Source organism: Schistocerca nitens, chromosome 7 (genome assembly GCF_023898315.1).
Source record: "Schistocerca nitens isolate TAMUIC-IGC-003100 chromosome 7, iqSchNite1.1, whole genome shotgun sequence".
NCBI classification, from domain to species: Eukaryota; Metazoa; Arthropoda; class Insecta; order Orthoptera; family Acrididae; genus Schistocerca; species Schistocerca nitens.
This window is the reverse complement of record NC_064620.1, coordinates 14,508,056-14,580,144: the sequence shown is the minus strand read 5'-3', so window position 1 is coordinate 14,580,144 and position 72,089 is coordinate 14,508,056. Positions and strand designations below refer to the sequence as shown.

The following is a 72,089-nucleotide window of genomic DNA, read 5'->3' as shown; positions in this document are numbered from 1 at the left end:
CTTCGAAGACTTGATTGCGCTACTGACCGACATGGACATGTCAAAACTGTGAAGGATATTTTGGAGACGGCTAAGACTTTCGTTGATGATATTTGTGTTTATGTATATGCGTCCACACAAAATTATGTTTACTGGCTGTTGAAACTTCATCTAGAGATACCGTTAATTTATTGAATAAAAGTGTCCATACTCCGACTGTATGCTGAATACACAGACAGATTGATTAATTTTTGAGTGAAGTCAAGCCCTGTTAATTCAATAGCTCATAACATGAAGTGTTTGTCTTCACTCATTCTACAAAGGTCATTTCTAGATTTAAACTGTATTATTTTTGTGATATGAAACTATGATCATCCATCCATTGATGCAGTCCTACAGGAAGAGATGTCCTTTCTAACAACATTATGCTCGAGTTCTGTATGTCTGCATCTGATCCCATTTCAGAGTACTGTATTTTATCTTTCACTGATTCCATGTTTTAATGAAAAATTGTCAAGTCTGTGAAACGCACCATGTTCATTTTTCCAATGATTTCGTTTTCTTTATAGCACGTAGTATCTGTATTTTTGATGTGTTATAATCTACCTTGTGCGTGATTACTGTAGATTTTTTTTAACTGCTGAAGCTAGTTTTTAGGTAGAGGAATTCATTGTCTTGATTTGCCCTGAAAATGATTTACTTCTCCTAACCATGAAAGAGGTGTGAGTTTGTCTTGCCCCGTGGGCGACCTTCAGTATTTTAATTTGTTTGTAAACAAAATCGAAGGTTAAATATCTCGAAAATAAGTTTAGATCTCATAATATGAAACTGAAGTACTCACTTTTCTCTCTCCTGCCGATCTGCTGTTGCATTAGTGTAACAGTGGAAACCTGAAAAGCGATTTATGGGTGCGACGTACATTTTCACATTATACGCAAGTTACTTAAAAAACATCCGCACATCTAGTTGAAGGTCAACAACGTCAGTCGGGTTGGACACTGCGGGTCAAGGTACTAGATACTCTGGTTTCATTGTTGTTTCCAGCCTTCCATAAATCGATACTGACAGTGTGATGACGCTTAGAACCGCCATATATTTGATATATGTCAACAGGAAATCATACTGGTTATAAAATTTTATGACCATCAATAATTGGAAGTAGGGCGATACGGATCTGTAAGAACTCGTTATAATTGCTCTATCAACGACATGATATACCTGTGCGTTCTATTGACGCTTTTCCATTATCGTTGACTGTTAAGCGTAAGTAGTATTTCCTGCGGAGCTTATTAAGCCGTTCAGACGTAAAGCAATTTCTTAATTAACTACAAGCTGTACTGAACGATTTCCCACTTCAGAAAATAAATGTAATTTCTTAAATATTCTCTGTTGCAGATTCTAAATGAGGTCAGACATTTTTATTACGTCAGAAATGGTTTAGAAATCTTGAAACTATTCTAATGTTTAATGACAAATCTAAAAATGCTTGTTTCTTTACTGATCCATCCAAGAACAATTTAATAAGTGACACAAGCTTTAGTTGTCGGTAGTTTTTTTTTTTTTTCTGAAACAGTGTTATACATGGCGGAGTCACATTAGTGCGACCAACGCCTATGTTCGACGCCAAAGATCAATAACCATTCACAGACGACAGGATGCAGCACTGGAAGTGGAAGAAGGACCCGGATAATAGTGCAGTCGTTGTCGTAATGCGGATACGGGGTGATTTATCTCAGGTCCAAAACGTCATGGTCGTTGGCCTTTGGGCCAAGAGTGGAAGCATTTCCGAGGCGGCTAAGTTTGTGAACTCTCGGCGTGCCACAGTGGTTAAGGTATACCCTGTGTGTCAAAATGGCGCTGTCTAAAGCAACACCGACTCAAAGGAAGGCCTCGACGCTTGTTCGTGACGTCACGTCAGCTAGGCACGGCGAACGCCAGGTCTGTTGCAGGCATACTCGTAATGTTGGTGTTTCCCTCCCAGACACGGGAAAATGTGAAATTATTGGCGGTAGTTGACCAACACACATTGTTCTGAGAGATTTCTGCAATCAATTAATTGTGCAATTCATTACACTTCTTAACAAATAGTCTACTCCTGAACTTAAATGTCCACCTGTTTTAAGGATTGACATACAAAAACAACTTCATGGTCCAGCAGCAACAGAATTCGTGCTTCTTTAGCTTATTTGTAAATCTGAGGAAGTTACGTTTGTACTGGGTTGCTTTTACAAGAAACTGTGAACATATTGGTGCTCTTCTTTAGGTATCTTGGTTGACTATGGGGTGAGGAGCACTGAATGTTAATGAAATATCTTGCGATTGTACACGCTGGGGAGGGGGTGGGGGACAGAAGAAGAGGCAAAAGAGAGATACCTGTTTTATCAAATAAAATTTTTTTATCTTATAAAGTTTCTCCTTTCAGTTGCAAGAGGGGAATATTTATCTTTTCTAATGTGCATGTTTAAAAAAGTTTAAGCTCAGCAGTATTTTCGATGTATGAAGCTATTTTGTTTCCTGTTTAGAATTCCTTTCGTTGAAAACGACTGTAATCTAATGACTGGTAACAGTTGGACATTTACACATGTAAATTAGTTCACATTTCCAGTGACGATGTCAAACGAAAATAAATAAATAAATAAAAGACACGAGTTAATTGTAAGGGGGTTGGGGTAAGTTTCGATAAGAAAATGGATCAAGTAAATATAGTTACTTGAATGTAAAATTTCCGAAGCTTGCAATGGGGCAAAGCGTCTTCTCGTTTTGATCTACGTTTGTTTCGACAGGATTCAGTAATACAGAACTATAATCTTCATTTGTAGCTTTACGATAGTAAGAAAATCTTCCATCTAAATAAAACTGCAGAATCCAAAACTATACTAAACATTTTGTCCAAAAATAAGAGATTTATAGTGATGAGCACGCCCAGGCGTTTCTGCCTGCAACAGACCTGGCGTTCTCCGTGTTTAGCTGACGTGACGTCACCAACAAGCGCCGAGGCCTTCCTTTGAGTCTGTGTTGTCTAAAGCCGGCACCGAGGAAACTGTGGAGTACCAACGGCCATAGTTTAAGGGGTAAACAACGGCTGCGGAGACGTCTGCGGGCGAACAGGCGTGCTACTATAGAGCACTGACCGTCCGTATGAGCCAACGGGCAATCAACAATGTCTCCTCAAAGACCGTACAGTGAACGTGGCTGCAAGTGGGCCTCGACAGCAGGTACCTACGGCTGCTCATCGGCGAAGAAGGTTGTAATTTGCACGTCAGCACTGCAACTTGACGTCTACTAGGTGGTGACAGGTGACCTTTGCAGAGGAATCACGTTCTATGCTTCATCGGATAGATGGCCATTGGCGTGTACAGCGACAAACGTCTGAAAGCAATTACCCTGCATGCATTGCGGTATGGGGAATGTTCTCGCCTGGCCGCGTTGCGGGCACGTGACGCGTAACGAAAGTGGAGTAGACAAGGACAGGGAATCACACTAGGAAAAATAAGGGCTGCAAATGGGGAAATCCATTGGGATAAGTGACTCTGACAAAGGGTAGATTGTTATTACGCAGATCCTGTGAACGAGTAGGTGGAAAACGGTGAAGCTGGTCGAATGTGCACGTGCTACTGTCGTGAGCATCTAAGGAAAGAGGTGGAAGGACAGTGAAACTACCACTAGGTGCTAAATGGTTGGACGTCCACGATTCTTCACCGAACGTTGGGGTCGGAGGCTTGTCTCCTCAGTAACGTAGGACAGATGCTGATCTGTGGCTTCTCTGCCAAAAGAGCACAATACTGGTACACGCACGAGAGTTTCGGAGCAGAACGTTCATGGGACATTGTTGCAGCTCCGCAGCAGACCACTCCCAAGTGGCACATGCCGACCCAACGAAATCGTCAATTACGATCTCAGTGGGAACGGGACCATCGGGATTCGACCGTCGGTCAATTGAAACGTCTCGGCTCTTCGCGCGAATGACATGTTTGCTACACTAGGTCGCTGGTCGTCTCCATAAAGGCCGTCATCGAGGTGAATCGGTGCTCGAAATGTGCAGCGCGCCACGGACGCAGGCTGGTGGGAATAGTGTTATGCTATGGGAGACTTAGTCCTGCATTTGCATGGGACCTGTGGCAGTAATGGAAGACACGCTGACAGGTGCGAACTACCTGGATCCCTTCATGTTTGGTGTATTCCCTCCACGGCGATGTCATCTTCAGTAGTATAATTGTCCTTGTCTCGGAGCCAAAACCGTACTTTCAAATGACTCTGAGCACTATGGGACTTAACTGCTATGGTCATCAGTCCCCTGGAACTTAGAACTACTTAAGCCTAACTAACCTAAAGACATCACAAACATCCATGCCCGAGGCGGGATTCGAACCTGCGACCGTAGCAGTCGCGCGGTTCCAGACTGTAGCGCCTAGAACCGCTCGGCCACTCCGGACGGCAAAACCGTACTACAATGGTTTGAGGAGCATTACAGTAAGCTCACGTTGACATCTCGGTGACTTAATCCGCCTGATGTAGATTCTATGCAACCGATTTCGGTCGCTATTTGGCGTCCTCACCTCGTACGCAATTGAGCGACCCGTTACTTAAGCGAATTTAATGATCTGTGCGTAGAAATGTAGTGCCGCATACCTCCACAAACCTGCCAAAATACTGTCGGATCCCTGTTAAACAGAATCAGTGAAGTATTTCGTTCCAAGGACGGACAAACAAGCTATTAAGCAGGTGTCTTAATGTTCTGGCTCATCAGTGTACTGGAATTAATAGGTTGTGAATGAGAAACCGACCAATTCTAAAAGGACAACCAAGACTCATATTACAGTGATATGGGACACAGTACATCATTCAGCGGCTAACCAGGCTCACTCTTTTGCAGTAGGTGATTAACAGTAGTTATGGTATATACAAGCGAGAGCTGCGGAAGCTACCAACTGTTTGCTGCATTAACGGTAAGTGCTATTCTGTCGGTTTTAATACGCTCGCAAAACCTTCACCCACATACTGGGTCAGTCGACAGAAACTGTACCGTTTATTCAAGAGCCCGCTTCGTTTTAAACTCACCTACCCATAAAAAGGCAAAGTACTCCAAAATCACCCGTAGTTTCCTGTGCACATTTCCTTTTAGTGCAGTTCTTGTTTTGTAATCTTTTGAATGGAACTGAAGGAACTTATATCTTGTCGGGATAAATGTACCTCCACTCTTAAAGAAGTAATTTTCAGTTTGGATTACCCATTTGCGTGGAGCTTTGCCACGCAAAAAAATGGTTCAAAAGGATCTGAGCACTATGTGACTTAACTTCTGAGGTCATCAGTCCCCTGGAACTAAGATCTACTTACACCTAACTAACCTAAGGGCATCACACATATCCATGCCCGAGGCAGGATTCGAACCTGCGACCGAAGCGGTCGCTCGGTTCCAGACTGTAGCGCCTAGAGCCGCTCGACCACTCCGGTTTGCCAGGCACATACGGAGTTATTAATTCCACCCGTGTTCCATGGGATTTAATTCAAGGGAATGGGCAGGCCAGTCCACTCTCCGAATGTCATCTAGTTACAAGAGCTGGTCCATCTGCGCTGTTCGTTGTGGTCGCACAATGTCGTCTATAAAAATGAAATCAAGACCCAATGCATCCCTGAAAAGACGCATATGGGAAAAATTACAGTGCCATAATAACTTTGACCAGTAAGTGTATTCTGTTGAAAGATTGGGAAGTAAGTACACCAATGCAACATTATGCCTTCGCACACTGTAACACTTAGTCTTCCAAACCGATCATGTTGGACGATGCTCCTGGATGGAATACGTGTTCCCATCTGTTTCCATATCGGACTACACTCAGAATCACTACTCAGACTGTAACTGGTCCCATTCAAGATGATCACGCAGTCCCACTCTTCGTTGGCCCAGTGTACATGTTCTTGGCACCATCCCAAACTGTGCCGTCGATGTACGGGTGTCAACGGAGCACAACTTACTAGTCTGCAAGCAAAGACATCATCCCCATACAGTGAACATGTGGATCGTAAAATTGCCTACCTTGCAGTTCTGTTATATGTGGTAATAAGTGCACCTGCTGTCTGATCAGGGTCCTTCTTCCTGCTGCGCAATGGAGCTTTCATCCGCTGCTGTTCTTGACCTCTGTCGACCATCTCCTCTCCTTCGGAAAGCCGTGCCAGTGACTCAGATGTTGCCTATGCACGAGAAGCTATAGTACAGCATAAATGCTTGCTGGTCGACAAGCCACGTCTTTTTCCACTCTTCCTACTGGCAACTGTTTCGGTTCCAGCAGCATTTGGTGCTATAGTCACGCTGATCTCACCCCATGTGACGTCCAGCTTTCTGTGCGCGACAGGGAGACCTCTGGCGACATATTCCCGCACATTCATTCATTTTCACCGTTTTGTTAATAAGTTATATTACTTTATCTATCTGGTCGTTAAGTTTTGGAGAGTCACGTGATTTGGGAACAAACAGAGGAATTGCATTTGAGTTACTGCTGATGGTACCTTTTTACACGAACAGCCCCAGAGGATCTCACGCCGGTACGAGGCTCCTCTTCCACTAGATTCTGTTTTTTGCTATCTGTCGCCAGTCACCCTCTATGCCGTTCTGTAGCAAGTCCTTATGGACTCCATCTCCCCACCTTTTCTTTGGTCTTCCTAATGGTCTTCTGCCGCAGGTAGAATTATCATATAGAGAAATCGCTAGTCGTGTTGGACGAAACCAAACAACTGTAATGCGGATATGTGACCGTTGGATGCAGGAGGGTACGACGGACCGACGTGGTCGATCGCATTCACCTCGGTGCACCACTGCACGTGCTGATAGGCAAATTGTGCGCATGGCAGTGACGGATCGCTCAGTGACATCCCGAACCATAGCACAGCACACTGCGTCTGTAACGCATCATCCAGTGTCTGCGCGTACAATTCGACGCCGTTTACAGCAGAGGTCCGCAAGACGTCCATTGCTTCGTCTACCATTGACGCAGAACCACAGACTTCTCCGTCGCCAATGGTGTGATGACAGACGGATGTGGACGGCAGAATGGAATGACGTTGTCTTTACTGACGAGGCACGCTTCTGTCTGCAGCACCACGATGGTCGGATTCGAGTGTGGAGACAGCGTGGAGAGAGGATGCTGGACAGCTGCATTATGCACCGCCACACTGGTCTTGCACCGGGTATTATGGTGTGGGGCGGTATTGGATAGTACTCGCACGCCTCTAGTACGCATTGCCGGTACTTTAAATAGCCGACGCTACATATCCGAGGTGCTGGAGCCAGTTGTCCTTCCTTACCTTCAGGGCTCGGCCACAGCCATATTTCAACAGGATAATGCGCGACCACACGTGGCACGCATTGTCCAAAGGTTCTTCGTCAATAACCAGATTGAATTGCTTCCCTGGCCGGCTCGCTCTCCGGATCTTTCGCCGATAGAAAACATGTGGTCCATGGTTGCTCAACGAGTGACCCAGATTACATCCCCAGCTGCCACACCAGATGATCTTTGGCAACGTGTGGAAGCTGCTTGGGCTGCTGTACCCCAGGAACATATCCAACGTCTCTTTGACTCAATGCCGAGACGTGTGGCAGCGGTGATCTCCAACAATGGCAGCTACTCTGGCTACTGATTCTGGCAGGAACCACATGTCACAGACGTCTGTAAACGTAATCATTTGATACTTGGTCAACATGTTATCTACAAAATAAATTTTGTTGTGCTACTTCTTGTCTTTCTTGGTGTTGCATTTACGGTGGCCAGCAGTGTAGATCATCGTCTAGTGTTGACTTAGGCAGGGAACGTCGTTTAGTGACCTCTTGAGAGTGAACAGAAAGTTGCTGTAATTGCATTTGCTACGTACTGTGAGGTTTACCTACGATTATTTGCTCTTATCCATTGAGGGCCTTTTTTTTGTTATATTACAAGCAGTGTTGCAGACTTCATGACTCAACAAGTCACAAAAATAAATAAATCTGTTAACTCATTTGCGAGACAGTTACTAATACACTACTGGCCATTAAAAATGCTACACCACGTACAACAGACGCGAAATTTAACCGACAGGAAGAAGATGCTGTAATATGCAAATGATTAGCTTTTCAGAACATTCACACAAGGTTGGCGCCGGTGGCGACACCTACACCGTGCTGACATGAGGTAGGTTTTTAACCGATTTCACATAGCCAGCCGCGGTGGCCGTGCGGTTCTAGGCGCTTCAGTCCGGAACCGCGTGACTGCTACAGTCGCAGGTTCGAATCCTGCCTCGGGCATGGATGTGGGTGATGTGCTTCGGTTAGTTAGGTTTAAGTAGTTCGAAGTTCTAGGGGACTGATGACCTCAGATGTTAAGTCCCATAGTTCTCAGAGCCAAATTGATTTCTCATACACAAACAGCAGTTGACCGGCGTTGCCTGGTGAAACGTTGTTGTGAAGCCTCGCGTAAAGAGGATAAATACGTACCATCACGTTTCCGACTTTGATAAAGGTCGGATTGTAGCCTATCGCGATTACGGTTTATCGTATCGCGACATTGCTGCTCACGTTGGTCGAGGTTCAATGACTGTTAACAGAATATGGAATCGGTGGGTTCAGGAGGGTAATACGGAACGCCGTGCTGGATCCCAACGGCCTCGTATCACTAGGAGTCGAGATGACAGGCATCTTATCCGCCTCTCTCTAACAGATCGTGCCGCCACGTCTCGATCCCTCAGTCAACATATGGGGATGTTTGCAAGACAACAACCATCTGCACGAACAGTTCGACGAAGTTTGCAGCAGCATGGACTATCAGCTCGGAGACCATGGCTGCGGTTACCCTTAACGCTGCATCACAGACAGAAGCACCTGCGATGGTGTACTCAACGACGAACCTGGGTGCACGAATGGCCAAACGTCATTTTTTGGATGAATTCAGGTTCTGTTTACAGCATCATTATGGTCGCATCCGTGTTTGGCGACATCGTGGTGAATGCACATTGGGAGCTTGTATTCGTCATCGCAGTACTGGCGTATCACACAGCGTGATAGTATGGTGTGCCATTGGTTACTCGTCTCGGTCACCTCTTGTTCGCATTGACGGCAGTTTGAACAGTGGACGTTACATTTCAGATATGTTACGACCCGTGGCTCTACCCTTCATTCGAGCCCTGCGAAACCCTACATTTCAGCACGATAATGCACGACCGCATGTTGCAGGTCCTGCACGGGTCTTTCTTGATACAGAAAATGTTCGACTGCTACCCTGGCCAGCACATTCTCCAGATCTCTCACCATTTGAAAACGTCTGGTAAATGGTGGCCGAGCAACAGGCTCGTCACAACACGCCAGTCACTACTCTTGATGAACTGTGGTATCGTGTTGAAGCTGGATGGGCAGCTGTACCTGTACACGCCATCCAAGCTCTATTTGACTCAATGTCCAGGTGTATCAAGGCCGTTATTACGGTCAGAGCTGGTTGTTCTGGGTATTGATTTCTTAGGATCTATGCACCCAAATTGCGTGACAATGTAATCACATGTCAGTTCTAGTATAATAATTTGTCCAATGAATATCCTATTATCATCTGCATTTCTTCTTTGCGTAGCAATTTTAATGGCCAGTAGTGTATGTTGGAGTGTTGAACCTTCGTTTCCCTATGATGTTACCTGGCACTGGGGCATAGCTGTGTAATAGTTCCAGGGAGAAATTATCTTCGCGGTGTGCTGCACCCAAAGCCGTTTTACGGTCTCATAAACTCGGCCTACCGTAACAACTGTTGCAACCGGGCCTCCACTGCAGTAGCGACGAGGCCTTTACAAAACTTGCGACGAGGGTTTACAAGAGTCTGTGACTTATCTCACAGCTTCCAATAATTTTTTTTTTTTACTTTTCGACGTAAAGAATACCCATATTCTCCCAAAGTTCTTCCTGTGAACCATCTAAATTTATCCTTTATCTTTCAATCTCCTTGACGATTCTGATGCAGGCAGCTATTTTATATAAACAACGAATATTCCACGTTCCCAGCAGTATACCGTGTTCTCGCATTTTTCGTCTGTTTTGAACTATCAAATTGCGAGGCTTTCTTGTAGTTTGCTTACCGTTGACAAAGTTTCTGTGATGGGGCGGCAACCCATCGATACTCCCAACCTAGAGGAATAGGGGCGGCCGGGTGGCCGAGCGGTTCTAGGCACTCCAGTATGGAACGGCGCGACTGCTACGGTGGGAGGTTCGAATCCTGCCGTGGGCATAGATGTGTGTGATGTCCTTTGGTCGGTTAGGTTTAAGTAGTTCTAAGTTCTGAGGGACTGATGACCTCAGATGTTAAGCCCCATAGTGCTCAGAGCCATTTTTGAGGAATATGGTTCTTGATTTTGGGGTAACCTTCCCCTAGATGAATTTCTTTCTCTACAGCTGTCGAGGGTAATTTGGCCTTTTTCTTAAAAATGTGAAAGGATTAAGGACAGGGAATGGGAAGAGGCAGTTCGGTCTGGTTCATCGGCATAGCCCTTAGTGCCAAATAAACTCATAAACATCTCCGCCCACAAGGGCAGAGAACTGGTGGCCTCTAGTTGTCATATCAAACTTGGTTGTTTTTATTCCTTGGTCTGGTGCACAGTCGAGGCCGACCCGGGCCTATGGGAGCAAGGACACAGTACAGACGGCAACCTGTTCCAGAGGTCGCCTACACAACAAATCAGTGGAGGGCCGAGCGTGGCCAACCAGTCCAGCCGCCAGTCTCAAGGCAGCCGCAAGCAGGTGCTGACCGTCTGACCGCTTCTGCCTGCGACCGCCGCTGCTGCTGACTCTCCTCTCTGCTGACAGCCGCTCTCGGCCGCTCACTTCTTTTTGTCCTCCCATCATTCTTCACAATGGCTGAATGTAGCATGCCACGATTTTTGCTCTTATAATAACACACTAAACGTCCTCAATACTCCATGTAGAATAAATTCCAACCTCTGAGGGTACCTGTGTAAACTGACGGAAAGAAATCGCCACCACAAAAAAAAAAAAAAAAAAAAATAAAAAAAAATAAAAAATAAAAACAAAAAGACTGATGTACTTTTGGGAATACAGTTCTCTGTTGTTGTTGTTGTTGTCTTCAGTCCTAAGACAGGTCTGATGCAGCTCTCCATGCTACTCTATCCTGTGCAAGCTTCTTCATCTCCCAGTACTTACTGCAACCTACATCCTTCTGAATCTGTTTATTGTATTCATCTCTCGGTCTCCGTCTACGATTTTTACCCTCCACGCTGCCCTCGAATGCTAAATTTGTGATCCCTTCATGCCTCAGAACATGTCCTACCAACCGGTCCCTTCTTCTTGTCAAGTTGTGCCACAAACTCCTCTTCTCCCCAATTCTATTCAAAACCTCCTCATTAGTTATGTGATCTACCCATCTAATCTTCAGCATCCTTCTGTAGCACCACATTTCAAAAGCTTCTATTCTCTTCTTGTCCAAACTATTTATCGTCCATGTTTCACTTCCATGCATGGCTACACTCCATACTAATACTTTCAGAAACGACTTCCTGACACTTAAATCTATACTAGATGTTAACGAATTCTCTTCTTCAGAAACTATTTCCTTGCCATTGCCAGTCTACATTTTATATCCTCTCTACTTCGACCATCATCAGTTATTTTGCACCCCAAATAGCAAAACTCCTTTACTAGTTTAAGTGTCTCATTTCCTAATCTAATCCCCTCAGCATCACACGATTTAATTTGACTACATTCCATTATCCTCGTTTTGCTTTTGTTGATGTTCATCTTATATCCTCCTTTCAAGACACCGTCCATACCGTTCAACTGCTCTTCCAAGTCCTTTGCTGTCTGACAGAATTACAATGTCATTGGCGAACCTCAACGTCTTTATTTCTTCTCCATGGATTTTAATACCTACTCCGAACTTTTCTTTTGTTTCCTTTACTGCTTGCTCAATATACAGATTGAATAACGTCGGGGACAGGCTACAACCCTGACTCACTCCTTTCCCAACCACTGCTTCCCTTTCATGCCCCTCGACTCTTATAACTGCCATCTGGTTTCTGTACAAATTGTAAATAGCCTTTCGCTCCCTGTATTTTACCCCTGCTATCTTTAGAATTTGAAAGAGAGTATTCCAGTCAACATTGTCAAAAGCTTTCTCTAAGTCTACAAATGCTAGAAACGTAGGTTTGCCTTTCGTTAATGTTTCTTCTAAGATAAGTCGTAGGGTCAGTATTGCCTCACGTGTTCCAACATTTCCGCGGAATCCAAACTGATCTTCCCTGAGGTCGGCTTCTACCAGTTTTTCCATTCGTCTGTAAAGAATTCGCGTTAGTATTTTGCAGCTGTGACTTATCAAGCTGATAGTTCGGTAATTTTCACATCTGTCAACACCTGCTTTCTTTGGGATTGGAATTATTATATTCTTGTTGAAGTCTGAGGGTATTTCGCCTGTCTCATACATCTTGCTCACTGGCTCTCCCAAGGCCGTCAGTATTTCTAATTGAATGTAGTCTACTCCAGGGGCCTTGTTTCGACTCAGGTCTTTCAGTGCTCTGTCAAATTCTTCACGCAGTATCATATCTCCCATTTCATCTTCATCTACATCCTCTTCGATTTCCATAATATTGTCCTCAAGTACAATTCTCTAGGTAACATTTTTAAGTGATTAGCATTGCAAGATTACAGATTAACGTAAGCACGAGGGAAGCAATTGCAATTGTGGAATGCTGGTACGTTAGTAACCAGCGTAACCACCAGAGTGTTTAATGCAAGGATGCAAATCTGTACGGATTGTATTGCGCAGGTGCCGAATGTCAGTTTGTGGGATAGAGTTCCGCGGCTGTTTCTCTTGTCTGGTCAATACAGAGACGGTTTGTGGTGTCACCGCCAGACACCACACTTGCTAGGTGGTAGCTTAAATCGGCCGCGGTCCATTAGTACATGTCGGACCCGCGTGTCGCCACTGTGTGATCGCAGACCGAGCGCCACCACACGGCAGGTCTCGAGAGACGTACGAGAACTCGCCCCAGTTGTACGGCGACGTTGCTAGCGACTATACGGACGAAGCCATTACTCTCATTTGCCGAGAGACAGTTTGAATAGCCTTCAGCTAAGTTAATGTCTACGACCTAGCAAGGCGCCATTAGCCTTAGATAGCTTGTATCAAAAGAGTCTCACTTGTATCGCCACAATCTCCAGATGTCTCATCAAGAACGATGTATACAAAGGATGGATTAAAAGATAAGTACCAAAGGAGCTACGTACTTTTCTTTATAGCATTCATTAAGTCTCCTGTTTCAGACCTCACTCCATCCTTCGTGAGTTAGCGCGTGCATCTTGGCCGCCTCTTTCAATTAGTGTGCGTAGTGTTGGCAAGTTTGCCGACACAACACGGTTAATGTTGCCAGTGTATGACGCCGGAGTTTTCGACCGATGATGTCCCATATGTACTCGATTGGAGACAGATGTGGTGATCGAGCAGGCCAAAGCAACGAATGGTTCAAATGGCTCTGAGCACTATGGGACTTCATATCTGAGGTCATCAGTCCCCTAGACTTAGGACTACTGAAACCTAACTGCCCTATGGACATGACACACATCCATGCCAGAGGCAGGATTCGAACCTGTGACCGTAGCAGCCGCGTGATTGCGGACTGAAGCGCCTAGAACCGCACGGACAGCGGGGCCGGCTCAAAAGCAACATGTCGACACTCTTTAGAGCACGTTCTGTTACATCAGCGGTATGTAGGCGAGAATATCCTGTTGGAAACCACCCCCTGGAATGCTATTGGTTAAAACCAGTCTTGGTTGCCATTTTAGTTTTTTATTTTTCAACTAAGCGTTTCGCCTTATTTAGGCATCTTCAGGTTGATCTACATAGAAAACAGAGGACAAATACATCTATTTAAGAATCGCGATCGCGTTGTCCAGAGTTCGATAACCTAAAAGCATGTATAAACAGATCAAATACTAAAAGAGCAAATACCTTAATTTGGTATTTTTTAGAACGATCCTTCAGATATTTTTAAGTATGAAATACAAGTAAAATTATTACGCTTAAAAATACACACCAACGTGGAAGACGGACGTAATGCGGGTAAACGTTTTCCCCATATTTAAGTGTAATAATTTTACTTGTGTTTTATAAAAAAAAATTTCTTGTTAGGTAGAAGTTCAAGCTCCGAATGACGCAGTATTGAGTGTTATATGGGGGGGGGGGGGGGGGGCCTCTTCATCTGAAATTACGTTCCTGTGCTCTTAATGTTCTCTTTCTAGTGGTATATGATACGTAAAATCTGTTTATGTACTACATCTGCGTGTTGTATTATACACTCTGTTTTCTCATTCTAAATTTATCGCCTTCATTTGTATTTTACTTCGTCAAAATTTTAGGATAAGTTATTGCACAGGTGTTGCCCCTAGTAATTACATATTACTGTTTTATTTGCGTTACATTTATAAAGATTTAGTGGGTATGTATATCCTGTTTACGATCTGTCCTCCTTACCAGCAGCTGCGTGGCGGCGCCACCTATTGAGGTGGTTCTGTATTAGGCGTCAGTGCTAGCACACGACGCTGTGGTGCATTGTGCTTACTACCTGAGCCCCGACTTACTCTGTTACTCGCTCCTGTCAACGGGAACGCGTTATGCAGGTCTTGGAGTCACTCGCGTCCATCTAGAAAAGGTAAGACCTTATCGTAAGGCTTCGGCAATATGATTACATTTCTGAGTGTCCGATCACTGGTGAATTTTCTTATCTGCTTTTACTATTTTATATTTCTAGTTTTTACTGAGTTTGACGAAGGCGATGTTGGCCTGATGTATTGACGACGCCCTTCCGCTACACTGTCTAAAGGATCGTTCTAAGATGGTTCAAATGGCTCTGAGCACTATGCGACTTAACTTCTGAGGTCATCAGTCGCCTAGAACTTAGAACTAATTAAACCTAACTAACCTAAGGACATTACACACATTCATGCCCGAGGCAGGATTCGAACCTGCGACCGTAGCGGTCACGCGGTTCCAGACTGAAGCGCCTTTAACCGCACGGCCACACCGGCCGGCTCGTTCTAAGAATACCAAATTAAGGTATTTGCTCTTTCAGTATTTGGTCTGTTTATACATGCTTTTAGGTTATCGAAGTCTGGACAACGCCATCGCGATTCTTAAATAGATGTATTTGTTCTCTGTCTTCTATGTAGATCAATCTGGAGATGCCTAAATAAGGCAAAACGCGTAGTTGAAAAATAAAAAAACTAAAATTGCAACCAAGACTGTTTTTAACCAATAATGTTAAGCAATGGTTTGCTGTATGCCACATATGGATTGGAAGAATTCCCTGGAATGCTGTTCGTGAATGGCACCACAACTGGTCGATTCACCAGATTGACGTACAAATTTACAGGAAGGTGCGTAGGATAACCTTGCCAGTGATTCTGCTGTCATACGGAATCCCAACCCAGACCATAACTCCAGACGTAAGTCCAGTGCCTTCAGCACTCACAGAGGTTGGTTGCTGGCCCCCAAATGCCTTCCTCCAGCACATACACGGTCATCGCAGGAATAGAGGCACAACCAACATTTATCAGAACAGACAACAGACCTCCACCCTGCCATCCACTGAGCTCTCGCTCGATGTCCCTGAAGTCGCAGACGGTTGTGATTGGTGGTCAGTGGGGTGCACGCTACAGGGCGTTTGTTTGGGAGCCGTCCTTGAAGTAACCGATCTGCAACTCGTCGTTGTGTCATTGTGGTGCAAAGTCTGCTCAAATTACTGCTGCAGATGCAGTACGATGAGCCGGAGCCATATGCCGATTACGATGAATCTCACTCACTGCCTGTAGTGCCACATGGCCGTCGAGAGCCCACACTTCTTGCCCCCGTACATTCTCGTGACCGCCGCTGCCAGTAATCATGTACAGTAGCCTCATTCCTGCCAAGCGTGTCTGCACGTTCACAGAAGAAACACGCAGCTTCTTATATCCCTATTACACGACCTCGTTCTAACTTACCGAGTTATTGATAATGGAGTTGTTGTCGACTTAAAGGCATTTAACATCAACTCACCACGTCCAGTGTCAAAGACAACTGGCGCTCACGAACGTCAGAGCGTATATTTGAAGCAAGCCTGATTTACATCTTCGTAGTGGCATTACTGTTGCCACTCTAGTGCATCTGGCGCGAAATTTGAATAATTATTTTTCACTTTTAGAAACGCGCCTACCAACTTTACATTATGTTGCACAACTCTTTCTTGGTGCGCCGATTTTTTTTTCTGTCAGTGCATTTCGTCAGTCGTACATCTAGGGACCACAACAAACTTACAATCATTATGACGGTTCCAGAATGAGATTTTCACTCTGCAGCGGAGTGTGCGCTGATATGAAACTTCCTGGCAGATTAAAACTGTGTGCCCGACCGAGACTCGAACTCGGGACCTTTGCCTTTCGCGGGCAAGTGCTCTACCAACTGAGCTACCCAAGCACGACTCACACCCCGTCGTCACAGCTTTACTTCTGCCAGTACCTAGTCTCCTACCTTCCAAACTTTACAGAAGCTCTCCTGCGAACCTTGCAGAACCTTGCAGAACTAGCTGTGAGTACCGGGCGTGAGTCGTGCTTCGGTAGCTCAGTTGGTAGAGCACTTGCCCGCGAAAGGCAAAGGTCCCGAGTTCGAGTCTCGGTCGGGCACACAGTTTTAATCTGCCAGGAAGTTTCATATCAGCGCACACTCCGCTACAGAGTGAAAATCTCATTCTGGAAACATCCCCCAGGCTGTGGCTAAGCCATGTCTCCGCAATATCCTTTCTTTCAGGAGTGCTAGTTCTGCAAGGTTCGCACGAGGGCTTCTGTAAAGTTTGGAAGGTAGGAGACGAGGTACTGGCAGAAGTAAAGCTGTGAGTACCGGGCGTGAGTCGTGCTTCGGTAGCTCAGTTGGTAGAGCACTTGCCCGCGAAAGGCAAAGGTCCCGAGTTCGAGTCTCGGTCGGGCACACAGTTTTAATCTGCCAGGAAGTTTCATTATGACGGTTGTTTTTACTTTTTCTCCTCTTGTTTAATCCACATGTTTTTCGTAAATACAGCGTTAGGCAGACCACCTGGCACTAGTGATTTAATTTTGTCCACACAGAGTTTGAAACGTCGCTGCAGTTTTCTTCAATATATCTCGGTTTTGCACCAGTTTCCTCTTGGCCTTTCTTGGCATCCGTGTACTATCGTACTTTTGCATTCGGTTTAGAGCCAATGATGTTGAAGGTATTTCCAGAATGAAAATTTCCCTCAGCAGCAGAGTGTGCGCTGATGTGAAACTTCGTGGCAGATTAAAACTGTGTGCCAAAGCGATACTCGAACTCGGGACCTTCGTATTTCGCGGGGAAGTGCTCTACCATCTCAGATAGCCACGCACGACTCACTTCCTGTCCTCACAGCTCTACTTCCGCCAGTACCTCGGCCCCTACCTTCCAGACTTCACAGAGGCTCTCCTGGAAACCTCGCAGAACTAGCACTCCTGGAAGAAAGGATATTGCGGAAACAAGGCTTGCCACAGCGGATTGTGCGCGGTGAAGATTAGAAGGCAGGGAAAAAAAATGGAAATGAGCGTAGACGAGGTACTGGCGGAAGTAGAGCTGTGAGGAAGTGGGGGGGGGGGGGAGGGAGGTCAGTCGTGGATAGCTGAGACGGTAGAGCACTTGCCCGCGAAAGGCAAAGGTCCCGAGTTCGAGTATCGGTCCGGCACACAGTTTTAATCTGCCAGGAAGTTTCATATTGAAGATACTTTTAGACTATTTGGAAGAAATCATTCTTCTCCTTACTTTGCCATAAAACGTCTTTACTGCTGCACCTTAATTTCTTCTCAGTCCACTAGCAAACAGTTCATTCTGTTTAATATGCCTTGTAACTCTTCTTCACTTTCACAGAGAACAGGAACGTCAAAAATGCATCCGGTTATTCATAACCTTTCACTCTTAATTTTTACCTGACCTCTGAACCATTCATTTATTTCATTCTTATAAAGGGCGAACAGTAGTTGTGAAGACTGCACCCTGCCTTACGCCCTTCTTAGTTCGGGAAGTTCTTTTTCTTTGTAGATATTGTCGTTCAGTATATTCTACATCTACTTGTCTACGCCCCGGATTCAACAATTTAATAAACTCGCAAAGAGGTCAGTCCAATGTAGCTCCTGAAGTTACACTGCGATCCTGTATGAATCGAACGTATAGCCACAGATTTAATTTATGCATAATTTTTTTGCAACTGAACAAGGTCTCTGGCAGTTTGAATATGTGGCCGTATGAGCGGTGGTGCATTCCCCGGGTTTAAAGGAATGGAGCTGAGAATTTATGATTAGACAGATTACATACAACAGTCATACATAAAATCATTCATGACGACCAGTTTCTGAGCCATCAGAAAGGACAGGCTTAGGATAAAATGTATTTTAGTATTTAAACATGTACGTCTCCAGAAATATTACTGTTGAAATATCAAAACTTGGGACGCTTCTGTACAGCATAATGCTTGATATTCTGCGCAAGTTTTGTCCGAAAATACATACGACATTTTGTAAGGATTTGAACTTTTAATTGCCGTTGTTTCTATAGTGTACCTTTTCTCGTGAACTATTCAAGCAATAAAACTAGAATTTCACAATTTACATCTGCATAAGAGGTTAATAAAAACCGTGGAACAGATTTTATTTTAAGGACATAGTTACTTTGAAATTAATTTATCGGTTTTGTGTTACCCGGGAATGCTGTATTTTTCGCGAATTTTAAAGGAGAATTTTTCTCAGAGAAAAGATAACGGGGAAGTGCTGCACAGGGTCATTTTACAATTAATTTTTAAGAACAATGCCAAATTTCAGGATGTTAGCTTTTATAACTCCTGAGAATAGGTACATTATAGCTCAAAAAGTAAGTTTATGGCACTTCGCATTCAAAGACTTTACCTCAATTCTTGACAATATTACTATACCTCTAGTGACTAATGCTGTGCATACCCATAATCTTTATTCTATTCCTCGTCTTCCTGGAGTAGTCTCTACCTCCAGCTCCTTTGCCTAGCCAACTCTTGTACGTTTTCTTCTGCTGCAGAGCTTTGTCCAGTCACGCTTCATCGATGCTTCTGAGTACCTTCAGTGTGGATGCACCTGGATGGAAGCGTAGTCTCTGCAGTCACTTAATACTACCTTCATTTTCGCTGTTGAACACTGGACAGGCACCATATGCAGGTCTATACACAACAACTGCGAACACAAATACTCTTTTTTGACGATGCATCCACATACACTGGTATCCAAAATTAAAGTTTTGCAAGGCGGCGTTTATTTTGACACAAAGCAGTATAAACAGGTGATAGAAAACTAGAGACAATGTGAAGAATATTGACTGTAAGGAGCTGCAATATGCATAACAGTTGCGTAAAATGTTCCTCGTTTATTCTTTCACAGATTTGCACACACATTCTGACAACTGGTTAATGTGCTCTGTATGGGGTGTGACCACATGTGGCAGCAATACACGCCTTACGACGAAGGAGCGTGCTGTGAATAACATCACCAACGTCATGTTGAGGCAATAACTCCTATTCATCCTGCGGATTTGCTCGCAGGTCTTGGAGAGTGACTGATGGATGCTGACCCGTCTCGCTATTGCATCCCAGACATGCTCTATGGGTCTCAAATTAGGAGAGATAGCAGGCCACCCCATGCGTGCAAACATCTTCCAAGTAAACACCAACCACTTGTGCTCTACGATGTCGAGCATTATCGTCCATCAATACGATTTCTGGGCGCAACTCACCTCGCAACAACCGTACGTTGGGCCCCAGGACCTCATGACGACCCCTGTCAGCAGTTAAACCATTGTGATTCACCCGCACATTTTCATGAAGAGATGTTCGAGTGATGAACATAACCACTGCTGACACCATTACCAATCCTCCTCGATACCGCTCTCTTTCCACAATGTTCGAGTCTTGAAATCGTGTTCCACATTCCCTTCAGATGCGAATCCTTGGAGAACTACACTTCAGACCAAATCGGGACTCATCTGTGAAAAGGACACTGGGCCACTGTTCGACTGTCCAGGTGGCACACTACAGCAGGCCTCCGACATTAAAGGCCATTCTGTCGAGGCCTCCTCCAGACTGTTTGCCTTTTTCCAACACTTCCAGTGGGTGCTCAGATGTCAGATGCTAGTTGCTGCGCAATACTAAGGCGGTGCCGTCGTGTCCTTACAGCCACATAACGGCTCCCTGTTTCTGATGTCACACTTGATTGGACCTGCCCTGATCTTCGTGATACAGTTTCGGTCTCTATGAACTGTCGCCACTTCCGACAAACAAGAGAATAGCTGACGTTATGGCCCTCCACCGTAGAGTGCCTGGTAGGCGTCTTCTCTGTGACATAATGAGCTGCCTGTGTCTGTGTGCACAGCAATTGTAGCAGTGGGACTACCCAGCAAACACTACGCCACTTGATATGTGCCCTGACATAATCATTCGCGTGGATTTCCGTTGACCGAAAAGCCATCTTCCGTGTATAACACGACCTTACACAGATCTGTTGACAGTTGGTATGATTATATCGTGAATTATGCACGTGAGGGCGAAATAGCTGTTTGTTGCTTCAGTTTTGGACACCAGTGTAGATTGATTGGAGCTGTTACTTATATTCAGTGTCTCCCTATGTACACACTTCTTCAGCAGTTCAGGATTGGCTAGGTACCTGAAAGTTGGTTTTATAAGATCTAAGACGGCTAGTGGCAAACTACTATGTTTGTTGGTGTTTGGCTTTCCACTGGCTTCTGCCTGAAAATAGTTGCACCGCGCTATGTCGTGAAAAATTACTGCCCGTTGCATTGCTTTCACTCTGTGTAAGTTACCCCTGATAGCTTTTCTATAACATATCTGTAAAGTGTGATTTTCCTTGTCTATTACTCTATTAATACCTCCTTTTCCCAGAAAAACCACATTGTAAAAAAAAAAATCTTTCTCACAGTCTTCTAGACTCATCTGCAGTTCGTTTCAATTGTGTGGACGAAAAATTAAGGCACATAAAATTTTTAGCGTAGAGGAGGTGTGGATCACAGCATAGAAAGTGGGGGCGTCGCAGATGAAGACGCCCAAAACATACTTTTCTAAAACATATTTGCAACCACAACTTGATTATGAAACTTTCCGATGTGTTTCTGAAGGAATCAAATCAAACAATAAATAACATCCGAATTTTTTCGCAGTTTCGCCCTACATCTGCCATAAGCCAAGTAAGACATCTGACGGGCAATGTCCTGTGGTGCTTTTGTTACATAAAATAAAGTATTTCGGTGGTCGTTTGAAGTTCAGACTGCTGTCTCACTCGGAAGATGGCCATATGGTATAAGGCCGAAACATCACATGAAAAAGTATGATTCCTACCATTGCACACCCGAGGAACATGTTGGCCCAATTGACAAGGCCAAATGTTTTTTCTATTTTTACAAATGATTAGAAAGCGTCTCAATTTTCCGAAATCTGTCATCTGTCATCAAGCGTAGCGACAGTTCTGCGGGAAGTGGACAAAATTATGGAAAGACCACAAAAACAACACACCTAACACGGTAGTGGAAAATTGTTGGCATTCAAAGCAACTTTCAGTCTTCTCGGAATGGATAAATACAGGGCCTGTATAGATTTCAAGGGAATCTTATACAATTCTTCCTGCAAAATAATGACAAGTTCAGGTAACAACGATAGGGGAAGGTAGCGTTCACGCAACTGTGTCTCCGAAGTAGATCACAAAGACTTCTTAATGTTGGGATCTTGAATGTGGTGGCCAGGGAAGATCGCGCACACATATCCAGTCTTGGGCGATGCTAGATGTGTGAACAGGGGTCCAGTGATCTTGGAACAGAATATCGCCATTGGGGAACTGGTGTTGTACCATGAGATGGATGTGATCAGCCAGAATACCCTTGGCAGTAATGCGACTATACCTAGTAACTATAGGACCAATGGAATACTGCGGGCCGGCCGCGGTGGTCTCGCGGTTCTAGGCGCGCAGTCCGGAACCGTGCGACTGCTACGGTCGCAGGTTCGAATCCTGCTTCGGGCATGTGTGTGTGTGATGTCCTTAGGTTAGTTAGGTTTAAATAGTTCTAAGTTCTAGGGGACTAATGACCACAGCAGTTGAGTCCCATAGTGCTCAGAGCCATTTGAACCATTTGAATACTGCGGTATGGTCGCGCATATGATCACGGAACCCCACCGTTTTACTCTCTTTGGGCGTAAACTCTGCCAGAAGTTGGGACCAGTGTGAAGCAAGACTGATCCGACCAAACGACGCTCTTCGAATGCTGTATGGTCCTCGTTTTATGGCTTCGACACCACGTTTTTCTGTTACGGGCATCTCTACATCTGATCGTTTTACTTTGCTGATTTTGTGAAGCAAGCTTTATGACTTCGTTGAAATCCACTGCACAGTATCTCCTTTTTTCTCCAGACTGGTCTGTGCTTGCAAAGAACATTAGTATACAGTGTCTCACAAAAAAAGTGAATCACCATAAATCATCGGAGGGTATGTAAACGATCATTAATTTCTCTGCGACAGGTAGAACGGTCTTCAGAGCAGTTTGGGTTGTTCGTGTTTAGTGTTGTTGACAGCCCTGGTACGGTTTTTATGTAGTCCAGTCACATTAATGTGACCACAGCCTATGCTCAATGTTAACGTGCAATAGCCCCTAACAGACGGCGGGTAGCAGCACTAGAAATGGAGGGCATATAGAGCGAGGGACGCGCAAAACACTGCAGTCGTTATCGTAATGTGGAAACGGAGCAATTTACTCGTACCTCATGCCCAAAACTTCATGATCGTTGGCTTTTGGCCCAAGGATGGAACCATTTCCGAAACCGCTAAGTTTGATTACTGTTCGTGTGTCAGAGTGGTTAACCTACACTCCTGGAAATGGAAAAAAGAACACATTGACACCGGTGTGTCAGACCCACCATACTTGCTCCGGACACTGCGAGAGGCCTCTACAAGCAATGATCACACGCACGGCACAGCGGACACACCAGGAACCGCGGTGTTGGCCGTCGAATGGCGCTAGCTGCGCAGCATTTGTGCACCGCCGCCGTCAGTGTCAGCCAGTTTTCCGTGGCATACGGAGCTCCATCGCAGTCTTTAACACTGGTAGCATGCCGCGACAGCGTGGACGTGAACTGTATGTGCAGTTGACGGACTTTGAGCGAGGGCGTATAGTGGGCATGCGGGAGGCCGGGTGGACGTACCGCCGAATTGCTCAACACGTGGGGCGTGAGGTCTCCACAGTACATCGATGTTGTCGCCAGTGGTCGGCGGAAGGTGCACGTGCCCGTCGACCTGGAACCGGACCGCAGCGACGCACGGATGCACGCCAAGACCGTAGGATCCTACGCAGTGCCGTAGGGGACCGCACCGCCACTTCCCAGCAAATTAGGGACACTGTTGCTCCTGGGGTATCGGCGAGGACCATTCGCAACCGTCTCCATGAAGCTGGGCTACGGTCCCGCACACCGTTAGGCCGTCTTCCGCTCACGCCCCAACATCGTGCAGCCCGCCTCCAGTGGTGTCGCGACAGGCGTGAATGGAGGGACGAATGGAGACGTGTCGTCTTCAGCGATGAGAGTCGCTTCTGCCTTGGTGCCAATGATGGTCGTATGCGTGTTTGGCGCCGTGCAGGTGAGCGCCACAATCAGGACTGCATACGACCGAGGCACACAGGGCTAACACCCGGCATCATGGTGTGGGGAGTGATCTCCTACACTGGCCGTACACCACTGGTGATCGTCGAGGGGACACTGAATAGTGCACGGTACATCCAAACCGTCATCGAACCCATCGTTCTACCATTCCCAGACCGGCAAGGGAACTTGCTGTTCCAACAGGACAATGCACGTCCGCATGTATCCCGTGCCACCCAACGTGCTCTAGAAGGTGTAAGTCAACTACCCTGGCCAGCAAGATCTCCGGATCTGTCCCCCATTGAGCATGTTTGGGACTGGATGAAGCGTCGTCTCACGCGGTCTGCACGTCCAGCACGAACGCTGGTCCAACTGAGGCGCCAGGTAGAAATGGCATGGCAAGCCGTTCCACAGGACTACATCCAGCATCTCTACGATCGTCTCCATGGGAGAATAGCAGCCTGCATTGCTGCGAAAGGTGGATATACACTGTACTAGTGCCGACATTGTGCATGCTCTGTTGCCTGTGTCTATGTGCCTGTGTGATCATGTGATGTATCTGACCCCAGGAATGTGTCAATAAAGTTTCCCCTTCCTGGGACAATAAATTCACGGTGTTCTTATTTCAATTTCCAGGAGTGTATATCGTGTACGGAAAAATGGCGCTATCCTGCTCCTGGACCGAGTCAAGTGTATTGGGTTGTTTGGGGGAAAGGAGACCAGACAGCGAGGTCATCGGTCTCATCGGATTAGGGAAGGACGGGGAAGGAAGTCGGCCGTGCCCTTTCAGGGGAACCATCCCGGCATTTGCCTGGAGCGATTTAGGGAAATCACGGAAAACCTAAATCAGGATGGCCGGACGCGGGATTGAACCGTCGTCGTCCCGAATGCGAGTCCAGTGTCTAACCACTGCGCCACCTCGCTCGGTCAGAGTCAAGTGTAGTGCACCATGGGCCATACATAACAGGGCTGAAAGACGGCTGGGGCCTTGTATACTGCTGAATAAAGCCGCAACTGTAGACCCGGTGACCGCCCGTATGAACCAAGGGGCTCCCAACAGTGTCTCCACAGGGGCGATTCACTGGACGTTGCTGTGAACGGGCCTCTGCAGCGGGCCCCTTGTTCATGGAGCCACGCTGACTGTTGTCCATCGATAGCGAAGGTCGGATTGCCGAGCCAATATCGCGACTGTACGTCCACTGAGTGGTGGCAACAGTTGACATTTTCAGATGATCCATGTTTTTTGCTCCTTTGTGCACATCATCGATGACGTGAACAGCCTGTAACGTCTGAAATCAGTTACCCTGCACCAATCGTGCACATCGGTCCACATCGGAAGAGGGAGTGTTGTGGGACGGGTAATGTTTTCTTGCCATTCCCAGGGTGATCTCGTCACTATGCATCTATCCTTGGGAAACACAGGCAACACTACATACAGTTTGTTTTTTCCCTGCATGATGGCATCTACCGACAGGAAAATGCAACTTGTCACACAGCTCGCAGTCTACGTGTATGATTCGAAGACCGCCAGGATTATGTTACCGTACTTCCACGGCCACCAGACTCCCTGTATTTAAACCCAATCGATAATCTGTGGCACTAGCTCGAGCGGACTATTCGTGATATGGATTCTGCACCGACAAAAACAGCACAGCACGGAGTCAGTACGGCTCCATATCGCTGTCGGTTCCTTGGAGAAGCTCAGTGACCTCCTGCACGTGTTGCACCATTCTGTGCTGCAGACTGTGGGTATCAGCTTTTGACTATACGACTTGACAGTTTAATATGCCTGAACAGCATTGCATGTTGAGTGATCTCTGTGAATGGCACGTAGATGCCATGGACTCATTTGAGACAGTTTAATCAGCATCTCACTGGGTTTGACAAGGCCTCATTTTGGTACCCATTTGGCCGGCTGATCGAAGAGTGCAATGTACAGGTTTCTTGGCCGTACTGACGAGACAGTTCTGGACACACCCATCTTACTAGCCATTCGGCGAGGCGACTGGATCGCATGTATGTGTCACAACGTCTTACACAGGGACTTTGTTACTATGACTATATGAGGCAGCTACTGTCGTTGCTTTAATCCACTCAGCACAGTGCGGGGTGGTCTTACATACGGGTTCTAATGAAGTGCCGACAGTGACCAGGTGTTTGATGATTTTTAGAGTACGATTGCATTGGTTTAATTCGTCAATGTAATTGGGCTTCAGGACAAACTCTTTTATGCTTTTTATCGTTAATATTGCGGCAGCTGTTTGTCGTACCACACATAATACGACCTAGGCTACACATACGTAATTTATGTATTCTGACATGGTTTAGTCATATTTTCTTGTGTTTTAAATTATTTTATTGTTTTTTTTATATTAGTTAATCATTATAAAACTATTATTCCACTGGACATATGATTACGTGCAGTACATTTGATTGTTGTGTTGCATGGCGTATTACAACTGCGTGGTACGGATTTATGAATAATAGCGTTTACTTATGTTCATCTATCATGCTATATTCGAGTAGAACAGTGAAATCTATTAACAACAGCATGATATAGGCAGACGCATATTTGCCCTAATGTTACATATAGTTTTAAGGATATACAATATATCCTTTTCAGCCACTTACATAGTTAACATGATAACTGTCAATTGCTAACGTTGTTGTTGTTGTGGTCTCCAGTCCTGAGACTGGTTTGATGCAGCTCTCCATGCTACCCTCTCCTGTGCAAGCTGCTTCATCTCCCAGTACCTACTGCACCCTACATCCTTCTGAATCTGCTCATTGTACTCATCTCTTGGTCTCCCTCTACGATTTTTACCCTCCACGCTGCCCTCCAATACTAAATTGGTGATCCCTTGATGCCTCAGAACATGTCCTACCAACCGATCCCTTCTTCTGGTCAAGTTGTGCCATAAACTCCTCTTCTCACCAATTCTTTTCAATACCTCCTCATTAGTTATGTGATCTACCTATTTAATCTTCAGCATTCTTCTGTAGCACCACATTTCGAAGGCTTCTATTCTCTTTTTGTTTAAACTATTTGTCGTCCACGTTTCACTTCCGTACATGGCTACACTCCATACATATTGTTGTGACTTGGCAAGACAGCCAAGCCACTAGGAGGAAGCCGAAAGGCACGCGTTTAAGCTCACGCAGGCTGGCGTGAGGTCTGGAACTGTTACAGGAGTTGAGTCTAGTAAAAAAGGTACGTAGCTTCTGGAATACTTAACTTTAATCCATAATTGGTGAACATCGGTCTGACGGTACATGCATCACAAGATAAATAGCAAATGATAATGGCGCCTTGCTAGGTCATAGCAAATGACGTAGCTGAAGGCTATGCTAACTATCGTCTCGGCAAATGAGAGCGTAATTTGTCAGTGAACCATCGCTAGCAAAGTCGGCTGTACAACTGGGGCGAGTGCTAAGAAGTCTCTCTAGATCTGCCGTGTGGCGGCGCTCGGTCTGCAATCACTGATAGTGGCGACACGCGGGTCCAACGTATACTAACGGACGGCGGCCGATTTAAAGGCTACCACTTAGCAAGTGTGGTGTCTGGCGGTGACACCACACATATACTTTCAGAAACGACTTCTTAACACTTAAATCAATACTAGATGTTAACAAATTTCTCTTCCTCAGAAACGCTTTCCTTACCATTGCCAGTCTACATTTTATATCCTCTCTACTTCGACCATCATCAGTTATTTTGCTCCCCAAATAGCAAAACTCCTTTACTACTTTAAGTGTCTCGTTTCCTAATCTGATTCCCTCAGCATCACCCAACTTAATTCGACTACATTCCATTATCCTCGTTTTGCTTTTGTTGATGTTCATCTTATACCCTCCTTTCAAGACACTGTCCATTCCGTTCAACTGCTCTTCCAAGTCCTTTGCTGTCTCTGACAGAATTACAATGTCATCGGCGAACCTCAAAGTTTTTATTTCTTCTCCATGGATTTCAATACCTACTCCGAACTTTTCTTTTGTTTCCTTTACTGCTTGCTCAATATACAGATTGAATAGCATCGGGGAGAGGCTACAAGCCTGTCTCACTCCCTTCCAAACCACTGCTTCCCTTTCATGTCCCTCGACTCTTATAACTGCCATCTGCTTTCTGTTAACGTATGTTCTATATTTCTTATAATAGTAGATTTATTCTAGTCATTGTACAGGCGCCTGAAGATTGCATCAATGTAATGCCGAAACTGGTAGCACATAACAAGTTCATAAAACAAATTTCCGCAATACATACGACTGTTGCTAAATTATTGCATCAAGAAAGTCTTGAACAGGGAGTGGTGGCCGCCGAACGATAACCTCTGGCCTTTTGTGATCATACTGGCTACATCTGCACGATGCATTTCAACACTCAACCGTCTGGTGCAGTAACAGCCTTTGGAAAGTGAGTTTAACACACCTCCAGGACCCGAACTGCCGTCGGCAAGTGCCCGCAGTGCGGGCCAGCTGTAAAAGTCGTAAATCCCGGAACCAATCGAATTTGGCGTGCTGGCTCCTCTGCACAAAACAAGCAGTCCGTAGGACACATACGCAGTTCGGTAAAGACACGGCTGCGTCGCACCGACAGCCCCTGGACTTTTACCATGCGGCGCACAGGGACCTCGACGCTCTATCGCCATCACCGCACGGGCAACAAGAACGACACCCAATCACAGCTCACATACTGTCGTTCACGAAGTGCCGCGCAGAAGGCGCCACAGTACGCTCGCGATGAGACGACCGAGCGGCAGGGGAGGTCCCCACCATGCACCACATTACGGCGGACACGCGCCGGTAGCGCCAGCAGTTAATCACACGCCGTATGACGCAAGAAGGACGCTCCTGTATAACCCAAACGACCATACTAAAACCATCGAGGATCATTTTCGTCATCTTCACTAGGAAATAGCTGTAGACGACCAGGCCCCTGCGGAAGCATTAAAACAGGTGGCATGCTCTGTTGACAGGGCAATGGCGACGGCGTTACTGGAGGAAGTTTCCTGGGACGAGGTGACCGACGCCTTGGACTAAGAGTTGCGGTCAGCAAGTCTCCAGGATTCAATGGATTACTAGTCGAGTTTTACCGGACCTTCGGTGACATTATAATGCCCTGCTGGGTTACAGTGTTCTTAGAGCTCATGTCCCCGGTCTGCTCCATACCGCCTTCCTTCGTAGAATGACTTCTCGCACCAGTACACAAGCCAAAAGAAGGGCAATCGGTCAGTGACTATTGTCCACCTACAATGTTGAACGCTGTCTACAAAATCCTCGCCAGGCTGTTAGCAGGTGGAATTAAGACGTTTTTGCTAATAATTCTCGGTCCAAACAGACGTCGTGTGCCGGAGATGCCAACATAAAAATGGGCACCGGCGATTGCAGGGACTTCATAGCGATCGCGTCGGCAAGCCGCCTACGAGCGGCGATCTCCTCAGTCAATGTCAATCGGGCCTTCGACAGAGTGGACCACAACTTCATACTTTAGGTGATGGACCGTATGGGATTTCCTTCCAGGCTCACGGACACCCTGTGGCGCCTTCTGCCAGTAGCCATCTCTCAGGTCCAGTCGGAAGATGGGTCCAAAACCCATCAGGATGTAACCTCCCCACAAAACAATAATATTAATAATATTCACATTTAGCGTAACTACCCAACAGTGAAAATATGTATAGCATTGACATTTAGTGTAACCTCCCCACAAAAAATTCCGTAACCTACCAATAATACAATGTGACTAATCTCCCAATAAAAAATGTGACTCATATACAACCTTTCAATAGTTGACTGTGAATTTAAACTGGTAAATTTTGGACGTCAGCAGTGCTGCGTCATGGCCCTGAAAATTGAAAAATCTTACCTCAATGAAGTCGCCGGATAACGCATATATATGTGCTCCTATAAGAAATTTTTCTTGCACAGCCCAGTGCAATGCTGGCCGATAAATTTGTCATGTATAAAAGGAAACAACTGATTTTTCTTTACAACAATCGGGATGACCATGGACTGGAGAAATTAGTAAATTCTTGAAATTGGGATGAATGATTGTCAAAAGTTACTTTTTATGAGAAAGATTATTATTAAGAGATTTTTTTTAAAACATTTACATGCGACTTGATATAACAATACTACATATGCGCGAGGCTGCTTTTACCTTATACTACAATGCTCAGGCACTGCCATCGCTCCGCACGACCGGCCCAGCCAACTTCATACACACGACTGCTCGCAACTACGTACTCCTACTGCTACACAGTTCCTACTGCATACAACATTGCCCTCTGGTCTGAGATTCTCTTATACCTTAAATATCGTAGGCACCACGTGAGCAATCAATCGAAATTACGTCTGCTCGAGTGCGCTAGCAACAAATTCTCTAATCATGGACCTCTTACAAGTAGGTTGCCCCCCGCTATCTACCTACTGCTCGGGACTCTCAAGCACAGGCTATCAGGCGTCACCTGAGGCAAGCCACCTTCAGCTATAGGGTGTACGCCGACCATCTGCTACTGCTGAGGAAGTCCGCAGGATACCAAACTGGAACGAGCAATACGCACAGGCTGCGGGCAGTCTTCTGAACACAAACAAGTCGTCGGCGCTGGGTATCGGTCGCGGCCTCGGGCCGGGAGCTGTCGCCCCCCTCCCAGTTACTGTACTCAGATATTTGGGAGTCACGTTTATGGATGATGTGCGTGGAATGACAGCGGCGGACTATCGACGGTTACTACAGGCCGTACGCGCGACAGTGCGCCAGCAACTGCTCCGTGACTTGAACCAGGTGCAACGTGGGAACTTCCTGAAGCTCTAAGTGACAACAAAACAAGCACGTGGCACACGTCCTTCCCCTACCAGCGGCTCTAGATCGCTGCCTTCAGGCGGCCTTCGGTTCTTTACTGTCCACAGGTCACATACTTAAAGTACGTTATGACACTCTCATCCTCCCCCTACTCAATGGAGCGCAGGCAGTGGTAATTGCCCGAGCACGGGCAGGTGCCCTTTAAATGAGCAGTCGTCTATTGGAAGTCCTAATGCCGGTCTGTCACGACCCGCCGGTGTCGGTGGCGCACGTCTCGACTTGTATCGGTATTCCTTCTGGAACTCAGCCTCGAATCTCTCCACAATGCGCCCTCCGAAGACGAAAGATTTGCACACCACGCTTCTGCGTGTAGTCCCGCGCAACGTGGCTGAAAACAGGTGCCTGACTGTCAATTGGCCACGTGTGTGGAAAACGATACACCAGCACTCTCTGCCAACCAACGTGCGTGCAACGTGGTAGCAAGTCACCAACAAAAAATATGAGACGAGACGCTGGGTCCACGCTGTCAGATTGAAAGAATCCCCACTTTGCCCCTACTGCCGCCTCCTGGACAATGATGAACATCGTTTCACGTGCGTGTAGTTTGGGTTCAAATGGTTCAAATGGCTCTGAGCACTATGGGACTCAACATCTGTGGTCATCAGTCCCCTAGAACTTAGAACTACTTAAATCTAACTAACCTAAGGACATCACACACATCCATGCCCGAGGCAGGATTTGAACCTGCGACCGTAGCAGTCGCGCGGTTCCTGACTGAGCGCCTAGAACCGCTAGACCACGGCGGCCGGCTGTAGTTTGGGAATGACACAGAAGATCTTATCTTGTCCTCTACCTGTTCCACCTGACGTGATTGAGCCTCGGTCCCTTCTGTGTCCGGATGACTGCTACTTTCCCCTCGTCAAATATCTTGCTCTTACATGGTTCAAAGGAATGATAATCGATTACATCTTCAGCGAAGGGCAGAAAGTGGAATTTCATTATTTGTGGTACCTTCCAAGCACTCGTACAGCAGTTGCACGGACACCGAGGTACCGCACGCTCTTTGCAAATTATTTACGCAGCGTTTACGTAACCAGCCCCCCCCCCTTCCCCCTGCCATTAGCCGTGGAGTGCCAGGCTCAATGTAGCTGTAACGTATGCGCAGTCTCTCATCGGAAACAGAATGAGCTGAACTGCAAGCAGTGACCAAGGAAAGATATTAGCTGATCCCAGGAACGCTGCATTCAGTGAAGCATTAGCAATGCAGCATGAGTTTGTTGTAGATATTTTAGACGGTATTGATGGATGTAGAAAACGCTAGTAGCATTGGACAAGAAAACTCTAGGTGCACCATTTCTAGAAGAAAGACTCTTTTCACTGAAATAGCGCAAGCAATATACAAAGTTATTTTACTTTATACTTTGAATCGCATTTTTATTGTAACATTAAATTTGATACCATCTTTATTTTTACACATTTACTAATAATCGACGTGTAATTATAAAATTAAGTAATTAAAAAATAAAAAGAAAACAAATTACAGACCCGTGGAACCCGTTCCATGGGAGAATTTTCGCGAATTGTTAGGGGCAACGCCTGTAAATCGATAGTTCATTTCCTTTCTTATGGCAGAGTCAAAGTGGCGATGCCAGGCCAGTGTGTCGCGTGCTGATGTAGTCTCGACGCCGTAGAGCTCCTACTGCCACAGCTCTCGCGGCACAGTAAGGCCGGTCCACACGCAATGATCTGTCTGCGCACATCACATCTGCGCAGACAGATCGTTGCGTGTGGACAGAAGATTTGCACCGACCTGAGGTGTGTGCAAACCTGCAAGTTGGAGCTGGCGGTTTGAGCGAAACCTCTCAAATCTGTGGGTTCAAACCACATCCGCGCAGACAAGTTGGAGCCTGTGGACAGGAGATCGCCGCAAATCTGTCGCGAAACAGCTGTTTGTTCAGTCTAGTGTTTGTATTCGTGCGCACAGGCCATTAAAATGGCTGATACTCGTCAGTGTTTAAATTTTACCCTATTGTTTTCTTTTTTACCAAGTGTAGGGAAGCAGCCTACTCACGCCGTAGTAAATTCACATCAGTCTTTCCATTGTGTGCCAGCCAGTCCGCTGTAACTAGCTCCGACGTCATAAATATTGCGCAATACTTTAAAAATCAAGTAAATAATCTAAAATATTTCTAGCATGTCAGGAGTAATACTAAATTAATATGTGTTGAATATCATTTCGATAACTTTAACCATTTTCGAAATTTGGACGTTTTTCTGTAAAAAACATTGGCGCAACAGAAAAGAGCTAGAGAATTAAAAATTCAGATTTTGATTCATTTTTCATAATTATTTAATAAAAACAGTGCTTTGGATTTTACAAATTAAAATTTTAGTGGAAATTCATGATTTTCTGGTTTTCGTCTTAAAACTTAAGGAAGCAAGATAGATTAAGTACGCTAATAAATAAGGCTAGGATGTTTATATTTAAGTAGGTTGGAGATCCGCTATAACTATGAAGATGTGAGAAGTTTCATTTGAATACCTATAAAACTATAGCGATAGCGTATCTCCAAAGGGCCAGTTCAGAGCTCGTCTACTGCGTGCAGTGTAATTAAATTAATTCTCTCGCCCAAAATATTTAACTTAGCGACGTCAAACTTTTATTATGATTACTCTCCTGGGTGTTGAATGCACATTTAAATTAAGAGCTTCATCGGCCATCAGCAAAAGAAGCGATGATTTATTCGGTAACTTAATGTGGTGCATTACTAGCCCACCGGCTAGTCGGGAGAGCCGATTTGATCAGGCGTTCCCTTAGCCGTCCGCACCGCGGCTTTATATGTAAGAACGCTGCGCGAGGAAGCAAGGGGCACCGTAGCACCACCGGCACCAGTCGCTGAGATGTGCAGCCGCGAGAAGGACGTACCTGCGCCTGCTAGCGACGCGAAGGGTGTGGCAGATCGCCGTCCGGCCGCGCTTGCGCGGTCGGCGGCCCCATCTGGCCCCCCACTTATGACGACCACTGCTATGGCTATGGATTTGACGGACACTACTCCGGAAACGTTGAAGACTGCGCTGTCTGCTCCGCTGCCAGATTCTGAAGATGAGAGCTCTACCGCCCCTCAGCCACGCGGACGCAGCGGGAAACAGAAGAGGAGGGCAACAGCTGCGACGGCCGCTGCTCGCAGCTCGCCGATTGAGAAGAGAGCCAAGCAAGATTTCGCCCCTGATGCCGACGGTTTTGTCCCGGCCCGGCGAACTGCAAGACGCATGCTGTCGTCGACGACGCCTCCAACTGCCGTCGCCAACTCATTCGACGCGCTCGATGACGCACCGGAACCGACGCCGCGCGTTCCTGCGCCGAAGAAAGACTCCCATCTTCCGCCGGTGGTCCTCCAGTTTCGGCCGCCCTATGGGGAACTGCAGACGTTGTTGCGCAGCTGGACAACGGCCGTGTACACAGTGAAGCCTGCAGGGCGTGACCTGTACAGGGTCACACTCCGCACTGCCGATGACTATCGCCGGGTCACTCAGGAGGCGTCTGAGCGTGGTCTCCCTTTCTATACCCACGCTTCCGCACCCGACAAGGTCCTGAAGATTGTCTTCCGCGACCTCCCGTTCAACATGGAAGCCGATCACCTGCATCGTGAACTCGCTGACCTGGGCTTCTACATCCGGACCGTCGTGAAGATGAAGTCGCCAAAATCACGTGAAGATATGCCGCTCTTCCTGGTCGTCTGCTCTGACACCGTGGAGAACCGCAAACTCTATCGATTGACGCGGGTCGCCGACGTTCCGGTTCAGACCGAGGATCTTCGCTCCCGGAGAGGCCCTGTGCAGTGCTTTCGCTGCCAGGGGATCAATCACGTCGCGCGCCACTGCTCTATGCCGGACAGATGCGTTAAATGCGCCGGCGCTCATGCAGGAAGTGCGTGCCCCCGTCCGCCCACCGAGAAGCCTACATGTGCACTCTGCGGCGGTGCTCACGTGGCCAGTTATCGTGGGTGTGAGGTGTGGAAGCGTGCCATCGCTCGACAACGTGGCCAAACACCAGCGCCACATCAGAAGAAGCCAGCAACGAGACGACCAGGCGTCTCCTTCGCGGCGGCAACGTCTGGGACGCCCTCCGCCGCCCCGGCTGCGTCGGTTGCTCCCGCTCCCGCCGCATCCGAGGCCGTGCCGACACCTGAGGCTCCTACACCTCCACCACAGCTGCCAGTGGCGGCACCGGGTACTGCCTTTCCCGGGACGTCAGCCGGACCGCGCCCCGCCAACCGCCGGCGCGGGGGTCATCGCCCTGTGGGTACCCAGCGCTTGGCACCGTCCGTCGAGCAGCCCCAGGTGGACTCTCACAGCGAAGCAGCCACGCCTCCCCCCTCCAGCGCCGGGGCCGCGCCGGCTGCCTCCACCGCCGACCTGGCCAACCTCGTCGCGCAGCTCACAGCCCTGGTGACCAGTGCTACGAAGTTGATTGAAGTCCTGTCGCAGCAACTCACCGCTGCAGTGCCGATGGCCTCTCCGGCCCCGACCGCTGTCAACACTCACCAGCCACACCATGGGCAGCGTTAGAGGGCTCACGGTCGTCGCGTGGAACGCCAACGGCATCCGCACTCAAGCTGGCGAGCTACGCCAATTTCTCCGAGATGAAGCCGTCGACGTCTGCCTTATCAATGAAACACACCTGAAGCCGGGGGTCGACGTCAGGGCGGCGAACTACTCCAGCTATCGCACCGATCGATTGACGGCGGGTGGAGGGACAGCCGTCTACGTCCGCACTGGCATTCGTCACCATGTGATACAACTTCCACCACTGGCAACGCTGGAGGCCACTGGTGTCGTCGTTCACACCTCGGCGGGCGCCATCACGTTGGTCTCCATGAGGGGGCCGGTGTTCGTCGCCGGGGACTTCAACAGTAAACATGTCTCCTGGAACTCCAGGATCACCAATGCCGCTGGCCGCTGCCTGCTCCGGGTAGCGGAACGTCACCATGCGCTTGTGGTGGGGCCGTACGACCCGACGATCTTCCCTGCCCGTGGCCTCCCAGATATAATTGACATCGCGGTCGTCAAGGGCATCCCTCTTCAGATCACCGCCACGACGAGGACGGCGCTGTCTTCGGATCATGTCCCTGTGGTTTTTGACATCGACCTAGATGCCCTTCAGCAGCCCAGGCGAGGTATCTCACTTGCTGGCATCGACTGGGACAGGTTTCAAGAAGCCGTGACGCACTCACTCGCCGCCGCGCCGCCCCCTGCGGAAGCTGGAGCGGACGAAGCACTTCTGCACTTCGCGGCATCGACGCTCGACGCTGCCGCTATAGCGACGCCGCCCCGACCTCGCCCTCCGCCTGACTACTCCCGCCAGCTGCCGCCGGACATCCTTGCGGCCATCACTGAGAAGAACCGGGTCTACCGGGAGTGGCAGCGGACGAGACATGCCAACACGAAGCGCCTTCTCAACAGGATGCGTCGGGACATCAGGGCCGCCATCGACAACCATCGCAACCGCGACTGGAACAACAAGGTCGCCACTCTTTGTCTTGAAGACGGCACAGCCTGGCAGACGACGAAGCGTTTCCTACGCCGCACGCAACGCATCCCTCCGCTGCTGGTTCACGGTCAGGCTGTCTGCGAACCATCTGCGAAGGCTGATGCCCTCGCAGACGTCTTCGAGGCCGCGTTTACGCCTATCGAAGACCCGGCTGACGCTGTCCACGACGCCCTGGTTCCTGACCGGCTCCCACGCTACCTGGAGGCACGCGACGACGACGACGTCATTGAGGAGACAACGGCGGAGGAGGTGTCTTCCATCCTGCGTGCCCTGAACCCCAGGAAAGCTGCGGGCCCAGACGAAGTTTCTAACGCCCTACTTCAGAAGTTGCCGCCCGTGGCTGCCACTCATCTTGCCGACGTTTTTAATGTCATCCTCCGGTCCTGCAGTTTTCCTCAGTCCTGGAAGCATGCAGAAATCGTGGCGATTCCGAAGATGGGGAAGGATCTGCGGCATCCCGTGAACCACAGACCTATTAGTTTACTGCCGGCCGTCTCCAAGGTCTTTGAACGGGTGTACATCAGGCGGCTGCAGCGCCACGTCGACGAGGAAGGCCTCCTGCTCGAAGAGCAGTTCGGATTTCGCAGGGGCCACTCGGCCGTTCATCAACTCCTTCGGCTGGTGGAAGATGCGTTCGTCGCCCTCGAGCAGCGCGAGTTCTTCGGCGCGGTGTTCTTGGACGTGTCGCGCGCTTTCGACAGTGTGTGGCACCGCGGACTCTTGTTCAAACTGTTTGAACTTGGGGTCCCGACGTCGCACGTACGTCTCATCGCTTCCTATCTTGCCGATCGGACCTTCCATGTGCGGGCCGCGCAGGGCTTGTCCTCCGTCCGCCGCATCAACGCCGGTGTGCCACAGGGCTCGGTCTTGGGGCCACTCCTGTACTCGCTGTACACGTCTGATGCGCCGAAGATCGACCGTGTGCGGCTCGCCCTGTACGCGGATGACACGGCTCTCTATACCAGGAGCCTCAATGCCGCCGTCATGCGCCGCCGTCTGCAGCTCGCCGTTGACACCGTGGCAGCCTGGGCAGTCAAGTGGCGTCTCCAATTCAACGGTGTCAAGACCCAGTTCCTGATCGTCACCAGGCGCCTTGTTCCTGCAGGTTTTCAACCGCTCACCGTCGGTGGAAGCCCTGTCCCGTGGCGCCCAACGGCGCATTACCTCGGCGTCACCATCGACCGCCGACTCACGTGGGTTCCGCATATCCGCGAAGTGAAGGCCAAAGTGCGGAACCGGCTCCGCACCCTGTACCCGTTGCTGAACCCCGACTCCCAACTACCACCGCGGCTGGGCATCACCCTGTACAATGCGCTGCTCCGTCCTGTACTCCAATACGCCGCGGTCGTCTGGGGGAACGCCGCCGACACGAACCTGAAGAAGCTGGAGACACTGGAGAACCGCATCCTTCGGCTCGCCTTACACCTGCCTTACGATTTTCCCACCGCTCATCTTCACGACGTCGCGGAAGTACCTCTGCTCCGTGACCTCTTCCAGACGACCGCCCGCACCTTTTACGACCGTGCTGGCCGGTCGCACAACGCCGAAATCCGGACGCTGGGCCGCAAACTGCCGCGCAGCGTCACCACCCGCTGGCCACACCTGCTCGCTATATAGCTAGCTCTGCAGACCTGTGCTGAGGAGACACCCAAGAAGACAACCCACATATGAAGACGCAACATCAGCATGCATGGGAGGCAAAGCATTAACTGCTGCGAACTCCATCACACATCGGAGGCCAAGTTATCTCCGTGCAGATCCACGCGACGCGAGGAAGCAAGGCCCCAGTTCTCTCCTGACGCTGAATAGCAAGCCATATGTGTCGGGAGTCGCGTCGCGTCGGTATCATTGCTACAAACAGCCTCGGATGCTGTATTACGTTACTCGGGATACGCGTAACCATGAAATCATTTTCGAGTGAAGTGTTAATTCTGGGATGATTTTAATTATCTAGCTTCAGTTTGCGTATGTCGTATTTTCACGTGCCGCCGCGGGACAAACATTCTACCATTATTTAGCGTGGCGTTTGATGAAACTAATCATCAAATTATGGCGAGCATTCATTTAAATATTTAATTTGGACAGTTATAGTTGCATTAGCGCATTAGACTCTGTACTGCTCTGTTAGTTAGATTGTGTGGATTATTTTGTTTTCATCTGTGACTTTCAGAATACAGAACGTTTTTATTTCACGACCGTTTTTGATTATAAATCCCGGACAATCTCCTAATTCCTCAGAGCTATAAGCTGTAACTATAAGTGTATTCTCAGATGAAGTGGGCACTAGGAATTCTAATTACAGGCTTCACGTTTTGCTAATCACTTTCTGGTTGCCAATATTGTAGTTAGGAACTGGTTTAACATTCTACAAACCTAACATTTATAGAAACAACATAAAATTGACATAATTCCACCCGCCGCCCCACATATGGTGAATCGGCCGGGAAATGCAGTGTTTCTACATTCAAACATATACAAATTTTATATAACAGCAACAATATTTTCCTACCCGCCGCCCCACACAAGGCATACTCAAAACTGAAGTGGGTGCTGAGGTTCCGGGTGCACCTAACGCATCAAAATTTTTAGGTGGGGCCACAATTTGGATAACTTAAACAAAATTGTAAGATTTGCTTGCTTTGCCCTTTGGAATCTTTTTCATTATGTTTACCTGCAACAGGGATTGTTAGCACACTTCCACTCAGTACTGTCCTATGCCATAATCTTATGTGACATTGTACCAATAAGAAAAAGCATGCGCTATCTGTTCTGAAGAAATTGCGGTCAGAAGATTGTGTTAAGCTAATATTGGAAGGTCTTGCAACTGTGTGTTCTGGACAGAGGGATTATACACTTGTTTTACTACCTAACATGTGATTCAAAACAATAGTAAATTAGAGATTAACTATAGTATTCACAACCACAGTACTACAAGTAAAACTTTTCAGTCAGATAACGAATCTCTGTATAGAATTCAGAGTGGAGTTTTGTATCCCGGAACAAAAGTTTGTAACAGGTCGCTTCTACACAGTAGCGAACTGAAAATGCCTACTCAGAGACAAAGTAAACCATAGCTCATTGGCCATGTTGGTATATAATCTCTAATAATATAGGCGTAATGTGTTTCAAACACGTCTACAACACCAAAAATATTATCTGTAACTTGACAGACTTAATTTACTTGACTTGCCTCCATGAACTCATCCTTCAGGACAGCGTAAATAGCTTCACATGTGTTGGGTATTATTTCACTCAACGCTTGTTTCGATATTGCAGTTGAAAATTCCAAATCCTTGCAGCTCCTTCCTGTTGCTAGGAATCTTAATATTACCGCCTGCCGTTCATGAGGAGAAATTGTCCATCTCATACAAGTATTTTTTCTCATAATATGAGGGGTTACAAGCTGTAAGAGATAATTGTAAGTTTCGACATCCATCCGCAAATAATTTCGCCCGTCATTAGGATCGCCCTGTAACTTTCGCAGTGAATTTACGTGAGAAAACTGCTTTTGCTTTAGCAGCCACTGTCTACACCATTTTGACCGCTTTCTCTGTTTCCTGCGGTTGGTCTGAATCTTTTTTGCAACACAAGTTGCGAACGCATACTACAACAGAACTTCCTCCATTTCTATATTTCAAAATAACTGAATTAAATTTTTGACGTTTACGGGGAGCGTAGTCGCTTACCACTGATATTTCATTTCTACACCGACAGATGGCGATCGAGTAGTAGATTGGGGTTTGTGTCGTGTGAACACACCACATTTGCAGCGATCTTTTGCATGTACAGACATCTGCGCCTAAGTCTGCGCAGACAGATCGTTGCGTGTGGACCGGGCTGTAGAGACACGATGCAATATAACGTCAGTCCCCGTAGATTAACTGGGGAGAAAAAAAACCTGAAAAACTTCCGAAAAAGCCTTCCTCGCGTAGTCGTTCTATCTCAATTACAAGTCCGCAGCGGTTCCACTTGTGAAAACTCGTATAATTGATGCATTTTTTATTAATATTGTATTGTTAATTGCCCGGATTTGCGGTACTTATTGATTCTTCTCTCGTTCGCATAGCACACACCACTGATTGCGAGGAAATATTTTAGTTAACAGTTTTTCCTTACGCTGTTGTCTCGTTGCTATGGAATTGTTGTGCTGGTATGCAGCGAGATCCCGAAATACTCTTTGATTCAGTCGTTGTACGATTGCGTCGTAATATGAAAATATTTTAAAGTTCACTTCTCAACTAATGACGTAAATATTTGCACTTCAATGAAATAGTCTTTCATGAGTTCAAAAAAACGTTTAAATGTGTGTGAAATCTAATGGGACTGAACTGCAAAGGTCATCAGTCCCTAACCTTACACACTACTTAACCTAAAGTATCCTAAGGACAAACACACACGCCCATGCCCGAGGGAGGACTCGAACCTCCGCCGGGACCAGCCGCACAGTCCATGACTGCAGCGCCTGAGACCGCTCGGCTAATCCCGCGCGGCCCTTTCATGAGTAGTCGTTGATTTAGTCATTTATCGAGCTATTTAATGATGTAGCCCACACCGGGTATTTAACTGGTAACGAACAGTTTGTTGTTATTTTATCACTTAATACTTATAACTCCCGCACCACACGCACACGGAATAGTTTAGTTAAGTCAGTCCGATTGAGTTATAGTTTCTTGGTTATCACCACAATTCAACACTTTAGCGTAATTGTTTCATCTTCATGATGTCGTGTACTTGGGTCCTTCTCAAGACTAATTGCGAGTATTCTTTCATAGTATGTTAACTTCTCCTTAAGACCCAACGAATTTTAAGTCAAGTCCAATGTTCACTAATTCCGTTATTAGATTTCAATGAACCCGTAGTGCACGGTTAAATGAGTCTACCTGTTCCTGTCTCAGTTCATAAAATCACTTTCTTAATCCGTGAATCCCGTCACGCAACGAACACTTCTAAACTCGAAAACAATCTCGTCACGATTCGCAGTCTCAATAATTCAGATCAGAACTGCTCTCGTACGTCTGCACTGGATGAGTTCTAGCAAGCGACTTCTTCTATACAAGAGCATCGTAGGCGCATTGAATTTCTTCGTTGCGCTTACAGCTCTCTTCCACATAAAAGTTATCTCTGATGACATTACTTTGGACGTAACTTTTGAGAAATCAGTTTCACATTTGTCACATGGATATTTGTCCATTGCTGAAATACGATGTTTCTTCTTTCTCTTTCGCTAACAAATATGCTCAGTGGTGTACAATGTAGTTGTTGACAAAACTCTTTCGTGTTAGCTCATCGGCAAAGATGTCGCAACTGTCAAGGTAACTTTCCCTACTTCATGTTCTTTCTTAATTCACTTTAAGGTGGTCGTTGGGGCGTTACACCAGGTAGGGGTAGATATGATTTTTGTTTCTTTTAATTTTGGAGATTAAACTTAGCTAGATGAGGAGATAAGTCCACGACCACAAAAAAAAGAGGAAAAAATGCCATAAGACTCGTGACGTCCGAATGTGAGGTCTCGCTATCGAGACCCACCCGCGTCCACATTTTTACTGCGCCTTTCGTCGGAATGTTGAAGTCATGAGCGAAATGACAGCAGAGCTGACAAAAAAGAGGAACCGTTTGTCACAAGTCATCAAACCGTTCCGGGTCCCGGGTTCGAACTTCGCCTCTGCTTAAATTTTGAACAAAAACCTTCAGCAATCTCGGCGGAACTCCTCCGGTAAAAGCAGTCATCCTCGTTCTACCAAAGGCCTCGTCACAGAGGGCGGACGAGTAGGCAGGGGCTCAGTGCACCCGCTGCCCTGCGAGAGGGAAAACTGTAGAAAGCGGCGGGAGAAACAGCAACGATCAGTGGCATGAGGATGCAAAGGACACTGGAGACTACTGCAGTAAATGTATATCCACAGGACATGTGGCCTGTAATTGAAAAAGTGCCATGATAATTTCTTCATTGGGAAAAGATTCCGGAGTACTTCCGCATTCCGATCTCCAGGAGGTGACTGCCAAGGAGGAGGTGACCTTGTGAATTAGTGAATAAAAAACTACAAGTTTACGTTCTACCAGTCTGGCGTGGAATGTCATAAGTTTAAACGTATTAGGGAACCTAGAAAAAGGAAATGCAAAGGAACAATTTAGATATAGTGGAAGTCAGTGATGTGACGTGAAAAAAAGACAATGATTTCTCGTCAAACGGGTGTAGGGCAATATCAAGAGCAATGGAAAACGGTGTAATGTGAAAAGGATTCGTTATGAATGGGCAGAGTGTTCGTTACTACACTGAAGCGCCAAAGAAACTGGTATCGTCATGGGTATTCAACTATAGAGATATGTGCACAGACAGAATACGGTGCTGCGGTCGGTAACGCCTATAAACGACAAGTGTCTGGCGCAGTTGTTAGATCGGTTACTGCTTCTACAATGGCAGATTATCTGGATTTAAGTGAGCTTGAACGTGGTGCTATAGTCGGCTCACAAGCAATGGGACACAGCATCTCCAAGGTAGCAATGAGGTGGGGATTTTTCCGTACGACCATTTCACGAGTGTACCGTGAATATCAGGAATCCAGTAAAACATCAGACATCCGACATCGGTGCGGCCGGAAAAAGATCGTGCAAGAACGGGACCAACGACGATTGAAGGGAATCGTTTAACGTGACAGGAGTGCAACTCTTCCGAAAATTGCTGGAGATTTCAATGCTGGGCCGTCAACAAGTGTCATCGATATGGATTTCCGTAGCCGAAGGCCCACCTCTGTACCCCTGATGACTGCACGACACAAGGCTTTACGCCTCACCTGGCCGGTCAGCATCGACATTGGACTGTTGATGACTGGATACATGTTGCCTGGTCGGACGAGTCTCGTTTCAAATTGTATCCAGCGGATGGACGTGTACTTCGAAACCTCATGTATCCATGGATGGTGGAGGCTCCTTCTTGGTGTGGGGCGTGTGCAGTTGGAGTGATATTGGACCCCTGATACATCTACATACGACTCTTGACAGATTACGTAAGCATTCTTTCTGATCATCTGCAACCATTCACGTTTATTGTGCATTCCGACGGACGTGGATAACTCCAACAGGACAACGCGTCACTCCACAAGTCCAGAACTGCTACAGAGTGGCTCCAGGAACACTCTTCGGAGTTTAAACGCATCCGCTGGCCACCAAAATCCCCAGCCACGAACATTATTGCGCATTTGTGGGATGCCTTTCAACGTGCTGTTCAGACGAGATCTCCTCCCCCTCGGCTCTTAGGGATTTATGGACAGTCCTGCAGGATTCAGGGTGTCAGTTCCCTCCAGCACTACTTTAGGCATTAGTCCATGCCACGTCGTGTTGCGGTAATTCTGTGTGCTCGCGGACACCCGACACGATATTAGGCGCGTGTACCAGTCTTCGGTTCTTCAGTGTATGAACTGTTCAGTTGTTTGTCAGCAGAATCAACTCCAAACTAACACTATAGTTGTGATACACGTGCCGTCGTCGCAAGCAGAAGATTTAGAGAGACGGAAAGTATATGAGGGTATTGATCGGCTAACTCAATATGTAAACGCAGACGAAAATAGTCTTGGGGAACTGGAATGCGTTAGGAGAAAGGGTTACCGGAGACGTTCGGATTGGTGGTAGTAATGAGAGAGGAGGAAGAATAATTGAGCTATATAATAAAACAGAGCTAGTAACAGTGAATACACAAGTGGAGGAGATGTACTTGGAAAAGACCAGGAGATACGAGAAGATTCCAGTTCGATTACGCCACGGTCAGGCAGGGGTTCCGCAATCAGATACTGTACTGTAAAGCGCACCCAGGAGTGGATGCCGACTCTGAAGAACTAAATCAGAAAGAAGTTGGATACGGAAGAACTATGGAATTAAGAGAGAAGCTTTACGTTCCCTGAGGCTACAGACATGTTATAATGAACAGCTCAATAGGCAGTTCAATTGAAGAGAAATCTCCTAAACGGCCGATCACAGAAGCTGGAAGAAGAAACCTATGTACAAAGAAGTAACTGCGAAGAAACGGTGGGTAACAGAACGAAAGAAGGAAGTGGAGAAATGTCTAGGGAAATTCAGAAAACAGAAATACAATTTCCTTAGGAATGAAACAAATAGGAAGTGCAGTTAAGCTAATTTCAAATGTCTGCATGGAAAATGTGAAAAAAATCGAAAAAGAAACGACTGTTGGAAAGATTCTCAGTGCATAAAAAAGTGAAAACAACCTTTGGTGGAACTACAAGGAAGGGCGGTAACGTTAAGGGTGCAGCGAGAATTCCACTGTTAAATGCACTGGACGGAGCTGATAGGTGGAAACAGTACACTGAAGGGCTTTTTGAGGGGAAGGACATGTCTCATGACGTCACAGAAGAAGGAACCAAATAATGCAGAAGGAATATATAAAATTCTATTGGAATTTTTAAAGTCATTGTGGGGTGTAGCAACAAGACGACCATTCACGTAAACAGGTTGAGACTGGGGATTTACTCAGAAAAACGTCATCGACACAATACCGAAGATAGCAAGAGTCGACAAGTGCAACAATTGTCCCACAATGAGCTTGGCAGCACGTGCGTGCAAGTTGCTTTGAAGAATAATATCCAGAAGAACGGAAAAGAAAATTGAGAATCTGTTAGATAAGTTTGGTTTTAGAAAAGATTAAGGCAGCAGAGATATAGTTCTGTCGTTGCGGTTGATATTGGAAGCAAGACTGAAGGAAAATCGAGACACGTTCATAGGACTTGTTGACCAGCGTTTGACAATGTAAAATGGCCCAAGATGTTTGAAATTCGGGGAAAAGTAGGGGCAAGTTGTAGACAAAAGGTGTATAATAAGCACAAGAATTAAGAGGGGACAGTTATAGTGGGAGACCAAGAACGAAGTTCTCGAATTAATAAGAGTGTAAAGCAAGATTGTATTGTTTCGCCTCTACTGTTCAATCTACGTATTAAATAAGCAATGCCAGAAGTAAGAGAAAGGATCAAGAGTGGAATTAAATTTCAAGGTGACAGGATATCAACGATGTTATTCGCTGATGACATTGCTACCCGCAGCGAAAGTTGAGTAGAACTGCGGGATCTGTTGAATGGAATGAACAGAGGAAAGATGAAAGTAACGAGAAGTAGCAGAAATGAGAAGAGCAAGAAACTTAATATTAGAATTGGGGGTCACGAAGCAGACGAAGTGAAGGAATTCTGCTGCCTAGGCAGGAAAGTAACCCGTGATGGACGCAGCAAGATGGCCATAAAAAGCACAGTATTACTGGAAAAAGGACATTTGCCGGCCGCCGTGGTCTAGCGGTTCTAGGCGCTCAGTCCGGAACCACGCGACTGCTACGGTCGCGGGTTCGAATCCTGCCTCGGGCATGGATGTGTGTGATGTCCTTAGGTTAGTTAGGTTTAAGTAGTTCTAAGTTCTAGGGGACTGATGACCACAGATGTTAAGTCCCATAGTGCTCAGAGCCATTTGAACCATTTGAAAAGGACATTTCTGGCCAAGAGAAGTATCAAATATCGGCCTTATTCTGAGGAAGACATTTCCGAGAATGGAAATTTGGAGCACAGCACTCTATGGTAATAGGTAAAATGTAACACAAGTGAATCGAAGTATCTGACATGTGATGCTACAAAAGAATTTGAATATTGTGTGGACAGATAAGGTAAGGAATGAGGAAGTTCTCCGCAGAATCGGGAAGGAAAGGAATATATGGAAAACACTGACAAGAAGATGGGACAGGATGATTGGATATCTGTTGAGTCATCAGACAATATCTTCCATGGTAGTAGAGGGAGCTATAGTGAGCAGAAACTATATAGGAACAAACAGACTGGAATACATACAGTGAATAACTTGGGATGTAGGAGTCAGACGTTTGTTGATTAAAAAAAAATGCCGACCAATTACGCCAGAACGTAGATAAAGGCAGAGCGTTATAATCTACTTATCTACTTCATTGAGGATCCCTAGCAGGTAGCTGAAATCAGTTGATGATATATGCAGTTCCGCTAGAGTTCCTTTGTGTTTCTTTTAAGAACATAATCCGGCTGAGTTTGCTGTGTCATAGCGGCGTAAACAAAGTGACATTTTCTAACAGGAATTGAATGATGTTGAGTGCCTGGCACCACAACCAAGAACTCACGCAAATAACTTTGTAACCACGCATCTGGACAAGGATAGGAACGCAGTTGTGCGTGTCGTTTCCAAGTAGTCGTTCAGGTATCCACCTTAACTGTTTTAAAGAAACAACAACTGTCAGATGGAGACTTGAATTCCACCCGCACAGAAATTGAGATCGCTGTTTTAATTAGTACTTCATGCTATCCGTTAAGTATCAGCAAGTTTTGCTTGCCATCATCAGTAGGTTTTTAGCTCCTTGGCCTTTTTTTCCCTCACACATTATTAAAATGTTACTGGAACAGTTCTGTTATACAGTGTGTTTCAGTAAGGATGAGCAAAAATGTAACAGGGCAAGAGAATGCTCCACTGAACTGGAATCCAGATTATGGAGATACGGAAATAAACTTGTCTACCGCTTTGTCTAACATTACAGTTTTCCAGCTTATTTACAACCAACATGTCTTCAGGGTTCCACGTACTGTGCTGTTTATGTACATGTACATTGTTTATATCCTGGAAGGAAACAAGGAGGACAAGCCTGAGTACTAGAAAAGCTACCTGGCCGTCTGAATGACTTCCTGTACTTGAGGTTCGTGCAAAGAGTTCTACCTGTGTTGTTGGAGAACGTACCCTTGACTGTTCCCGAGAGGATGTGGATACAAATGACGGTGCACCGTCTCACTTCAGCGTGGATGTCCGCAACCATTTCAGTGCTGTATTTCCTGGTCGCTGGATTGAAATGGCAAGTCCTATTCCACGACCTGCGAGCTCATCTGACGTGAGTCCACTTCATTGTTTTCTATAGGAATATCTAAAGTCACTTGTGTATGAGATCCCAGTGGAATTAGTTGCCAGAATTGCAGCTGCCTGGGATGTGATTCGACACACAACGTGGATATTTGTGGGGTGCGTCAGGATCTTATTCGCTGATGTCATGCTTGCACCGACGCTGATGGCCATCAGTTTTGTAAGATATAGTACAAATGGTACGTTCATTGTGTTAGTGATGGTACTTGAAGTTAACTGTAACTAATTTAAGTAAAAAAGTATACAGTAATGCGATTTTATTGCTATCATCTCCTTAAGCTGACCTCAAACTGTTCGGTGAAGGATGCTCCATGTCCTGTCGCATTTTTGCACCTTCTTGAGACAACATCCTTTACAGCAGGCCTTAGGAACCGTAAGTTAGTACTCTTACAAATGACAACGACAACAGAACATTCGTTAGTACGATGCTCAGTCCGCAGCTCGTGGTCGTGCGGTAGCGTTCTCGCTTCCCACGCCCGGGTTCCCGGGTTCGATTCCCGGCGGGTTCAGGGATTTTCTCTGCCTCGTGATGACTGGGTGTTGTGTGCTGTCCTTAGGTTAGTTAGGTTTAAGTAGTTCTAAGTTCTAGGGCACTGATGACCACAGATGTTAAGTCCCATAGTGCTCAGAGCCATTTGAACCATTTGAACAGTACGATGATCAAAGGAATTGTTTGCGAAAATATCTGGAGCTTGTACTAGATAGGCATTTATATTAAGAAAAACACCCTATAACTGTTTGGACAATAGCAAGAACACAGAAAAAATTGGAAGAGTATTTAAAATCGCTAGCAAAGACTGTTAACTTGTCGCTGTTGGAAGGGCTCAGTGCTTCCGAAGTGTAAGCACATTAGCTTGCCGGTTAGTAAGAGGCGAGGAAAGCGACACGCAATCCGCAACAGAGCAGCTTCGGTTCCCGGTTTGGTGGCTGCCAAGGAGAGGAAAGACTCCTTATGCAACCATCCTGTGGCAGTAAAACTCGATCACAAACCGTAAACAGATCAACGTGGAAGCTGCTCGGTTTGCTTGAAAGACTTGCGGCACTACTAGGAGTGTCTCAGGAGTAATGATATCTTTGGACAAAGTTACTCCCAGATCAATCTCTGATGGCGGACGAAAACTCGATCTTTGCAACAAAGTGAAATAGCCCTCTCAAGAAACCAAACAACATCTGTATTTTTTAACAAAATACTAACGGTTTGTTCTATAACAGTACGAAACAGGCGTGGCTCACTTCATTGACACTGCTGGTAGAACTACAGGTTTAGGTACATTTGGCGACGACTGTAGTTTGATTTTTCTACCAAAGGGAAGTATGACTTTAACAGAAAATGGAAATATGTGTAGAACAAAAGACAAGTGGATCATTTATTGGCACTATTAATCTAATTTACAGGGTAAGGTGCACTTAGTGTTTGATTGTAGTTGGAGCTCTATACCAAAGTAGAACAGCACTTTAAGGAACCAAAATACGTAAAGATTTGTTCCTACGTACAATACTACTAAACACACGCGACATACTTATTGACGCTAGTGATTTAACTTACAGATTAAGGTCTCTTGGTGACTACTGACTTTCTCTGTTGCATTTTGGAAACTAGTAACATCTGAGTGTAATACACATTCGTGTAGGCAAGAAAACAAGGCTGCTATCCATTTTCAACCAATTTTCAAAGTCAACACATTAACTTCAGTGACCTCTGCTACGAGATTAATTTCCTCTTACAGCACAAAATGTTTTTCATCTTCTGCTGATAAAGTCAACTTCTACCTCCGTAAAGTATATGTTCGTATTCAATAGTCTCCCACAATTTTGCATAAGATAAAACACACCATCCATTCTGCAGCTATAAATTACAATTTCTAGTCGGGTAGTGGCATGTTATTTAGCCAGCTGGAAGACGTAAAAATTATTTTCAGATGCATGCCAGGGCACTTTGTAACATGTTAACGTGCTTCACAATGTCTGGGCTCGTGATTTGACATATAAATTTATTACACTTTTTATTCTTCAGTTGGAGATCATCCTGATTAAACTCACTCTTCAAGCGGTCTTATTATTGTTCGCAGTCACGTTGCTGTTTCCTTGGTAGTACTCTCGCACAAAGAAGTCATGATTTGATACTATCACTCATTTCTGGTTTGTTAAAAATCCCAGCAAAATCAGCAGAAACTTGCCTTAAATCCAGAATCAGAAGGTGCTAGTCCTGTACATGTAGTTATATAAGTATTCCAGGCCCCCCCCATGAACCATGGACCTTGCCGTTGGTGGGGAGGCTTGCGTGCCTCAGCGATACAGATAGCCGTACCGTAGGTACAACCACAACGGAGGGGTATCTGTTGAGAGGCCAGACAAACGTGTGGTTCCTGAAGAGGGGCAGCAGCCTTTTCAGTAGTTGCAAGGGCAACAGTCTGGATGATTGACTGATCTGGCCTTGTAACAATAACCAAAACGGCCTTGCTGTGCTGGTACTGCGAACGGCTGAAAGCAAGGGGAAACTACGGCCGTAATTTTTCCCGAGGGCATGCAGCTTTACTGTATGATTAAATGATGATGGCATCCTCTTGGGTAAAATATTCCGGAGGTAAAATAGTCCCCCATTCGGATCTCCGGGCGGGGACTACTCAAGAGGATGTCGTTATCAGGAGAAAGAAAACTGGCGTTCTACGGATCGGAGCGTGGAATGTCAGGTCCCTTAATCGGGCAGGTAGGTTAGAAAATTTGAAAAGGGAAATGGATAGGTTAAAGTTAGATATAGTGGGAATTAGTGAAGTTCGGTGGCAGGAGGAACAAGACTTCTGGTCAGGTGATTACAGGGTTATAAACACAAAGTCAAATAGGGGTAATGCAGGAGTAGGTTTAATAATGAATAGGAAAATAGGAACGCGGGTAAGCTACTACAAACAGCTTAGTGAACGCATTATTGTGGCCAAGATAGATACGAAGCCCACACCTACTACAGTAGTACAAGTTTATATGCCAACTAGCTCTGCAGATGACGAAGAAATTGAAGAAATGTATGATGAAATAAAAGAAATTATTCAGATAGTGAAGGGACACGAAAATTTAATAGTCATGGGTGACTGGAATTCGAGTGTAGGGAAAGGGAGAGAAGGAAACGTAGTAGGTGAATATGGATTGGGGCTAAGAAATGAAAGAGGAAGCCGCCTGGTAGAATTTTGCACAGAGCACAACTTAATCATAGCTAATACTTGGTTTAAGAATCATGATAGAAGGTTGTATACATGGAAGAACCCTGGAGATACTAAAAGGTATCAGATAGATTATATAATGGTAAGACAGAGATTTAGGAACCAGGTTTTAAATTGTAAGACATTTCCAGGGGCAGATGTGGACTCTGACCACAATCTATTGGTTATGACCTGTAGATTAAAACTGAAGAAACTGCAAAAAGGTGGGAATTTAAGGAGATGGGACCTGGATAAACTAAAAGAACCAGAGGTTGTACAGAGTTTCAGGGAGAGCATAAGGGAACAATTGACGGGAATGGGGGAAAGAAATACAGTAGAAGAAGAATGGGTAGCTTTGAGGGATGAAGTAGTGAAGGCAGCAGAGGATCAAGTAGGTAAAAAGACGAGGGCTAGTAGAAATCCTTGGGTAACAGAAGAAATATTGAATTTAATTGATGAAAGGAGAAAATATAAAAATGCAGTAAATGAAGCAGGCAAAAAGGAATACAAACGTCTCAAAAATGAGATCGACAGGAAGTGCAAAATGGCTAAGCAGGGATGGCTAGAGGACAAATGTAAGGATGTAGAGGCTTATCTCACTAGGGGTAAGATAGATACTGCCTACAGGAAAATTAAAGAGACCTTTGGAGAGAAGAGAACCACTTGTATGAACATCAAGAGCTCAGATGGAAACCCAGTTCTAAGCAAAGAAGGGAAAGCAGAAAGGTGGAAGGAGTATATAGAGGGTCTATACAAGGGCCATGTACTTGAGGACAATATCATGGAAATGGAAGAGGATGTAGATGAAGATGAAATGGGAGATACGATACTGCGTGAAGAATTTGACAGAGCACTGAAAGACCTGAGTCGAAACAAGGCCCCCGGAGTAGACAACATTCCATTGGAACTACTGACGGCTTTGGGAGAGCCAGCCCCGACGAAACTCTACCATCTGGTAAGCAAGATGTATGAAACAGGCGAAATACCCTCAGACTTCAAGAAGAATATAATAATTCCAATTCCAAAGAAAGCAGGTGTTGACAGATGTGAGAATTACCGGACAATCAGTTTAATAAGCCACAGCTGCAAAATACTAACACGAATTCTTTACAGACGAATGGAAAAACTAGTAGAAGCCGACCTCGGGGAAGATCAGTTTGGATTCCGTAGAAATACTGGAACACGTGAGGCAATACTGACCTTACGACTTATCTTAGAAGGAAGATTAAGGAAAGGCAAACCTACGTTTCTAGCATTTGTAGACTTAGAGAAAGCTTTTGACAATGTTGACTGGAATACTCTCTTTCAAATTCTAAAGGTGGCAGGGGTAAAATACAGGGAGCGAAAGGCTATTTACAATTTGTACAGAAACCAGATGGCGGTTATAAGAGTCGAGGGGCATGAAAGGGAAGCAGTGGTTGGGAAGGGAGTAAGACAGGGTTGTAGCCTCTCCCCGATGTTATTCAATCTGTATATTGAGCAAGCAGAAAAGGAAACAAAAGAAAAATTCGGAGTAGGTATTAAAATCCATGGAGAAGAAATAAAAACTTTGAGGTTCGCCGATGACATTGTAATTCTGTCAGAGACAGCAAAGGACTTGGAAGAGCAGTTGAACGGAATGGACAGTGTCTTGAAAGGAGGGTATAAGATGAACATCAACAAAAGCAAAACGAGGATAATGGAATGTAGTCGAATTAAGTCGGGTGATGTTGAAGGTATTAGATTAGGAAATGAGACACTTAAAGTAGTAAAGGAGTTTTGCTATTTGGGGAGCAAAATAACTGATGATGGACGAAGTAGAGAGGATGTAAAATGTAGACTGGCAATGGCAAGGAAAGCGTTTCTGAAGAAGAGAAATTTGTTAACATCGAGTATAGATTTAAGTGTCAGGAAGTCTTTTCTGAAAGTATTTGTATGGAGTGTAGCTATGTATGGAAGTGAAACATGGACGATAAATAGTTTGGACGAGAAGAGAATAGAAGCTTTCGAAATGTGGTGCTACAGAAGAATGCTGAAGATTAGATGGGTAGATCACATAACTAATGAGGAGGTACTGAATAGGATTGGGGAGAAGAGGAGTTTGTGGCACAACTTGACCAGAAGAAGGGATCGGTTGGTAGGACATGTTCTGAGGCATCAAGGGATCACCAATTTAGTATTGGAGGGCAGCGTGGAGGGTAAAAATCGTAGGGGGAGACCAAGAGATGCATACACTAAGCAGATTCAGAAGGATGTAGGTTGCAGTAGGTACTGGGAGATGAAGAAGCTTGCACAGGATAGAGTAGCATGGAGAGCTGCATCAAACCAGTCTCAGGACTGAAGACCACAACAACAACACGACAGCCCGGTAGTATACAGCTGCTTCCCTTTGACAGTATCCTGATACACGTGCATCCTGCGTCTCTGCAATATGCGAAATAAGACACATATATGAACCAATTTCGACTTGTCTGAGTTCTTGCTGACTAAACATACATAAATATCTTAGCATAGTTACCCCATATATCACATGCATGTGGTAATGAGGATTGTATAGGGGCTGCAGGCATATGAGGACAGGATGGGGAGGGGAGGGGGGGGGGAGGAATGTGCTAAGATTTGCACTCACATATGCTTAGTCAACAGGGTCTCAGTGAAATTAAGACAACGTGACCTGTTCAAACTTCTAAGTGTCTTGAAACTTGCTGGCAGATTAAAACTGTGTGCCGGAAGTAAAGCTGTGAAGACGGGGCGTGAGTCGTGCTTGGGTAACTCAGTTGATTGAGCACTTGCCCGCGAAAGGCCAAGGTCCCGAGTTCCAGTCTCGGTCCGGCACACAGTTTTAATCTGCCAGTAAGTTTCATATCAGCGCACACTCTGCTGCAGAGTGAAAATCACATTCTGGTTCTAAGTGTCTTATTTCTCATATTACAGAGATGCAGGATTCACATGTACCAACGAAACAGCAATATGATTGTTGTTGAATACCTAGCAAACCTAGTTTCTAAGCTGTATGAATGTGTACTAATTTCAGATTTACAACTACTGCTCAGCAAGTTCTTCTGCGTCACGCAGTTTTCAATACCTGACAGCATACGTCTGTTCTCATCAAGTGCATCTTTGCCTGCAAGTCATAATGACAGTACCAATAATTGAGTCACACGTGCTTGGTACCGTTATAGAATAGATGTTTTCGTATATTGACAAATAACACAGAATAGTTCTTGGTTACTAAATGTGCTATTTTACTTTGGTACAAAAATTAACTATAATCGTCGCTAGGTTTACTGAAAGGTCAGTCTTGCCTATTGTAAGATGTGTTAGGACACGTGTTTTTTGTATTGTTATAGACTAATAATAAAGACAAATGTCGGTTCCTTTAAAGTGTTATTTTACTTTAGTACAAAGATTGAAGTATAGTCACCACCAAATGTACCTAAACCTGTAAATTAGATTATTAGTGCCATCAAGTGAGACACTTATGATCTGTAGTGTTATACAACAATAGAAAAACCATTTTTGGTTACTTTAATGTGATTTTGCTTCGGCGCAAAGATAGAACTTTCGGTGTCATCAAATGTGCCGTAAACTGTAAGTTACACCTATAGTGTCAATAAAGTTGGCCACGTGTGTTTTGTAGTAAGGAATTAAAGGCAATTTAGAAGGAAAGAAGGAAAATTGCGTTTAATATGTCATAGACGTAGAGGTCATTAGAAATGGAGCACAATCTCGGATTGTACCGAGGATAGTGAAGGAAATCGGCCATACCCTTGCAGAGGAATCATCCCAGCACCTGCTTGGCGTAATTTAGGGAAATCACAGAAAATCAAAATCTGGATTTTCGGACGCTGGTTTGAACGATTATCCTACTTAATGCGAGTTCAGTGTGCTAATCTCTGCACCACCTCGCTCGGTAACAGTTTAGACCAGGGACTAACAGTGTGACAATTTCAGGGCCCACTGTCGTATTCTTCGTAGTAAGTGTACTTTAAACCTATAAGATATACAAGTAATGTCAGTAAAGTGAGCCATATATACTTCATACAGCCATAGAACCACAATACAGAACAATTTAGATATGGAATTTAATTTGAGGGTCCATTGTGCCTTGCAGCAAGATGGAACTAATATTTCAGTGCCAAATCCAATACTGCAAGAGGGAGGGATACGCCCCTATTGGCTGTTTCGTTTTATTGGCCAGTAAAAGTTTGGGTGCGATTAGGAGATCTATGTCCGTGTTGTTCACTCAGAAGCTCGCTGACCGGCGTATCTCCAAGAAAGGTGGATTTCATAGGAAAAGGGATGGAAGAGAGGTTCAAATGGTTCAAATGGCTCTGAGCACTATGGGACTTAACATCTGAGGTCATCAGTCCCCTAGAACTTAGAACTACTTAAACCTAACTAGCCTAAGGACATCACACACATCCATGCCCAAGGCAGGATTGGAACCTGCGACCATAGCAGTCGCGCGGTTCCGGACTGAAGCGCCTAGAACCGCTCGGCCACCACGGCCGGCTTGGAAGAGAGGAGGGAAGAGGAGTTGGGCATGATGTTGTAACCAATTTACCCAGTTAAAGAATTTTTTTTTGGGGGGGGGGGGGGTAGGACGCGTTTCCAGCAATCGTTTTAGCAGAGACAGCTGGCCGCTGACTGCAGGGGGCTCAGAGATCTAACTAGTGTTGTAGCATACACTACTGGCCATTACAATTACTACACCACGAAGATGACGTGCTACAGACGCGAAATTTAACCGACAGGAAGAAGATGCTGTGAAATGCATATGATTAGCTTTTCAGAGCATTCACACAAGGTTGGCGCCAGTGGCGACACCTACAACGTGCTGACATGAAGAAAGTTTCCAACCGATTTCTCATACACAAACAGCAGTTGACCGGCGTTGCCTGGTGGAACGTTGTTGTGATGCCTCGTGTAAAGAGGAGAAATGCGTACCATCACGTTTCTGACTTTGATAAAGGTCGGATTGTAGCCTATCGCGATTGCGGTTTATCGTATCGCGACATTGCTGCTCGCGTTGGTCGAGATCCAATGACTGTAATGAGGGTAATACGGAACGCCGTGCTGGGTCCCAACGGCCTCCTATCACTAGCAGTCGAAATGACAGGCATCTTATCCGCATGGCTGTAACGGATCGTGCAGCCACGTCTCGATCCCTGAGACAACAGATTCGGACCTTTGCAAGACAACAACCATTAGCATGAACAGTTCCACGACGTTTGCAGCAGCATGGACTATCAGCTCGGAGGTTACCCTGGACGCTGCATCACAGACAGGAGTGCCTGCGATGGTGTACTCAACGACGAACCTGGGTGCACGAATGGCAAAACGTCATTTTCTCGGATCAATCGAGGTTTTGTTTACAGCATCATGATTGTGGCATCCGTGCTTGGCGACATCACGGTGAACGCACATTGGAAGCTTGTATTTGTCATCCCCATACTGGCATATCACCCTACGTGATGGTATGGGTGCCATTGGTTAAACGTCTCGGCCACCTCTTGTTCGCACTGACAGCACTTTGAACAGTGGACGTTACATTTCAGATGTGTTACGACCCGTGGCTCTACCCTTCATTCGATCCCTGCGAAACCCTACATTTCAGGAGGATAATGCACGACCGCATATTGCAGGTCGTGTACGGGTTTTTCTGGATACAGAAAATGTTCGACTGCTTCCCTGACCAGCACATTATCCAGACCTCTCACCAACTGAAAACGTCTGGTAAATGGTGGCCGAGCAACTGGCTCGTCACAATATGCCTGTCACTACTCTTGATGAACTGTGGTATCGTGTTGAAGCTGCATGTGCAGCTGTACCTGTACACGCGAGCCAAGCTCTGTTTGACTCAATGCCCGGGCGTATCAAGGTCGTTATTACGGCCGGAGGTGGTTGTTCTAGGTACTGATTTCTCAGGATCTATGCACCAAAAATGCGTGAAAATGTAATCACATGTCAGTTCTAGTATAATATATTTGTCCAATGAATACCCATCTATCATCTGCATTTCTTCTTGGTGTAGAAAGTTTAATGGCCAGTAGTGTATTTGGGAATGCAGAGCATTTGGAAGGGCAAAGTGTTCCCGGTGCTTTGGTGGAGTGTGAGAAGTTGACTACTGCTTTTATGTAACGGGGTTTTTCAATTTCTAGTGAAGTGTACGAGTTTCTTCACCAGTGGTTTTGTTGTGGTCTTCCCACCACAGTTTTCGTTTGCCTGTCCGCGGGAATGTGGTAATTGCTTCATGGTCGGGCCGTTTGATTCATACCTTGATTAGGTGATTTAGGGTCGGAGTCGCGTGTCTCTGTGGTTCGGAGTCTGTGCAGGCACCGCCCTTGCTACATCTTCTGCTTTTGGGTAACTCGGGGAGGTGGCGGCTTGTAATGGAAGTTTTGGAGCTGATCTGCTCTGGCCCTGTAGACCACCGATAACTATTCCGCCTATTGTGATGTGGACCCCTTCACACGTGCCACTCCCTCACCGAGCTAAGGAAATTTTTTTTCGGAACTGCCTTTAATGTGAAGGTTTGTGTGCTGGCTTATTCACATTTATCTCGTAACAACTGACAGGTGTAATATAAGTTATTTAACTGGCGAGAGACAACTATTTTAGCTTTAGCACAAACTAGCCACTTAAATGTGTTAAGTTTAAAATCTTATTATTGGGAAGTTGTTAACGTTATACCTTGCAATATCCTCTACATAGAGAGAATTTGCCAGCTATTTGAAAGATTTTATATGTGTGTGTCTCATGTTAAAATCTTACTATTGGGAAGTTGTTAACGTCATACCAGGCAATCTCCTCTTCATAAAGAAAATTTGTCAGCTATTCGAAATTGTTTTTGAAATTGTTTTTTTTTAATGTCAAACTTAAAAATTTGTTACTGAGAAAGCCTTTTAAAATGAAAAGATAACCTTAGCAGTGTGTGCTATTTCACCAGCAGCTCCTAGCCCCTACTTTCACGATAACGTTTTGGAATAATATGTGTACTTGAGTTGTTGTTTGTGAACCGCCCTAATTGACGGTTCAGGCATAATGTACCCTCAAATTAAATTCCATACCTAAACTCAATGTGGTGACCCAGAAACACCATTGAATACCTAATTGTAGCGTCTGATTCAGCTTCTCGCTAACGTCTCACCTTGGCAGAAATGCGGCCTTGTAGAGTAGTCATGGAACCAACCGTCACTGAACCCAAGTTTCACTCTTGGCACGTAAGCTCGATCAGAACATCAGATCAAATGACGTTCTACCATTGCTCCGTAGTTCATTATAATTCTGGAATCCCAGGTCACCATGCAATTTCCTGCTTCTGGAGATCCCTCCATGCTGAGAGGTTTCGTGCGTGCGACACTCGGTTCTTCAGTGACTTTTACAGCTGTGGTCGTCTTATTTTTCGTCACAATCCGCTTCATTGACAGTCCCTGTCGGTCACTCAACTCGCACTTTCGTCCGTGTTGAGCCTCAGCGGATGGTGTTTTCCCTCTGTCTGTATGCAGTATAAATATTTGTCTAGGAGCACCAAACAGTTCGACTACCTTTGATACAGAAGCATCAACCATACGAACACCAATAATTTGACCATTCTCGAATTCACTTAGCTCCGACATAATCAACTCATAATCACACAGAGCACTGCTCTTACCACGAGTGATACTGGCAACGTAGTGAGGACATTACACAGGAGCCGTCCGTGGTCAAATACAAAATCGCAACCTGGAGGCGAACATCTGCATCTGCAATTGTATTGAAGCATACATGTTTTGGGGTGTTTCCATAATTTTGTGCACCTTCTTCACACACAACATTCGAAGTTGCACAAAACTGTCTTTTATGACTGAATTACGTATGTTGTTGTTTGCTGCAGCCCTCCGTGGTACTCTATCCTGTGCAAGCCTGTTCGTCTTCAAGTAACTACAGCAACTTACTTACTTCTGAATCTGTTTAAAGTGTTCATCTCTTGAACTCCCTATACGATTTTCAACCCACACAATTCCCTCCATTAATAAACTGCTGATCCCTTGACGCCTCAGAATGTGTCCTATAAACCAGTCACTTCTTCTAGTCAGGTTATACCACACATTTATTTTCTCCACAATTCTGTTCAGTACCTCCATTTTATATACGTTATCTAGCCACCTAATCTTCAGCATTCTTCCGTAGCACCACGTTTCCACAGCTTCTATTCTCTCACGGAGAAGAATTTGGACGACGCTATGCTGTCTGTATTAAGCAAGGGACTCAATTTTGCACCTACACCTACAGCACCGCCATTAATATTTTGAGTGGTGCTGAAGAAGCTGTACGACGTCTTCCTTTGGATGCTGCAGACGAAATAAGAAGGGAAACTTGCCGTGCTCTGTTGAAGGCTCCTACTCGACGCAGTAATTTAACCTCTGCACAAAGGGCTGCATTACGAAATCTGAGAGAGGACCCTGACGTAGTGGTATCGAAAGCTGACAAAGGTAATGCAACTGCTTTATTACCTCGTGGTGTGTATAAAGATACGATGCATGGTCTGCTAAGTGACTCTACCTATAGGAGGATTGATTACGATCCTACAGGACGTGTGCAACGGAAAACTTCAGCACTATTAAATTCCTCCTCCTTACCGCAAGAGACCATCAAGAGGCTAAGCCCACATGGTTGTGTACCTCCAAGACTGTATGGCCTTCCAAAGATTCATAAAGAGGGTCTTCCTCTGCGTCCAATAGTGAGCAACATTGGAGCCCCTACGTATGATTTAGCGAAACATCTCGCTTCCTTACTGAGACCTTTCGTAGGCAAGTGCTCACATCACATACGAAACTCAGCTGATTTTATCAATAGACTGGGGCCTTTTCGTCTTAGCAGTGTAGACCTTCTAGTAACTTTTGATCTGGTCTCACTTTTTACAAAAGTTCCTCTTGCAGATTCTTTGACACTGATTGGTAACATGTTTCCTGTTGATATCACTGCTTTGTTCAGGCACGCTCTTTCCTCAACTTATTTTATGTTTAATCAAGAATATTTTGAACAGACTGACGGTGTCGCCATGGGTTGTCCCCTGTCTCCTTTGGTGGCCAACCTTTTTATGGAGGATTTTGAAGAGAGAGCGCTTGAATCAGCTGCCCTGAAGCCAACAGTTTTTTGGCGGTATGTGGATGACACTTTCATAGTGTGGCCTCATGGAGAAGATAAACTAATGGAGTTTCTACATCACCTCAACTCCATTCATAGCAACATCCTGTTAACCATGGAAATAGAGAAAGATGGTTGTTTGCCTTTCTTGGATGTCCTGGTTCGAAGGAATAATGATGGTTCTCTAGGGCATTCAGTTTACCGGAAACCCACTCATACTGATTTGTAGCTGCAAGCATCGAGTTGCCATCACCCATCGCAAACCATGAGTTTGCTTAAAACAGTTGTTCATAGAGCTCATACTGTTTCAGATCTAGATAGCTTACCTCAAGAACTCGCCTATCTAAAGAAAGTATTCAGCGAAAATGGGTGTTCCATCCGGCAGATTAACAGGGCACTAACAGTTAAAACTAAGAAGCAGGAAGTGAATAAAGAGGACAACATGCCGGAACAATCTTTAGCTTTCCTTTCTTTGGCAACACTTCGTTTAAAATAGCAAGAATCCTCCGAAAATTTCAGGTAAAAGTTGTTTTCCGCCCACCATCGAAGATTGCGGACCTTGTGGGATCGGTTAAGGACAATCTGTTACTACGAAACGCCGGAATTTTCTCTGCCTCGTGATGACTGGGTGTTGTGTGATGTCCTTAGGTTAGTTAGGTTTAAGTAGTTCTAAGTTCTAGGGGACTGATGACCATAGATGGTAAGTCCCATAGTGCTCAGAGCCATTTGAACAAGGCCGGAATTTACAAGATACCGTGCCGATGTGGTATGGCTTACATAGGTCAAACCACACGCACCGTGAAAGAACGCTGCACTGAACATCAACGTTACACCCGCCTTTTGCAGCCAAGAAAGTCCGCTATTGCTGAACATTGTATTTCTACTGGACATTCAATGGAGTATGAGAAAACAATGATTTTGTCCACAGCAGCCCGCATCTCGTGGTCGTGCGGTAGCGTTCTCGCTTCCCACGCCCGGGTTCCCGGGTTCGATTCCCGGCGGGGTCAGGGATTTTCTCTGCCTCGTGATGGCTGGGTGTTGTGTGCTGTCCTTAGGTTAGTTAGGTTTAAGTAGTTCTAAGTTCTAGGGGACTTATGACCACAGCAGTTGAGTCCCATAGTGCTCAGAGCCATTTGAACCATTTTTTTGTCCACAGCAACGTCTTTCTGGGACTCCATTATTAAAGAATCCGTAGAAATACGACTGACGGAAAATCTGTTAAACCGTGACAGCGGCTACCAGCTGGACAGTGCATAGAATCCCATCATCTCCACGATTTGCTCAAATCGAAGACGACAGAGTGCGTCGACGGCCGTGGCAAACAGCAACGCAGAGGGCGACTGAGTTCCGCTATTCCACCAGCGAGGGCGCTGCCGGCGGGCAGTGTGGTTCAACTATCAAGTTTTCGACGCATGCGCAGAATAGTTACAGTACGCTATATATTGCGGAATGGAGGGCGTTCTCGCTCCTCTGTTATGCCAGTGTTGCCTGGATCTCCGCCCCCACCCACTTTTACAAGGCCCTCCAAATCCTTGAACGCCATGCACTCCGCCTTGCCTTCCGTATCTGCCTTCCTTCCCCCACACGGCTCCTGTATGAACTGATCCCCTTCCCCCACCTCCTCCTGTTCCTCCAACATCTCCGCATCCTTTACATTGTTCGCAGGCTTGATGTCCCCCCCACCCTCTGGTTTCCTCCTTCCTCTCCACCCCCCGCCCGTTGCTGCGCCTCTATCGCTGTGACCCTCCCTCTCTCCACCTCCACACCTTCCATCTCCTTCATCAGGGCAATTTCCAACGCCTCCCCCTCCCAGATGACGAACTTCACCGTTACATCTACCCTTCCTTCCAACTATAACCTTGCCTTGTTCCCCCCCCCCTCCCCGGGGCCCCCTTTTCCTCTTTCCTCCTTCTCCCAGAGCGCATTTTCCTCCGTCGCCCCCTCCCCTGAGACCCTGCACCCCATACTTGCCTCTCTCCTTCCCACATCCCTCCCTACCTGGCCCTCTTCCACGTGCCCCCCGCTCACCTCCCCCATCTCTTCCCCTCCCTCCCTTCTTCAGGTCTCCCTCATCTCCTAGCGCCTGGCAGATCCTCTGTATTGCTCTTCATCAGTGTGTCACATCAGTGTTGTTTAGTGCTGTTTCTCGTGTGCGTCAAGAGGTGTGATTTTAATTGAGTCCTGCCTTGAGGTTCGCCGTCAGTGTTACGTTATGTGCTCTGCCATCCGTCGCTACCTTTATGCTCCAGTCATACTGTGCCTTGTGTTCTTTTAACCGTCGCAGTGTGTGGCTTTTTGTGTGTGCTACTTTTAAATAGTTTTTATCTCCATTTTACAGTCACCCCGTTTTTTGTCTATTGCCTTCCATGATGTTCCCCTTTTTTATATCTATGTTCACCTTATTCTCTCCTTTGCTGTTTTTAAATATCTTCTATTGTTTTGTTCTATGTCTTTCGGCTGAAGAGCAGCGCCTATGCTGCTGCCAGCCCGCCCCGATGGGGAATTGAAATACAATAAAGGAAAAAAAAGGACATTCTCGCCAGTCTGCGACGGCTCACCTGAAGATGACTGGCAGGTGCCCAGTTGAAATATCGTGCAAAGTATTGAACGACAATAGGTCTTTCTGTAGTCTGTCAAATTCCTCTTACACTGTCATATCGCACTTTTCATCTTCACGTAGGTCCTCCTCCATTCCTACAGTATTGCCTTCAAGTTCATCTCCCTTGCGTAACCCCTCCCCTCCACCCCCCCCCCCCACACACAAACACACTGATGTGGCAAAACATTGTTTGACCGTCTTTAGAACGAAATACACTACCAATTCTGCGTGACAAGGGTACGACAATTTGTTGGTAGGTTCCTGGAGATATGTGGCATTAGTGTTTACGCAGAGGCCATGTAATTCGCCGAAATAACGGGCCGCTGGTTTCCGTAAGCGGTGACAACGACCGATAGCGACCCAGATGGGTTCCATGGGACTCACATCAGGCTAGTCTGGTCACCGAGACATCAAAGTGAGTTTTCTGTAACGCTCCGCAAACCACTGTAGTTCGATTCTGGATCAGAAACACGGACAACTATATTGCTAAGAGATGACGTCGCAATCGGGACAGACATCAAGTATGAAGGTAAGCAGGTGGTCCGCAGCTGTCGGCATGCCTTCGATTACTACCAAAGGTCCCACGCAAACCCAGGAGAATGACTCCCATACGATAATACCGTTCCCACCAGCCAGCGTCCGTGGCGCGCTGCACGTTTCGAGCCGCCGTTGCCTCGACGACGGCGTCTGTGCAGACGACGATCGAGCTAATGTAGCGAAAATGTGATTCCACCGAAGAGCTGACACATTTCCATTGACCGACGGTCAAGTTCCGATGGTCCCGTGCCCACTGCAATCGTAACTGACGGTGTTGTTCAGTCAACATGTAACCTCCCCCTCACTTATCGACCTTAATGACAGTGAAAAATTAAACCGCGTGCACCTAATGGAAATTTGGGAAAAGCAATCGTTACCGAAGTTAATTTGGCGGTAAAGAGGGAGGAAAGGGTTACATCTAAATGAAAGGAAAAATGCAAATGAAATTGGTGGAAATTAATTTTGAGAAAAGGGTAAAATTAATAAAGAAAGTAAATGTGCGGTCGTTACGTTAACAATTAATTGGCGTTACTTAGATATTTGAGATTTGGGGAAAATTACGGTCGCCAGTCCTATGGACAACTACTATAATAACTGAAAATGAAATATTAATGCACATATAATTAGCACTAAAAGCGTGGCAACTGAAGGTTGACACGTGTTGTGTGAAAACTGAATGTTTGTCAGAAGTAATAAATTTCGTTACACTTTGACTTAATTTAGCAAAAGAATTAATAAAACCAGAAAACTGAAAGTTAATTTAGTGACTGAAATTAATAGTGAACTTTGTTTCTGAAGCACTACGAAATTCAATAAAATAAGGTTAGTCTTGGGCTACCCCAACAGTCATTTCAAAAGGTACTTGAATCTACGTAATTTAGAAATAAGACATTAACTTTGAACTTGAATTAAATGATTATGAACAATTAATAATAGAATGAGATTTTCACTCTGCAGCGGAAATCTCATTCTGGAAACATCCCCCAGGCTGTGGCTAAGCCATGTCTCCGCTATATCCTTTCTTTCAGGAGTGCTAGTTCTGCAAGGTTCGCAGGAGAGCTTCTGTAAAGTTTGGAATGTAGGAGACGAGGTACTGGCAGAAGTAAGGCTGTGAGTACCGGGCGTGAGTCGTGCTTCGGTAGCTCAGATGGTAGAGCACTTGCCCGCGAAAGGCAAAGGTCCCGAGTTCGAGTCTCGGTCGGGCACACGGTTTTAATCTGCCAGGAAGTTTCAATTTAGTAAAACAATTACAATATATAAAGACACATTAATGTCATATCTTCAGGTAACAAAATAAGGAAAAAAATTTATAGTACAATAGATGGAAATAGGAGGATATGCATTTCCGGCGTGACAAACATGTGAACACGTAGGGGTGGTCTGCTGCGGAGCTCCATTTTCAACTATGTGCGAAGAATGGTGTGCACCGAAACACTTGTGCGTGCACCAACATTGTGCTCTTTCGGCATAGATGTCACAGATATTGTACATCCTACTTTACAGATCAAAAAATCCTTCGAATCACACGTTCTGTGAACAGTCGTGGATGTCCAACTACTTAGCATCCAGTGGTAATTTCCCTCCCATTCTACCTCTTTCCACAGATGCTCACGACAGTAGCACGTCAACTTTCGAGCAGAGGCTGCTTTCCAGATATTGATTCACAGGCTCTGCATAATAATAATCAACTCTTTGTCAAAGTCGCGTATCTCAGTGGGTTTCGCCATATAGAGCCCATATCTTCGCTGGAATCATCGGGACTCCGTGTCTGCTCCGCCTACATACTTTTGTTACCGCGCCACTTCCCCGCAGGCGTCGCCGTGGTCAGTGGTGACCTTGTTTTGGTTTTTCAGTGTATATACTCCTCTCACTTTTCAGGTTGTCCTTGTTGGTACTGCTTTTCCATCTGAGCTCTTGATATTCATAAATCTGCTTCTCTTTCCTCCAAAGGTCTCTATAATTTTCCTGTAGACGTTATCTCTCTTTCCCCTAGTGAAATATGCTTCTAAATTCTTACATTTGTCCTATAGGCATTTCTGCTTAGCCATTCTGAACTTCCTGTTAATCTCATTTTTAGATGCTTGTATTCCTTTACATATTCTCCACCATTTTTTACATTTTCTTATTTTCTCCTTTCAGCAGTTAAAACCCGTATTATCTCCTGTGTTATCTAAGGATATCTAGTAGGCGTTGTCCTTTTACCAATTAGATTCTCTGCTACCCACACTATATCATCTCCCAAAGCTACCCATTCGTCTTCTACTGTGTTCCTTTGATTTGTTGCAGAAGCAACGAAAAAAGCATTCCAATTTTAAAAGAAAGCAAAATCCCAAAGATTGGCAAAGTTTTGCAGAAGTTCGAAATATAGCGCGTGCCTCAGTGCGAGGTGCTTTTAATAATTTCCACAACGAACCTGTCTGGAAATCTGGCAGAAAACTCAAAGAGATTCTCGTCATATACACTCCCGGAAATTGAAATAAGAACACCGTGAATTCATTGTCCCAGGAAGGGGAAACTTTATTGACACATTCCTGGGGTCAGATACATCACATGATCACACTGACAGAACCACAAGCACATACACACAGGCAACAGAGCATGCACAATGTCGGCACTAGTACAGTGTATATCCACCTTTCGCAGCAATGCAGGCTGCTATTCTCCCATGGAGACGATCGTAGAGATGCTGGATGTAGTCCTGTGGAACGGCTTGCCATGCCATTTCCACCTGGCGCCTCAGTTGGACCAGCGTTCGTGCTGGACGTGCAGACCGCGTGAGACGACGCTTCATCCAGTCCCAAACATGCTCAATGGGGGACAGATCCGGAGATCTTGCTGGCCAGGGTAGTTGACTTACACCTTCTAGAGCACGTTGGGTGGCACGGGATACATGCGGACGTGCATTGTCCTGTTGGAACAGCAAGTTCCCTTGCCGGTCTAGGAATGGTAGAACGATGGGTTCGATGACGGTTTGGATGTACCGTGCACTATTCAGTGTCCCCTCGACGATCACCAGTGGTGTACGGCCAGTGTAGGAGATCGCTCCCCACACCATGATGCCGGGTGTTGGCCCTGGGTGCCTCGGTCGTATGCAGTCCTGATTGTGGCGCTCACCTGCACGGCGCCAAACACGCATACGACCATCATTGGCACCAAGGCAGAAGCGACTCTCATCGCTGAAGACGACACGTCTCCATTCGTCCCTCCATTCACGCCTGTCGCGACACCACTGGAGGCGGACTGCACGATGTTGGGGCGTGAGCGGAAGACGGCCTAACGGTGTGCGGGACCGTAGCCCAGCTTCATGGAGACGGTTGCGAATGGTCCTCGCCGATACCCCAGGAGCAACAGTGTCCCTAATTTGCTGGGAAGTGGCGGTGCGGTCCCCTACGGCACTGCGTAGGATCCTACGGTCTTGGCGTGCATCCGTGCGTCGCTGCGGTCCGGTCCCAGGTCGACGGGCACGTGCACCTTCCGCCGACGACTGGCGACAACATCGATGTACTGTGGAGACCTCACGCCCCACGTGTTGAGCAATTCGGCGGTACGTCCACCCGGCCTCCCGCATGCCCACTATACGCCCTCGCTCAAAGTCCGTCAACTGCACATACGGTTCACGTCCACGCTGTCGCGGCATGCTACCAGTGTTAAAGACTGCGATGGAGCTCCGTATGCCACGGCAAACTGGCTGACACTGACGGCGGCGGTGCACAAATGCTGCGCAGCTAGCGCCATTCTACGGCCAACACCGCGGTTCCTGGTGTTTCCGCTGTGCCGTGCGTGTGATCATTGCTTGTACAGCCCTCTCGCAGTGTCCGGAGCAAGTATGGTGGGTCTGACACACCGGTGTCAATGTGTTCTTTTTTCCATTTCCAGGAGTGTATAAAGCACACCAGTGGCAAGACGCCATCAATACCTTCACTCCGCGATAACAACGGTGAAGTCGCTGATGACAGTGCTACCAATGCAGAGTTATTAAACACGCTTTTCCGGAACTCCTTCACCAAAGAATACTGTGTAAATATTCCCGAATGCCAATCAAGTAATGCCAAGATGAGAAACACAGAAGTAGATATCCTCAGTGTAACAAAGCAGCTTAAATCACTTAATAAAGGCAAGGCTTCCGGTCCAGGTTCCTTTCAGGGTATGCTGACACAATAGCTCCATATTTAGCAATTATATACAACCGCTCGCTCACAGAAAGTTTCGTACCAAAAGACTGGAACCAATACTGAAAATGGGAAATAGGAGTAATCCGCTGAATTACAGGCCCATATCACTAAAGTCGATTTGCAGTAGGGTTTTGGAACATATGCTGTATTCGAACATTGTGAAGTACCTCGAAGAAAACGATTTATTGACACATAGTCAGCACTGATTCACAAAATATCGTTTTTGCGGAACAAAACTAGCTATTTATACTCATGAAGTAATGAGTGTTATCGACAGGGGATGTCAAATTGACTCGATATTTTTAGATTTTCAGAAGGCTTTCGACATCGTTCCTAAAAAGCGTCTTCCAACCAAAGTGTGTGCTTATGGAATATCGCCTCCGTTGTGCGACTGGATACGTGATTTCCTGCCAGAAATGTCAAAGTTGGTAGTAATAGACGGAAAGTCATCGAGTAAAACAGAAGTAATATTCGGCGTTCCCCAAGGAAGTGTCATATGGCCTCTGTTGTTCCTGATCTATATTAACGACATAGGAGACCATCTGAGGAGCCCTGTTACATTGTTTGCAGATGATGCTGCCATTTACCGTCTTGTAAAGTCATCAGACGACCAAAATCAATTGCAAACTGATTTAGATAACATATGTGTGGTGTGAAAAGTGACAATTGACCCTGAATAAAGACAAGTGTGAAGTTATTCTCACGAGTACTAAAAGAAATCCGCTGACCTTCGATTACGCAATAAGTCACACAAATCTGAAGGCTGTAAATTCAACTAAATACTTAGGGATTACAATTACAAATAACCTAAGTTGGATCAATCACATAGATAATGTTGTGGGTAGAGCAAACCAAAGACTGCTATTCATTGGCAGAACACTTAGAAGGTGCAACACATCTACTAAAGCGACTGCTTACACTGGACTTGTCCGCCCTGTTCTGGAGTACTGCTGTGCGGTGTGGGATCCGCATCAGGTGCGACTGACGGATGATACTGAAATAGTTCAGAGAGGATCGGCTCGTTTTGTACTATCGCGAAATAGGGGACATAGTGCCACAGATATGATAGATGAATTGAAGTGGTAATCATTAAAACAAAGGCGCTTTTCGTTGCGACGGGGTCTTCTCATGAAATTTCAGTCACCAGATTTCTCTCCTCCGACTGCGAAGACATTCTGTTGGCACCCCCCCCCCCCCCCCCCCCCCCATAGAGAGAAATGATCATCACGATAAAATGAGAGAAATCAGGGCTCGCACAGGAAAATTTAAGTGCTCGTTTTCCCCTCACGCCGTTCGAGAGTGGAGCGGTAGAGAGACAGCTTGAAGGTGGTTCAGTGAACCCACTGCCAAGCACTTAATTGTGAATAGCAGAGTAATCATGTAGATGTACATGTAGATGTTGCAGTCAGCTATTGCCTAACGCTCCCTCTGAAACTCTCAACTTCCTTCCTATCTGCTCGATTTACTACCTTTTTGCAGTTTCTCCAGTTTTAATCTAGTTTATAGCTAACACATTGTGGTCAGAGACCACATCTGCCCCTGGAAACGTCTGGTTCAGAAATCTGTTTAGCATTATTCCCTGAGTCATGGAAGAGCGATACGCACATATACAGCTGGCGGTAGTATCGCTTACACAACGTAAAACAGAGTAGTACATTGCTGGACCTGTCATTTGTACTCAGGCGAGTCGCGTGAAAAGACTTTCGAAGTTATTGTGGCCACATGACTGGTATTAATAGACTTTAAATGTGGAATGGTAGTTGGAGCTAGACGCTTGGGAAATTTCACTTCGGACATGGTTAGGGAATCAAGATTGCGAGATCCACAATGCCAATAGCGCGTCGAGAATACCAAATTTCGGCCGTTACCTCTCACCACAGACTATGGCGTGGCTGACGACCTCAACTTAACGACGTAGAGCAGCGGGCTCTGCGTAGCTAACAGAGAACCAACACTGTGTGAAACAATTGCAGAAATCAATGTGAAACCTGCTACGAACGTATCCGTTACGACAGTGCGGTGAATTTTGACATTAATGGGCTATGGCAGCTGAGAACCGACGTGAGTGGCTTTGCTAACAGGACGACATCGAGTGCAGGCCTCTCCTGGGGTCGTGACCCTGTCGCTTGGACCCCAGACGACTGAAAAACCTTAGCCTACTCATATGAGTCCCGATTTCATTTGGTAAGTGCTGATGGTAGGGTTCGAGCGTGGCGAAGACCCCACGATGCAAGGTTATCAACAATGCACTGTGCAAGCTGGTGGGGGCTACATCATAGTGTGGGCTGTGTTTACGTGGAATACACGGGTATGGTAATATTCTGCTACTAGCAGACCATTTGCAATCATTCATGGACCTCATGTTCCCAAATAACGACGGAATTTTTATCAATGGAAACGTGCTGTGTCACTGGGCCACTACTGTAGGAAAATGTCTTACAAGGGGAGGCCGCCAATTGTGAAATTCAGTTTAGATTCATATTGCGCCTAATAAAAGCTCATAGCCAGAGGTGTAATGTGGCAAAGCACCAAGATGCACTTCTCAGCCGTTTTCGAGAAAATCGACAGTTAAAAGAAACCGTTGGGGTGAAATACTCTCTACGATTTGTAATGCACTACAGCGTCGTGGCGCTGCGGTAAGCGCTCGGGTACGTAATCCGAAGGTCGCCGGATCGAATCTCGCGCCATGCAACTTTTTTTTAGTATTTGTGATTTGTAATTAATATATATATATATATATATATATATATATATATATATATATATATAAAATTCCCGGCAATCAGTTGCAACAATTATGCATACAATAAGTTGTTGAAAGTCGTTTGTCGTGGAAAAACTAGCGACTTCGAACATGATTATGTTTTCTGCAAACAAAGTTGTATTTCACAAATGTTATTAATTGTCTTCATAATGTTTACACGTGGAGTTAACGGAAGACGTAGAAACGATATTCCAAAACGAATACGTATAGTGTAAGTCAAACGTTCGAATTAGATATCCCATGATATATATATATATATATATATATATATATATATATATATATATATATATATATATATATATATATTTGAATTACAAAAAACAAATACTAAAAAAAAAAGTTGCATGGCGCGAGATTCGATTCGGCGACCTTAGGATTCCGAACCCAAGCGCTTACCGCTACGCCACGACGCAATAGGAAGTTATACATCGTAGAGAGTATTTCAGCGCAACGGTTTCTATTAACTGTCGATTTTCTCGACAACGGCTGAGAAGTGCATCTTGGTGCTTTGCCACATTACGCCTCTGGCCATGAGCTATTATTATGCGCAGTATGAATCGAATCTGAATTTCACAATTGGCGGCCTCCCCTTGTTAGAGAACATTCTGAACAGTTCCAGAGAATGATTTCGTCACCCAGAGCGACCAACATCCCAGCACATGAGGCACAATCGAGCGGTCAGCTCGTGCTCAAAATCCTGCACCAGCAACACTTTCGCAGTTATGAACGGGTATACAGGCAGCATGTCTCCATATTTCTGCAGCGGACTCCAACGACTTGTTCAGTCGATTCGACGTCAACTTCCTGCACTAAGTCGAGCAAAAGGAGGTCTGACACAATATTCGGAGGTTCCCTGACTTTTCTAACCTGAGTGTATGAGCAGTCTGGAACCTTCAGGTATCTCCAGGTCTCTTCCACGTATACAGCGTTCTGTCCTGATTCATAAACCAAGTCCTAGCGATGATTAAAGTATGGTCCGGGCAATATTTTAACAGGCGGCTTCCTCTTTCATTCCTTTCCCCTCGGTCCATATTCATCCACTATTCTTCCCTCCCTTTCTTTTCTTGCTATCGAATTCCAGTCCTCCATCACAACTGGTTTTCGTTTCACTAAAATTTATCTCATCTGACATTTGTTCAGTGTCTTCATCATCTGCGGAGCTGGTTGACATAAAAACTTGTTCTACAGTAATGGGTGTCGGCTTCGTGTACCTCTTGGCTACGATAATTGTAACCTCCCCCTCACTTATCGACCTTAGTGAAAAATGAAACCGCGTGTACCTAATGGGAATTTTGGAAAAGCAATCGTCACCGAAGTTAACCTGTCGGTAAAGAGGGAGGAAAGGGTTACATCTAAATGAAAGGAAAAATTCAAATGAAACTGGTGGAAATTAATTTTGAAATAGGGATAAAGTTAATAAAGAAAGTAAATGTGCGGCCGTTACGTTAACAATCAACTAGCGGTAATTAGATATTTGAGATTTGGGGGAAATCACGGTCGCCAGTCCTAAGGACAATTACTATAGTAACTGAAAAAGAAAGATTATTACACATATAATTAGCACTAGAAGCATGGCAACTGAAGGTTGACACGTGCAGTGTGAAAACTGAAAGTTTGTCAGAAGTAATAAATTTCGCTACACTCTGACTGAATTTAGCAAAAGAATTAATAAAACAGGAAAATCGAAAGCTAATTTAGTGACTGAAGTTAATAGTGAGCTTTCCTTCTGAAGCACATCGAAATTCAGTAAAATACGGTTAGTCTTGGACTACCTCAACAATCATTTCGAAAGCTACTTGAATCTACGCAATTTAGAAATAAGAGATTTAACTTTGAACTTGAATTAAATGGTTCTGAACAATTAACAATAGTAAAATTTAGTACGTACCAAGCTGAGCTGCAGTCACAGGTAAGCTAAAATACGGTAACAAAACTCGCACTCTTAACTTGTGCTTGTGTAATCTAACTATTGTAGCCAGCTATGAATACTTAAAGTGAACTTTGAGATTAAAGCAGTGAAATGGAATTATGCTGGCGTTTGAATTTCAACGACAGTCGGGTTCATTTCGGAAAAGGAAGGGACCCTGCTTGGCAATGCAATTGGGACAATGAGCAACAAAGGTTCATGCTAAGTTGCTGTAATTTTGCGAGGCAAATGGAACAATTTGAAAAGCTGAGGTCTGCCATACAGTTCTGAAATTTTACGTGCTTTTAGTCTTCCTTGTTGGTTGATTGAAGGTTTGAAGCCGTCGATCGAGGAGGTGGCGACAGTCACTCATTGTCGGCCGTCGCTGTTGCAGAAGCTGGATGTTGGCGCGCCTTCTTCTCGACACGGTCACCAGACGAAACGGGCTCTTGATGTGCGCCAGCTAATGCTTCCCGTCCGCGACACCATGTCAGAAACTATCATCGCAAGTCGAGCGCAATTACATGCTGCCAAACCCCGAAAGCGCGGCAACTCGCGGGAGCTACACACAACACACCTGCTCCACTCGCTACTCCAGCCAGACTCCAACTGCTCTGCCCGCGCTCCACGCGGCAGAGTTAACACTACCAAAGATCCTACACACTTTGATTCTTCACACGACCTATCGATGTAATCGTTCGACAGCAGTTTTCCCTAGGCAAGACCCAGCGTAAAAATACAAATAATATTTACGAAACAAACCAATTATACATCGACATAAATGCATAAATATATATATATATATATATATATATATATATATATATATATATATATATATATAGTAAAACAATTACAATATGTAAAGACACAGAAATGTCATATATTCAGGTAACAAA

At 45.8% G+C, this 72,089-nt stretch overlaps 1 protein-coding gene across 1 annotated transcript; it reads left to right on the top strand.

Annotated features, from left to right (window-relative positions):
* The first annotated feature begins 33,346 nt into the window (after nucleotides 1–33,346).
* Nucleotides 33,347–53,233, top strand: LOC126195204 (nascent polypeptide-associated complex subunit alpha, muscle-specific form-like). Its single transcript, XM_049933719.1, has 3 exons — nucleotides 33,347–34,224; nucleotides 34,441–34,901; nucleotides 53,112–53,233. Exons 1-3 carry the CDS (start codon nucleotides 33,347–33,349, stop codon nucleotides 53,231–53,233), a joined length of 1,461 nt encoding a protein of 486 aa, XP_049789676.1.
* Nucleotides 53,234–72,089: the final 18,856 nt, after the last annotated feature.

Bases quoted from the DNA above. Each gene is read 5' to 3' on its own strand.
- LOC126195204 (XM_049933719.1), top strand. From the start codon at position 33,347: ATGTGCAGCCGCGAGAAGGACGTACCTGCGCCTGCTAGCGACGCGAAG. The intron at 34,225-34,440 runs GCGGGTCGCCGA...TCACGTGGCCAG, and splicing joins CGCAAACTCTATCGATTGAC to TTATCGTGGGTGTGAGGTGT. The intron at 34,902-53,111 runs GTGCTACGAAGT...TACTAATTTCAG, and splicing joins GCTCACAGCCCTGGTGACCA to ATTTACAACTACTGCTCAGC.